Source organism: Aedes aegypti, chromosome 1, assembly GCF_002204515.2.
Source record: "Aedes aegypti strain LVP_AGWG chromosome 1, AaegL5.0 Primary Assembly, whole genome shotgun sequence".
NCBI lineage: Eukaryota > Metazoa > Arthropoda > Insecta > Diptera > Culicidae > Aedes > Aedes aegypti.
This window is the reverse complement of record NC_035107.1, coordinates 116,086,481-116,158,569: the sequence shown is the minus strand read 5'-3', so window position 1 is coordinate 116,158,569 and position 72,089 is coordinate 116,086,481. Positions and strand designations below refer to the sequence as shown.

Sequence of the window (72,089 nt, the reverse complement as noted above, 5' to 3'; positions counted from 1 at the left end):
TCCAAAAACATTCTTTGAACTTTGTATACTAAATTTTTACTTGAAGTTGTGACATTTTTCAAAAAACACACTGAAAACTCATATTTTATTTCCTCAGCATTGGATCAAGCAAAATTTTAAATCAAAGTGTCATTAGAATCGTAATCTTATATTCTTTGAAGAGACCCCACGAAATTTTTGCGGAAAAATCTGGAAAGTATTCAGAATCAATAAAACAGTCAGCCAAGTCATCGTGCAAAAGTTTGAGTTCACCCCTCAGTATGATGCAAATCGTGCAAAAGTTTGGGTTCACCAGAGCCGCACGCACATCATTTTTGTCAATATATCTGCCATTTTCAACCGATTTTAATAGTTCAAAGCTTTTTTGAGCGCATACATGATTGGTTTGAGATTTCACAGAGTTAAGTAAGTTCAGGTAAACCCAAACTTTTGCACGATACACCATGCTGAGGGGTGAACCTAAACTTTTGCACGATGACTTGACTGACTGTTTCATTGATTTTGAATACTTTTCACATTTTTCCGCAAAAATTTTGTGAGTGCTCTTCAAAGAATATAAGCTTACGATTCTAATGACACTTTGATTTAAAATTTTGGCCGATCCAATGCTGAGGAAATTACCTATGTTTTTTTCAGTGTGTTTTTTTTGAAAAATGTCACAACTTCAAGTAAAAATTTAGTATACAAAGTACAAAGAATGTTTCTGAAAAAATACGTACGAAGTAAGAATAACTCTTTGCCTTTCGAATGCGGCTTAGAGAGTTTCAATTGGACGTGTAATCACAGAGATATGTACTGAACACTTTCGCATGTTTTTTAGGGGATGAACCCAAACTTATGCACGGGAGTGTATAAAATGCACCAAAGCCGTTTTCCCATACAAAATGATAAACTACAGAGAACTGTATCTCCGCCGTTTCTCAACCGATTCTTTTCAAAACTATTGATTCTATTGAACTATTGAAAACTATTGATTCAAAAACTACAGATAGGTTGAGTTTTGACATGAAAAATGTACCAAAACACAAAGTGATGTAGTATACAAACTATGCGTCGAACCATCTTGCTGTCTTAAGCGCTTTTGTTTATGGAATGATAAGGACCAAATGCGCTGAAGACACCGAAAGTATACGACGCATAGTTTGTCTGATACATCACTTTTCGCACTTTTAACCCCTCTACCAGCCGCTTCATTTCACCGCTAAAAATATTCAAATCGCGGTAACTTTTTTGTTCCTCAATATTTTTGCACTATTCTTTCACAAGTTCTTCTAGTTTCAGAATGTGTGTCGATATTGATAATTGGTCATATGGATCCGGAGATATTCCAAAATTCCTTGGGGGACCGATGCGTAGCCAAAACTCACGTAAATATCTCAGGCTACATAATTTTTATCGTATTCGGATATTTACTCCTTGGAATGATATATTAATGCGAGTATGTTGTGAAAAAAAAATGAAGCAATTTGGTGCACCCGTCTTTGCGTTAAGAGCATTTATGTTTTTATGTTTCTGGTACCACGGTGGTCAAACAAAGATCTTGAAAACTCTAAAAAATTTCATAATTTTCAGATTTCTCCATGAATACCGAACCGATATGTATGATTTTTTCAGGGTAGCTCCTTATTACCTGGTATTGTATAGTCAGGGCTGGTAGCAAAAATTGGTACCGAAAAAAGTTATTTTAGTGACCAGATTTGAGAAAAAAGTGACTAAAAAGTGACTTTCGATTTTCGAAAAAGTGACTAAAAGTGACTTGAAAATCCAACCGAAATCAGTTTTATTTCAATTATAATATACTGTTTTACGATCAATATCCAATAGATTGGGAATATTCAATATGATCTTCTGCAGGTAGTAAGTCTAGTTGAGTACCATATTTGGAAATTTTTGTTGTACTTCCAAAACTTTAAGATATTCCCAACAATTTTTCAAACAGAAAAGTTTACTTTTACATAAATATTCCTTTTTTAGCAAATTTTCAATCTTTTCAAAATGTTGTGTCTAAGTATCACCAAAGTATTTTATTTTGTAAATTTCAATACGATTTGGAACATTTGAAAAAAATAAAATTTTTGTCGTTTCACATTTCCATCCAAACTCTCCTACCTAATAAGGTTAATATTTTATGTAACCAGATCAAGATTACGGAAAATGTTATACTTGGGCATTAATCAATATTTCAAATAAAAAATGATGATAGAAGATCGAATATGATTGAAATACTTCTTAAAAGCGCGTCCTTCAAACGCCGGCTTAAAAAGAACAAATGGTTGATATAAGTAACATTGGAATTTTCCATCAGTAAGTTTAATGGGAGGTACGTTTGGTTGAATGGACATTTAGCATAAAGACGATAGGTTTAACAGGCTGTTCTTTTGAGTTATTCTTTAAAGGTAGTTAATAGCACTGATCTTCTAATATTTCAATCAAAATTACTTGGACACTTTTATGATTCACTTGACATTGGAGGTTGGTCGAATTGGAATAAAAAATACTTCAATACCGCGCATATTATTGTCAAATATAAACTCTATGGCTTTCAAAAACCTCCTGCCGAAGTGAATCAAAAAATCCAAGAAGAGGACGCTCCACATTTCTTTGAAGAATGCATGCAAGATTTCATGAACGATTCAATGAAAACGATAAATTGACCATAAATTAATAGTCGAAAAACACGAGTCTTTTTTACGTCGTTTTTAAAAACAACTCGGTTTTACGCCGTTTTTTGAAACAACGCGTTTTTTTTACGCGGGACGTCGACCGACGTAAAAAAACCTTAGGGTATACTCTAGCTTAGATCTATCCGGCCATTTTTAAAGGTTTGTTTTGCAAATAAAGTCTGTCCTAGGAAGCATGATAAGTTTTTACTCTCAAATAGAACATTAAATATTTATTCTTTGATATTAATATCTGCGATAAAATAACTTAAATACAACTGTAGGTTTAACTTTAAACCTCCATGAGTCGATGTTCCATTACTCGATATCGACTCATGGAACCATACTAAAATCAAATTTCATGGTTACTATGATGGTCCCCTCAAACAGCTTTCTTTAGCATTGCAGTTCCATGACTCGATATTTCCATGAGTCGATGGTCCCTTCAATATCGACTCATGGAGGGTTGACTGTATAATTATTTATTTTAATTTCTATGATGCAATGGCGCAGCCAGAAATTATTTGTAGGAATATTAGGAGTTTTGAGAAGAAAAAAGAAAAATACACTAAAAATAACCTTCTTAAAACCCTTTTTTTACCTACGTTCAAAACAGCTGAACTATTCATATTGTTTATTGTAATACTAAATTATCTCAAATGCATATGCATAAAAACTGAACACCAAGAATGTAAAAAACATACTCCGGATAATCTTAGACTCGATTATTTCCGGATAATCGAGTCACCAAATAATCGAGTCTCCGGATATTCGAGTCCGACCTGCATTACAAGTTACGTGGAACTCAATGAAAGATTAACTTATTAAAGTTTTTTTTCACATGGAAACCATGAACCACTATTTTGATACCGACAAGAAGCTGTTCTGGTGATGACCTAACTTAAAACTTAGCCTAAATTAAAAAAGGTCGGTGCATTATTTTCTCCCGAAAATTTAGCTCAAAATAGTTGAAAAAAGTGACTTTTTGACGTAAAAAGTGACTTTAGTTGAAATGGCTTCAAAAAAGAGACTTTAAAGTGACTGGCCTCAAAAAAGTGACCAAGTCACTAAAAAGTGACTCGCTACCAGCCTTGTGTATAGTACACATTTTATTTTTTTGATAAATTGACCAAAAACAAAATGGCCGCCAAATGCATTTTATATGGAGAATGTCGGTCCCCCAGGGAACATCGGAATATCTTCAAAACTAGATAACCAATTGTTAATATCGACACGGATTCTCAAACTAGAAGAGTTTTTTGAGATCTTGTGAAAAAATGGTGCAAAAATAACTAGAAACAAAAAAGATATTGTGATTTGAATATTTTTTTCGGCGGGTGATGTCAAAATTCAACCTATTTAAACCAAAAGTTTTCACACATTTTTTTAAATAGTTATAAAAAAATGAGGCAATTTGTAGTTCGTCACAGCAAAAATGAGAAGAATCTGCTGAGATACAGCTCTCTGAAGTTGACCATTTTGTATGGGAAAACAGCTTTGGTGCATTTTATAGGTCCGATACTGTACATAGGTTAATGCTTTTCACATAACAAGTACATTATTTTCATGTTAGAATAAAAATAAATATCGTCTAACAAAATACACTTTTTGGTATACAATATGTACAATGTAAAAACGTTCGAAAATCGCTTTGATCACCCATACAACAGAGATGCATGATCGACAATGTTTTGTAATTAGTAACAAGCTTCATATATAACATCTGAGAACGAGACCCCAGAAGATAGAGCCATGATATAACCCATTTTTCTCGTTCTCTTACCGTTAGAGATAGGTGTTTTATTTCACTTTCATGACTAATAATCCCTGAACATCTGATAGCAATAGTGTACCCTAGGTTTAAAACTTGTTTATCTTCTTCTTCTTCTTCTGGTATTACGTGCTCTCTGGCACAGCTTAGTGTTCAATGAGCACTTCCACAGTTATTAACTGCGAGCTTTCTTTACCAAAGTTGCCATTTTCGCATTCGTACATCGTGTGGCAGATACCAAGAAAGCCAAGGATATTTATATTACGAAAAGATCCTGGACCGACCTAGAATCGAACCCAGAGATCTTCAGCATGGCTTTGCTTTATAGCCACGGACTCTTACCACTCGGCTAAGGAAGCCCCCCAATTCAATCATAGCTGTAGCAGATGATAAACATGTTCTCATGATGTGCTATGGATCATGATTGTTAGAAGTTCAGAGAGCGATAAGTGAGAGATATTCTCAATTTTATTCAAATTCTATTTCTGCGTAAGCACCTTGGGCAATTTCAGCGTTCTCACTACATTATTCAACCTTTGATTACCAATTGCTTTAGCAGTATAACAATATAACTTTTTCGAGACGTTTTCAATAAGTGAAAAAAAAACAAGAGCGATGCTTTAGCAGAGAAAAAAATCACTAATATCCTGACATCTCCAAGTTCAGGAACACCATGGCAAAATAGGTACAAATTAGCAAACATTTAAAAATTGTTTTTTCATTATTTTCTGAGCAAATTTTGAGGTTTTAAAGAATGTTTCCGTATCATTTTATCGAACTCTAACCTGGAATACTTTTTTGCATAAATGTGGCAAAAGTTCGAATCAGCGGAGAAAAATTTGAGACATATCTCGTGGAAAAATTTGCAAATTACCTAAAACCTACAATAATATTAGCGAGATATACGTGAAATATACGTGATAGGTGACTTAGCGAATACCGAAAAACTGCTGTTTTTGGAAATATTATAATTTACTCTTTTTTGGGCAAATTTTTAATAAAAAAATAATCTGTGTTTTCCTGCAAACATAAATTTATGGCCGGTAGAAGGTCTGCCTCTCATGAATAAAGTCGGTATTTTGTATTTCAGTAAGCGAACTTCTGCCCCAAACTAGTTTCGAACTCTTGCCACACTGGTGTGGCAAAAGTTTGTTTAAGTCAGTTATTTTTAAAAGTGTTATAACTGAAAAAAGATAAATATTTTGCCACAAGTTTGTTCAGCAAAATGTTTAGCCAATTTTTTGAAGGTACACTTTACGGTATTTGTTGCTTTTCAACTGTTATAGTTTTTCAGGAAATATTGATTAATCCACAAAGGTCGAACTGTTGCCCCACTTTACTCTACTCTGCCTCTAATAACAATGATTACTAATATTCTTTCTCTTCCCCGCTTAGCGGCGTTATAATTGATTTCTAAACTTTGAGATTTCAATTTGTGCACACTGTGGATGGTTAGCTAATCCCAAGCCCCATTCATTTGGAGCTAAGATCGCAATTGTACGCTCATCAGAGCGGTTTAAAATTCAAAAGAAGTTTGAAAATTCAATCTCTCATATTTTCTTTAGTATCCTTCCGATAAAAATTGTGTTCTGTGAATATTTCAGCTTTCTCGGTGGTGATTTAATTTTTGTTTTTTTTTTCAAGTTCCAAGCACATAATTGCTGTAATGTAAGTTCAAGTATTTACCGTTTTGTCTCAAATTCCGAACAGACTCATATTCCGAACACTCGCTTTTTGTTTGGAGATTTGGTTGAAATGTTTCGCTGAAATATGTCACAAAATAACAAGGAAATGGCAGTCAGTTGCAATTCAATTTTATCGTCTCGAATGTAATTTATATCGCGGGAGTAGTGATGGTTCTCTAGTTTGAGACCAGCAGAATCAGCTCAGATAAATTTATTTGCGAAATTATTCATTTGAATACGATTTATTCGTGCTGTTCGGAATTTGAATCAAGGTGTTCGGAATATGAGACAGAATCAACACAGTGTACGGCATTCAAAATGTTGTTCCATACTTTCACGTAAAAACAATACAAAAACTTATTAAATCAACATTATTATCAGTACACCCATCAGCTAACAGTTAGGCTTTGTGAAGAAGTTAAAATTTACACAAATATCAACTAATTTATGCCAATCAAATGCATTTGAAGTCACTGCTGGCCTTAAGTGTTCGGAATATGAGTCAAAACGGTAATCTCTCAGTGAAAAATCATTCCTCAAACCAAATGTAGCTAAAAACCAAACCCTTTTGAGTTTTTTTATTTAGATTTTTCAGTAAGGGCCATAATCCCATATGGAGTAAAATAATTGCAAACAAATTCATGAATATCTTTTCTCCCATCTGTCGGATTGAATTGCAACTTTCTTTATTGTGGTTTGAAGAAGGAGTTTTCGCCAAGAGATGATAAATTTGTTCTTACATTTCAGTAGGTACCAAATTGTTTGGAATATATTTAAAAATTTCTCCATAGTAATTTCCGTATAAACGTAAATTATTTTCAGCCACCTATTAATCACTACTGAACATGCGGAAAATTTCAAAGAACACTATTTTAGCGTGAGGGTGGAAAAGAAGATATGGGCGATAGGATTTGCAAAATTTTAACTGCCCTAATGCTCATACACATGCTATAATTTGTAACACAATTTGTTTTGAAATCTTCTTAATATGTGTGGTGGATATAATTTTAATATTCCTTTCTGATCGGGTATGCAGCCAAGGCTAGCCCACTTTTGCCGTCTGAGGCTATGAAATTGGACACTCGAGCCGCGTTGGACCGAACGACGCACCGTAAACCGGGAGTAACATCGATAACTATAACAATCTTAAATTAATTTTCTACTTGGGTGGTATGAGATGTCAATTAGCCTTCCACCTGAATGAGCTGGTGTCGATTCTATACGTTTTTTTTTTGTTCGAGCAGAGCCCGGAGCTGAATAAAGGGGTGCAACTTTAGAAGGAGTTGGAAAGACATTCCCGTCGGAGAACAACATAAAAACATACAGAATTTACTGTTCAATAAGGGAATGACACTGTCAAACCATTTTGGTTGCAAAATTTCAATTCAATTTAAACTGAAATATCAAGGGGCAACTGGGAAAAGCGCAAAGCTGTCAACTTATTCCACTGAACTGTGAAACTGAGTGACACCTCTGCTCACAGAGCAAAATAGGTTTTGTTTCTCTCAACAGATTTAAAGTTGCATATCATTCCGATTTAAAATCATTAGCAGCATGCTATCGACGGAAGTGGATTTTCTTTTTACCCCTCCATGCTAAGAATTTCAGGGCAATGCCTAAGGCTATCCAAACTTACTAGCAGAAAAAAGGGTGTAAACGGCTCAACAATGGACTTTGTTTACTCTCCGAATTAATGCTATTTAGATTAATCTAGGAAACATATTTTATTACTTCAAATATCCCGAAGGCATGTAGTCAGTTAGGGGCTCTACAATGGAATTATTTCATATAAGAAATATCCATCTCGTGCGTTTGATCACCCCTTGGACTAATACTTTAAATCCGATTCAAATGAATACCTAAAATAGGGCAGAGTAAACACGGCGCCACAGTAAGGAATGTTGTTTTACGTGTGTACTATCGCTCCCTTTTTCAATTATTTCCATATACAGAAAGAAAGGGTTCGCATTGCTCTGATCATCGAATAGCGCCAGAAAACGTGTCGAGTCGGTTGTCGCTCATTTATCGAATCGGATTTATCGGAATCCGACCTAGATCGGTTTAACCTTTTTGTGAACTGCCAGTGGATTTAGATCCTAGCGGATACTGATTGAATCGGAAAAAGAGAACAAAATCAATTACACGTAATCACAACTCTACGTTAACGGAAGTACAATCATCGAAAATGGACGGAATCTGAAAGTTCTTTGATCATGTCAAACGTGTCAGCAGGTATAAAATTTGGACACAAAAGATCACAGAATCACAAATGGACACAAAAGTTAAAATCAATCTGTCGGATTTGAGTCCCCATAGTTTCGGGCAGTTTTTGTAGTGATTGAAATCGATTCCCAGCTCTCGTCAATGGATCATATTGATTTGGACAGTTTTTTGTTCCATTTTCCTTTACCTTCACATCCCATCATCTGTTCAGACCTACCTTCTACATACATTCGGGCCCATTCTTGATCCCTGAACCGGAGAATAAGTAGAAAACGACTGCACTACCGGAAATTAACAAATCATAATATGTGCCAATTTGCGTCTGTTTTGAACGTTTTGAAATGGGCTGTAAAGATGGATATTGATTGCAGCGTTGCTAGCTGCACGATAATTTGAATTATGAAAAAAGATATCGCAGAATATTTTTGGCAGTGTAGTTGCATATCAGAACCGGAAGCACAGCTTCCGATCATTAGTGCGATTATTGGTACCAAGTACCAAAACCGCTTAAAATTACTATTTTTACACAAATCATTTTACTGACGAAAGTTTGAATGCTATCCGAAGCAATAGAAAATGACTTCTCAGGAGTACTTTTAGATTTAGATTGTTAAGATTTTTAACTGGATCCGTATGCGGAAGTAAAATTTCGTTAGTGGTGAACAACGTCTTGAGAGAAAATCTGTTTAGGCTGACCATAACATAATATGAAGAACGGGATATTTTTATAAATGTCCAATATAAATTTTGAACTTAAAAGTTTAATTTGAATTAGGAAAAGACGTGACGATTGTCCTTCGAAATTAGATTTTTCAACGAATTACTGTGAAATATCTACATCTGAACAGTTCGGTAATGCAAGTTAACGTAAGTAAAGCAAAACATTTTAAGTAAAATTACAGAATTTTAGATAGTTTTTTTACTATGCTGTTTTTTTAGGATGTTGATAACAGTTCACCGGAATCCATAAAATAAACTTAGTGTTAGTGTGTTCTGTCACTGACTTTCTAAAAAAAAAGTCATTTGCTAGAAAAGTTATTTGCTTAACACTACAGTATGGCCCAAAAAAATGCGAAAGGCGTCATATCATGCTCTAAGGTAGTTTTTGTTTGGTACTAAAAACTTATGAGCTTGTATTGATCCAAGTTGTCTCTAACCAACAAAGGAACAAGCCTTTTCATCAAAAAATTCGTATAGACCTTTATACATCCAACCAATGAGACGCAAATGCTCCCTATACCATGACCCTGGCAAAATATATGAATGTCTATAGAAAACACGTTTTCTAAGACCTCCTTCAATCTCTAATACTAAACAAACTTATATTTTCAACAAATAAGTGTGATTTTCGAAGGTGGAAAGTTTATTACCAGAGACCAGAGTATGCGATAAGCAAACGCTTTTCATAACTGTTCAAAACAAAACATTCAAACTTTTTTGTCAGAATATACTACAGTAATCAGAAATAACATTCACTCACGAAAACAATCGCTTGTGTATGCTAAATTCACATTCAACCAATTCTAGCATTTTTTTTTATGGGCCTCAAAAGCAATTTCCAGATTTTTATTTTTTCTAATCGATACATTTTTAAAAAGTTTTAAATTAGACCCAAAGATATTTTACTGCTGGAAAGTAAAGCAGACTTTTGCAATCTATTAGAGTTTGAAAATCGTTATTCGTTTCAAAAATGTATTATTCCATAGAGTTTTGAAGGAGAAGAATGCAGCGCGGGCTGCAGCATGGTTCGCGGCAAAACATGGAACGTTACAAACTGAAGCGGAAACAGCAAATCCGCCTTATCCGGGACAAAAAGCGCCGCCTGGAGAGGTGGAATTCCAAGAGATGGAGTTGCTGTACCGTTCTCAAGAATCGCGGAAGTTCTATCAGAAGCTCAACGCATCTCGCAAAGGCTTCATATCGTGAGCTGAAATGTGCAGGGATGAGGATGGATGCATCTTGTCGGACGGACGCGAGGTGATCGAAAGGTGGAAGCAGCACTACGATGAACACCTGAATGGCGTAGAGGACACAGGCATAGAAGGTCAGGACATCGAAGGTGATGGCTAAGTCAGCACAGCGGACAGTGAAAATAAACCAGCTCCCACTATGTGGGAATTTAAGGATGCCATCCAACAGCTCAATAACAACAAGGCCGCTGGCAAGGATGGTATCGGAGCCGAACTCATCTAGATGGGTCCGGAGAGGTTGGCCGCTTGTCTGCATCAGCTGGTAGTCAGAATCTGGGAGACGGAACAGCTACCGGAGGAATGGAAGCAAGGCGTTCTATGCCCCATCTACAAAAAGGTCGAGAAACCGGAGTGGTAAAACTATGGTGCAATCACTTTCCTAAACGCCGCCTACAAAGTGCTATCCCAGTTTATCATCCGTCGTATATCACCTATAGCAAACGAGTTCTTGGGAAGTTCTCAATCAAGTTTCATCGACGGCCGTTCCACAACGGACCAGATCTTTTCCGTGCTGCAAATCCTCCAGAAATGCCGTGAATACCAGGCCCTACGCACTACCTGTTCATCGATTTCGAATCGATCCAGTTCGCTCGAATCCCGCCGGGGACTAAGACAAGGTGATGAACTTTCGTGCCTGCTGTTCAACATCGCGCTTGAAGGTGTTATGCGGAGAGGCGGACTTAACAGCCGAGGCAAAATTTTCACGAGGTCCGGACAACTTGTCTGCTTCGCGGACGACATCAAATTTGTTCACCCGCCTTAAACGCGAAGCAGCAATAGTCGGACTGATGGTGAATGCGTCGAAAACAAAGTATATGCTGGTAGGCGGAACTGAGCGCAACAGGGCCCGCCTAAGAAGCAGAGTCACGATAGACGGGGATTCTTTCGAGATGGTTGACGAGTTCGTCTACCTCGGATCCTTGTTGACGGCTGACAACAACATTAGTCGGGAAATACGAAGGCGCATAATCTGTGGAAGTCGTGCCTACTATGGGCTCCAGAAAAAACTGCGGTCAAGAAAGATTCACAGTCGCACCAAATGCACGATGTACAAAATGCTCATTAGATCGGTAGTCTTTTACGGGCATGAAACGTGTCAGGGTGTCTACTCGTTTACCGAAATTAAATTCCCTGATATGTATTTCCAGGTTTCACAAAAGTAAAGCAGGTTCAAGAAATACTTGAATTTTGTAAGGCTAAAACAAATTAATGACAAATTGTGAAGTTGTTTTTGATTTAATAGCATTTTATACACTTCTAGACAAATTTTTACGCATGCTGAAACTATTCAAATATCCAATATTCCAAACAATCCCAAAGTTTAAGCTTTTTCAAATGAGTGTTATTTGCCAATGATGGAGTCTTTTATTTTGTTTGTAAAAGCTCTGCTCATAATCGTGAACTGAACGGAACTTTCAAGTGCATCATTATGCTTCTTCTTGAAAGTTGTTTATGATTATGACTTCTGATATTTTTTTAAGGAAGCCCTTTGTCCTACAGGATTTTATCCGGTGGTTCTTCCATAACATCCAAAAACATCCTCAAAGAATCCCATTTAGAACATGTTGGAATATTCAACCAGAAACTACTCCAGATGTCTCCAAGGATTTGTCAGGATTTTCTACAAAATTATTCTTCGGATTTTTTTGAGATTTCAACTGGATATTTCTCAAAGGATACCTTCATGAATTACTCCAGATATTGCTCCTAAGATTTGTTTGGGGAGTCAATCAATTGAAATTTTTCAAGAAAGTTTTAAAAAATCAAGCTATCTTTCTTTGAATAATATTTTACAGGATTTTGTGAAGGAACTCCTGGAAAAAACATAGGACGAAATCCCAAAAAAAAATTGTAGGAATGATTTCTTCGAAAAAAAAAATGATATAGTATTAATTGGTGTGGAACCTTTAATGAACTTTTGTATATTCCATGGGGATTTATAGAGTAATTAATTGAAAAGTGTTTGGAAGAACTCCAGAACTCCTTGGATGAAATGCTGGAGAAATTCCTACAAAAAAAAAAAAACAAGGAAAACTCAATAACGAAACCCAGGTCGAATTTGAAAGAATTATTTGAAATGTTCTTAATAGATTCACTCGAATTTGAATTTGTTTTTTTTTTATCAAAAACTCTTAAATAACCCTTTTTGAGTTCCTTGAAAAAAAATCTGTGGAAATCTTTGGAAGATCTCTAAGAGTAACGACTGGAGAAATCGGTTGAAAAGTTAATAAAACAAATAATCTACAGAAGGTCTTGATAGTCTTTGAAAAATAAAATCAAATTGATCCCTTATAAAATTACTATAGGTAGTTAGATGAAATTTAATTTTCAAGGATTTCCTGAAGCAAAAAAAATATACTAAAATAATGGGTAGAGGAATTTCTGGAAATAATCGTGTATTAGTTCCTAATAGTATTTTAGATGAAATCCCTGAAGAAACCACTAGTATAATTCCTGAAGCTGTTCTTGAAGAAATATGAGAAGAAATTTATAATCATAATTTCTGTAAGCACGATAAGGCAAAAAGAAACTTTAACCCTCTAATACCCAAATTTTTATTTTCGATCTAAATATCATTTTTAGTTATCTAAAATCGTTCTGAACACGTTTCGGGCCATGATTTATTTTTATTCGCAAATCTATGAATTTTGGTTTTTGATTTTTATATTTTTTATTTTTGAACATTCCTATCCTTTTTCATTTTTTCTTTAAGCCTCTTCTAGTTATTGATTTTTGGCAAAAATAAAAATTCAAATTTTTACAGTACTTTTAAAAATATTAAATTTTAATTTTTTTTCTGGTTATTTTTTTATTTTCCGTGTAATTAACGGAAAAACAGGTTTGAAATTATTTTAATACCACCAAGCTCTTCTTCTGTGATAGGTTTTTCCTAGAAAAATGTAAAATGCACGATTTTGTATATTAGACGTTATATGAACGCCAGGCATTTGTAGGTTATATAAGAATACAATTTTTCAAACAACTTTATAAAATACAAAAAAGTTTGAAAAATTAAAAAAAATTTCCTTATGTGCCTGTTATGAGTCAAGGTTTAAGCCAAAAATAAAATCATTTTGATTTCCGAGCTACGAAAAAATACACAAAATTCTAAAGTGTACCCCGTCTAAAGGCAGGGTTGGGTATTAGAGGGTTAAAGACTGTTTTGGTTAAAATAGACACTTGAGAGACCTTTCTTCATAAATATAGATTTACATAAAAAAGATCAATTTTCGAAAAAGAATCCTGCTACCGGCTCTAGATATGTCAATCTTTTATTTTTAAATATAGAGATATTGTTTTGGTAAGTCGATAAAATTTCTTACTCGAAAGAATCTTCACTGAATAGCTCAAAAAGCGTTTTGATAGCGGCGCAGACGATTTTTTTTTTTCAATTGAAGATAATTTTCTTGCAAAAAATGATTGCTCTTGGTTTTCACGCAAAAATCTTTTGTCGTGAACATGTTCTACCATGAATTACTGCTTCAAAATAGTTTCCCTGACTGTGATCGGAATTCCCTGAGAATACCAGTTTTTTTCCAGGTTGAATAAAATTCTTTGAAAATTCCAGGTTTTCCAGGTTTTTCCATGTAGTAGACACCAGTGGTGGAAAGAATCATGCCGTTTACGCAAAATGAACCAATATTAAGCAGGATCCACGCTCACACGCTCACGAACAAACAGCGACCGATTTGCTCACAGATTCTTGCGTCGGAGAAGCAGAACAAAAGAAATGTAAAAAGAGCGTGATTGCTGGATGAGCAGAGTCTGCTCACAGCCATTCTTTTTTCCGTTCATAGCTATTTTTGTAAATTATTGGGTGGATCATGATAATAATAGATCGATAACAAACTAATGTACGACGTCTATGTCTACTTGACACCCTGCGTGTACTATGCTCGAAGGGGTTTTTCGAACGCCGGGTGCTTAGGACGATCTTCGGCGGCGTGCATTAGAACGGTGTGTGGCGGCGAAGGATGAACCACGAGCTCGCCCAGCTCTACGGCGAACCCAGTATCCAGAAGGTGGCAAAAGCTGGAAGGATACGCTGGACAGGGCAACATCCCTGTAAAGATGGTGTTCGCTCCGAATCCGGTTGGAAAAACAAGGCTTGGGGCGCAGCGAGCTAGGTGGATTGACCAGGTGCACCAGGACCCGGAGAGTGTGAGAGTGTGTCGAGGATGGAGAGAGGCGGCCATGAACCGAGTGAATTGGCGATACAGCAATATACAAATTTTATCAAATTGATTGATTTTGAACCAAATAAATAAATAAAAACAATAGTAATTAATTGTCTGAGTTCGATTCCCGGTCGGTCCAAAATCTTTTTGTAATGGAAAATTTCCTTGATTTCCCAAGGCATAGGGTATCATCATCATCGTAATTTCCATACGATATACTGTGGAAGTGTTCAATGAACACTAAGCTGAGAAGCAGGCTCTGTCCCTGTGAGGACGTAAAGAAGAAGAAGAAAAAAAAGAAGAAGAATAAGAAGAAGAAAAATCAGAAGAAGAAGAAGAAGAAGAATAAGAATAAGAAGAAGACGAAGAAAGTCAACGATCTCATTATATTTGTTATATTTGAAGAAGATAAACGAACAAAACTAAAGGTAAATCTTTGAATTCAGAACAGTTCTCCAAGAAGGATTTAACATTGAAAAAGAGTGTTTTTTCACAATTCACATTTCCTTTCAAAATAGAAACGGGTAGTGGGTTGAAAATTGTTGACAATGTTTAAATTTATGACAATTTTCCTGAGCAGTATATAGATGCAGCCTCTAACCCAAGCTCTTCGATTGAAGTAAGTAAACAAAGGAAACCGTGAATCTTGGTGAGTATTTCTAAATTGTTTATGTCCATTAGAGAATCAAAGATTACTTTAAACATAGCATTACTTTTCTCGAACATCTTGAAAAAATAGGCTCATTTTTTACTTAAGGTGAATAAAATTTCATCCTGAAAGCGATCAAAAGTGAAATAAATTAGTTACTTGGAATTTTACCATTCCAAGTAACGACGGATGCCTTCGACGAAATGTCTTTCGCATTTTTTATGTTTGCCCCAATCAGAGATATTCACAATCAAATTAGGCATGTTTTTGTGAGAAAAACAACAATAACTCCTAAACGGAAGGAGATAGCGAGTTTCTTCACTCACCAAATTACGCATTTTTTAAAGCTCTAAAAGTGTTTCATAGACTACTTTGATGAGAAATTTGAATTGAAAACTCTACAGCCAGAAAACCAGTTTTCTTCGGACCACCTTATGTCACTGCAGGAAAAAAGCTCTAAATCAGTCAATTTAAGAGATACAATAAAACTTTTTCTGGCAAAGTTGCTTGAAATTGAATGGTCTATAACTTTGCTGAAGCATGTATAATATAATTTCTACAAATAAGAAAGTTAGTTACACAATTTCTATGAAAATGTGGTCCACCCTAATTTTCAATAAAACCAAACGAAGGGCTTAACTAATACAAACAACTTTGTAGAAGACCGTTTTTGTCTAATGTTTCATTCTAAAGCTCAAAATGCATCTTTCCGCGTAAAACTGATTACTGGACCACTGTGCACTGCACAGTGTGCAGTTATAGCGATTAAATCGTTGTTTTTACTAACCTTTGAGATGGCATAGCCCATTGATACGTTAGGCGTAGAAAACATAACATTTTAATCTATGACTCGGCTGAAAGCACTCAAATCTCCAATGTTTACAATCAGTAAGGGACCCTATTTTTTTTTTCTTCCAGATCCAAGTTATAGTATATAATGTGATTCTCGGCATCTTCCATATAAGTTTTCTAGGGAAATGCATAAACCGTGAATGTCCCACAGTTTGAGAAGAAATTCCTAATCGATGTTGGACCTGTTTCCACCAACATGTCCGTAAGACTAGATATAGGACTTGGACTAACATCAACATTTTTCGGGAATTCAAAATGACGCCCAAATTTTTACTCACGTAATATTGGTCAAAGCTCAAGGGTGTTAATTTTTATTGAAAATAGTTAAAAAGTCATAAAAAGAAGCAAAAAAAACGGTTGCACTTTGAAGCAGCTTTCACTTCTTCCAATTTGTGTAGCGGGACCTAAGTTAAAATTCAAATTTCTTTGCAAAATTGAATGTTCTCGTTATTGTGTTTTGTCTCTCAACGCCGGAGTCGGCCTTCAAAATTTTTTGAAAGTTTTAGATAATTTCCTAAGAGGCATATAGCCACAATCTTATTATGAGGTTTTTCATTTTCATTTATTTTTATTTCTCAATTCAGAAACACTTTTTTTATTATCATTTCACAGACTCTGTCATATCAGTGTTACAGTAGGATCGCAAGAACGTTGAAATTGTCCTCTCCTCACGTTTCAAAGACAAATCAAGAGTTTAAGATCGCCTTCGAGCTTCACTTAACATTTTAGTATTTGCCATGCCTTTTGCTTTAAAAATTTAAAATTGTCAAAGTTCAAAGAGCATTGTTAATCACAATACATATCATAAGATACTGAGCAGCAACACTATACGAAATAATATAAACTTTTTCGTCAAAATCTGATGAAATCAATGTCAGTAAAATTTATATATTTGGAAACACTGCACACAAATCCCATATCCTCCGGACCCTTCGATCGAGCAGGCAAGGATATAATTTATCCCAATTACGATCCCATCCAGTAGAGCAAACGTTTGTGTGTGGGAGTACGGACTAATAGCAGCACAAGAGCGAGCAATATCATATAATAATAGCCTCCGAATGATCTCTGTATTGACAGACATTGATTGCACTAAAGTCACTCCGAATTGTTGACGGGTTTCGAGCTGATCAGTATCCGTATCAAAATATACGAAGGGGAGAAATTCAATTTCGGACGTGCTAGGAGTACAAGGATCCGTATGGGCACTTTTGTTTATTTGTTAATCATTTGTACCGACATTAACGTGAAATTGGACGGTTTTAACAAAAGGATAAAGCAAACATAATGCAAGTGTAGGGGTTTGTTAATACGAAGAGCCGTCGAGAGGAGAGGGAGACATGCACAAGAAAGATGCAAAAAGTTCAAACTAGTTTGACCGTTAATACAGGGTAGTATCAATTCGCTCAAGTCAGGTGTCACTTTTTTGGCATACGTTCTCCGTCCTCATAAGGCATCCAAAGATACATGCAAAACAGCAAGTGCATGTTCCCATGCGTGTGATACAATAGCTTGGAAAAGTATCAAATATCGTTTCCCATAAAATTTTCGACACAAGTAACCGATATTGCATAAAAATGTTACTGTTTTTAACAGTGTCTGGCACCCTTTGGTCTTTGGATAGGGTAAAGAACTTCTTGGACATTTCCAAGATTCCCTTTGGTATGTTTTTTTTTCTCAGCCATGTTATCTGGAACAATGCAATAAAAAGCACAGTATGACGGATATTTAAAAAAAGACACGGACATCGTTTTCAGCCATTTAGCTGCACAGACTGTAACTTAACATTAGACAACGGACAAGCATGCTCCAGTGGCACAGCTGAGAAACGAAACGAAAAGTTTCAATGGCTGAAGTGGGAATCGAACCCACACCTAGGGACGTACCGATACTTCCGATATATCGGAATATCGATATTTTGCTTTCGATATTCGATATTTTGGTATCGATATTTTCTATTCAATATATCGGTGATATCGATATTTCCTTCCGATATATCGTAAATTTATATTTAGAAGACAATTGTAGGGTTTAAGCATTAGCATTAGCACTAGCATAAGTATTAAGCATTTGTAGGTGGTACCCCAGTAAACACACCATCGTTTATGATGAGATATAAGAGTACAAATGTGGAGGCGATGTACGTACATCTTGCATTCAGCCTTATGGCGCATGTACGTATATCGCCTCCACATTTGTACTCTTTTGCGCTATTGTATACGAGTTTGTGTTTACTGGGACAGCCCTAGACTGCTGTATGAGGGTTGCTTCCTTCTCGTCAATTATCATAGACAAATATTCGAGACAAATCTGCCTCTTAGAAAAAATTGATGCACCCTTCAGCAAGTTAGAATTGTCTTGGCCATATCCTTGCAAAAGCTGAGGCATAGGAAATGATAAATGAAAATTGTTTAACGATATGACATTCTCTGGAAACGTGGACGAGAGTTGCAAAGACCTCTACATTAGGCCGTCCTTTATTTTTCGAAAATGTGAAATGTTATAAGTTCGTCATTGTAAAGTGCTAGTATTGGTAGAAAAATCAAGTAAAAATACAGACTACGTGGACGCAAAGTGGTCCCCCGACGGCCCGGAAAATTTCAGGTGTAGATGACACCGCTAAATCGAGCTCACTGCTCTAGTGCACGCAATATGAGTACGAAAAGCCACTAGTAACCAATTCTCCTGCGCGCGTTGGTAGTCAGCACAGAAGTTTATTTTCTTCACTAGAGCAGCGAGCTCGATTTTGCGCACGGGATCATCTACACTTGATACCTTCACTGCCGTTGGAGGACCACTTAGCGTCCACGTACGGACTTTGATTTTTACCTGATTTATTCTTACCAAAACGAGCACTTTACAATAACGAACTTATAGCATTTCACATTCTCAAAATATAAGGGACGGCCTTCTCTACATGCTACAAGTGAAAAAATGTAGGGTTTTCTCCAAATATAATTTATTTCTTGTAAAAATACAAGAAATAAACTAGATTTGGAGAAAACTAAAAACAGTTTCTGTTTGAATTGAATTAGAATGTATGTTAACAGAATATATCTAATGTCGATCAAAATAACAATAAGCTTGAGTATTGAAAGACTTTTTTGTCGAATTTAAGGAATCTAAACGGTACGTCACTAAGTGATACATGAATTTTGTTCCATTGAAATATATCATTTGATATTCCGATATATCGATATTTTGAATCAATATATCGGTGGTATCGATACTTTGTTTCGATAATCGTATCGAATTAAATATCGATACTTCGCAGTATCGGAACGTCCCTACCCACACCACATGACACGATGCACAAATAATATTATCGCTAAATAAAGATCAGCAGCTTTAAAAAAAACTGCCAAATTGAATCGGAAGTACCAATAATAGGATCCTGCTCCCTGCTAACTAACGAAAGGATCTTTTGTGTTTGTCCTTCATGCAGATAATTTGAAAAAAGAAAGAATGAAGATTTATTTTTTCTTTGTAAGTTTAATTATATTACACTCATAACATACACGGCGAAACAAAACTAACCCTTTGAGGCAGGCCAAAGATCAAATTGTGTGTCTTTAAAAAAAATGGTATTGCTGCATTTGTTTCCGCTCTCAGAATTTTTTCAGCACATCACAATTTTGTGCTACGTGTTGCCAAAGTTGTATGAAATACTGGTTTTATTGACGTTTAAATACAATTTAAACTATAATTTAGTACACTGTGGTAATTCAATCCACCGAGCCTGCAAAATAGGACTTTCGCGTGAGACATAGTTTGATTCAAACGAATCAATATTTATTTAATCGAATTTTTCAACATAATTGCATCCTCCACACAATTCAACGTTTCTTCTTTATTGCCAGTTGCCAGATACAATACTTTTCCAAATAATCAAAAAGCAACTTTAAAATAATGAAGGTATAATTATTAAAAATATATGTCTCACACATAAATCGGTATACAGGCTGGTAAACTTGCATGCAAGTTTACTGAAATTGATAAATAGTGCATGTTTGATAGTCGTTATATCAAAAACCATACGTGTTGTAACATTTTCGAAAACGGCAATGGATTCAGCGACCTAGAAAGCGGCAAATAGTGGTATTTTGGTGCTTGAAACAAAAACATGTTCCGCTCTGATATGTTTTGGCGTTCTGTGTTATGCAACGCTATCAAACCAAATTAAACCAAAAATCATGCATGCCAAACACTGTCAATGTTTTTCCTATGTCTAGAAGAGCAAAACCATTTAAATACCCTTTAAAATTAAATTTGTAAATCTCAATTTTTGATTGGTAAGAATTGAATTTTTAAAACAACTTTTCCAAACAGTTTAGTTTTTTATGTTTTTCTAGATTGTGTCACTCCCCTTGGCTTAAACTCAAATTTTGGGTATATTTTGTTTTCCGTGTCCCTTCCAAAATGTCAGATAGGAACAACCGCAGTGTTAAAACTAAAAACCCCTGTGGTGTTTTTGTCGACTAAGCGAACGTCAAACATGATCAAAAGTGTCAAGATTCATTTATGGACCCAATTTTTAAAGTAGTTGCAGTAACATGCTCTTTTGTGTTATTAAATAAAAACAAATTTTCATTAAACATTTTAGGACCCTATTAATAAGCCTACAGTTCTTCTTCAGTATTTCTTAATTCTTGTTCAGAAACACATTAGCTTACTGAAAACTATCGAGAGGACTTCCAGTTAATTGACATGGAATAACACAGAAAAAAATCCGTTCTCGTATCCGTGAACAGCAGACGTGAACTCGTCAACAACAAAAATACACCGTGAACTAGATCATGTTTATGTGACCATTTGTGGTAGTTCATGGTGTATTTTTGACAGTTCACGTTTTTCAGAATTCTTTTTTGAGCGTGTAGAAATATTAGCTGGCGAAGTAGCGCTGGAAAGCAATGATTCATTACAGCTTTCATTAGGTTTTCTAAGGAAGTTTGGACATTATCTCAGAAGTTATCTTAGAGATTCCATCATGGATTCTTTCAAAGATTCTTTCAGACATTTTTCAAGAAAATCATAAGTGCGCAAGGAATGTATCCAATGATTTTACCATCATTTTCTTGAAACTTCCATTAAGATTCTCATTTACCTACAATATCTTCGAGATTTCAACTTTTATTTTCTCCAGGGATTTTGTAGTACTTCCTTCAAAATTTTCCTTCAGATTTCAACCAGAGAGTTCTCCAGTAATTGTTAGTAAAATTCCATCAGGAATTATGCAAAAAAATATAGAATCAGGATTATCTCCAAAAAACGATCAAGGATTTTTTTTTCGGAAATTAGAGATGAAATTAAAAAAAAAATCCGGGAGATATTTCAGAAGGAAATCTCAAAATAAAATCTGATGCAACTCGATTAAGTTTGAAAGTAACCCTTGATGAACTCCCACAAAGTTCTCTGAAAGATTTTTTTAACTCTTGAGGAAGCCTCAAAGAATTTCGTAAGTGAATTGCTAAGATGATCAAAGTTACTAGAATATTTACCGTAGTATAAGCTGTAGTGTGGAACCTCAGATGAACTTTTGAAGAATCCATGGAGATTTTGCTTGAAAAAATATGCGAGAAATTGTTTGGAAGAACTGCAGACGCAATTTCACATGAAATGTGGGAGAAATCTTAAGAGAAATTTCTGAAGAAACTTCATGATAAATCCCAGGTCAAATTTGAAGGGAAATTACTAGAAGAATATTATTTATATATCCCCAGATAACCACACGAGGAATTTTAGCAGCAACTCATAATGAAAATGTTGATGAACGCTTGAAGGAATCAATGAAATTCCTGAAAGGATGACTGGAGGAACTGGCATAGGAATTCGCGTAGATCATCCTGGAAAAATCCCCAAATGAATTTCTTTAAGGACTGTAGAATGTTTTTCTTTTCTTCTTAGGATAACTACTGTAGGAAACTTTTGAAGATCTTCCATAGCTACAACTGGAGAAATCAAAATAGTCAAGAAAAGTGTTTTAGTGCTCATGGATTTCCTGGAGCAAATTACGAAAAATATCCTCTAACCATCTCCTGAAACAACACTGGAAGATTTCTTTTTTTTAATTTGGCGGTGGAATCAATAGAGACATTTATGAAGGAGATCCCAGAAGTACACCTGAAAAGATATTTGTATTAATCACTAGAAGTATTCCTTAAGTTTTACCTCGAAAAATCTGAAACGAAATTCCTGAAGAACCTGTGAAAATATCACATAATAGTCTCTAAAAGGTATCTCTGGCACCTCTTGCAGCAAAATTCACTGTAAGCAGAATAAAGAAAAGAGTGACTTCAAAAACAATTTTTCCTGAAATAGATACTTTCAAATTGGTAGGCTACCGTTGAAAATGAAGTTTTGCATTAAAATAAAGACTAAGCTTCTAAAATGAGATCTACTACCAGTCTTGAATGTGTACAAACCAGTGAATCAATTGTCACCCAACACGCAGCAACAAAGACATTGTCATCTCCTATTCTTATTGCAATTTTATTCCGCAACATCAGCGATTTTTTGGGCTTCGCATTGCAATTTTCGAAAACTTGTGTGGTGGTAAGCTTTGGCACATTATCGAACAGCATTCATAAAATAAATTTGATTATGTGCTGCTTAAAATATTTGATTTATCGCGTGTTGAAAAGGTTGCAACAATGTTGTGCCCTGTGATTGGCATGACCATTTTGCTTTTAATTGTGTTCCAACCTGCAACAGTTGCTATAAGGTACCGTGGGGTAAGTGGATACAGAAAAATCAATAGTTAACTTCATTGTTATGTATAGCTAACGTGAATAGTTTAACTCAAACTTTTTTCTGTGGATAACAAATAAGGAACTATTATACTTCAAATCGTCATTTATTTCGATTTTTCTGATTGTTATGTATTGAGAATGAGAGACTTGAAAATTTGCGCCAAATGATCCACTTGCCGCACCATGGTGGGGTAAGGGGCGGTCCATTAATTACGTAAGACAATTTTCGGGATTTTTTAACCCCCCCTCCCCCCATGATAAGATTTTTTGTATGAAATCCCAAAATAAAATGTATGGCACGTAAGAAATCAATTTGGGGGCCCCTATGAATTCGAGGCCCGGTGCGGACCGCACCCACCGCACCCCCCTAGCTACGCTACTACGTAAAGTTTCTTGATAAGCTTTCATATTTTGGATTGTTTTATGTTAATCATAAGTTCACACTTCTTCCAAATCAGTCCCTCAAGAATTGTTGAAAACGTTCTTTTGATTGTGAATATTTCCGACATTGTGAGCAACTTTGTTTACAATTGGATTACTGAAAAGTTCTGTGCGCTTTCAAACTACTTAGCAACGTTATTGGAATCCAGCCTTTGAGGCTTTTTCACAATTTATATAATTTATAGGTATATAATGTGTTTTATTTTCATTTTTTTTATTTCTCAATTTCAAAAATACGTTTTTGATTTCTTTTGGCAAGTTTACGTATGTTCTCGCGTTTTTGCGGCGGATCAGCAGTTTACGATCTTCGTCTATAAAACAGAATCGATTTATTTTATTTTGCTTCACATTTTGATATTGGAATGGCAATGATTTCAAAACTTTTACAAATTCCATTGTTGAACCAAGAATCAAGAATAAAAGTTTTGAGATCATTGTCAATTGTTTACAAACAATGTTTACGTCAAGTTTGCTATCGATGTATGTTTGATATGTGTTTCAATAAATTTTAAATATTTATATATGGATTTAAGTTTAAGATTTAAGTTAGCAGTTACAAAGCTGACAAGAGTCGGTTAAAACCAAATCCATCTGGAAAGATTTAAACAAGAGGAGAAGTAGGTAGAGCTGGACATTGAATCGAGTAATATTCCGAAGAGCACACGAAAAATAAATCCAAATATAAAATAGTACTGAAAAAATATGTTTGTATGGCATTAAGAAGTGTTGTTTTATTACTACTAACTAATACGATGCGCAATGTATCGTTTTTTATCACGTAATTTGCACTGTGATTCTTACCGAAAGTAAAAAAAAAATCGTAGCCAATTATGGTCCGTATCACATAAAACTGAAATCAGTTTCGTAAATTTTCGAAACGATTTTTTATGACCCAGTCAAACTACACCATGAAATCGAATTGTCTTGAGACAGTTTCAACTGCTAAACTGACGCTTCAACGCCAGGAGTAAGTAAGCAAAAAGCAATAAAAATTTATTTCGGTATTAGTGATTAGTTCCGCCGTGTTACGGTACCATCCATAGCCGTTGCCTAAGTTATCCTCGTTTGCAAAAGGGGTGAAAGTCTTTGCAACGCTTGTAACCCTTCTCCGTAAAAAAAAGATTTTCAAAATCATAGCTGCATCTCGGAAAATTGAAATCAATTGGCCAGGCTCCATAAATTGTGTTTGATTTAGCTTCCACATGTCAATTGCAACATTGAAGCATGAAATTGGGATCGGTTCGCATAGTAACGGGTAAACGATGATTACCTACAACATATTAATGACAAATTGGGCTACCACACATACAGATTTATTAGTATTTTACATTCTCAAATATTCTGTGACCGATACAGATTTTCGAGCATAAACGGTAATATGTATATAATTTTGGAGTCTTTTAAATTCAAACTGAGATATGACAATTTGCATTGTTGTAACAAATGATTGGCATTTGCCTGATTTTTTTATTTAATTCTCATTTCTCTCTAATTTGTTAGGGACATTTAAAATACAGTTATTTTGCTCCATGATAAAGAAAAAATACATAATTTAATGTGATAACCCTGATGGCGGATGAGGATGTCCAATCAAGGCGGGACGCGTTTATTTCTTTCCTCTTTTGAATGAAAATGTATCATATTTCAAGCACCCTTCAACAAACAAACCGAAATAGTTTCGTTCGCACGAATTAAGTGTGCTTATGTAGTAATGTATCCATTTTGTTTGTGCTTATATAGAACCCGCCACTCAGGAAAATCCGATTACTATCTCCCCCTGTATATTCATTAAATGCAAAGCTTGACTACACCGTTTTGTAATTATAACATAGCGTCTGTCAGTGTGATGTCTTGATAATGTACACTCCCGTGCATAAGTTTGGGTTCACCCCCTTGTCGCGAATTTTCGGGGCTATGCCCCTAAAAAACATGCAAAAGTGTTCAGTCCATATCTCTATGATTACACGTCCAATCGAAACTCTTTAAGCCGCATTCGAAAGGCATAGAGTTATTCTTACTTCGTATGTATTTTTCCAAAAACATTCTTTGAACTTTGTATACTAAATTTTTAAATAAAGTTGTGACATTTTTCAAAAAACACACAGAAAAAAACATAGTTAATTTCCTCAGCTTTGGATCGACCAAAATTTTAAAACAAGGTGTCATTAGAATCGTAATCTTATATTCTTTGAAGAGCACTCATGAAATGTTTGCGGAAAAATCTTAAAAGTATTCAAAATCAATGAAACAGTCAGTCAAGTTATCGTGCAAAAGTTTGGGTTCACCCCTCAGTACGGTGTATCGTGCAAAAGTTTGGGTTCACCTGAACTTACTTAAATCTGTGAAATCTCAAACCAATCATGTACGCGCCATTATTTGCGCTCAAAAAAGCTTTAAACTTTTAAAATCGGTTGAAAAATGGCAAAGATATTGACAAAAATTATGTGCGTGCGGCTCAGGTGAACCCAAACTTTTGCACGATTTGCATCATACTGAGGGGTGAACCTAAACTTTTGCACGATGACTTGACTGACAGTTTCATTGATTTTGAATACTTTCCAGATTTTGCCGTCAAAATTTTGTGGGGTCTCTTCAAAGAATATAAGATTACGATTCTAAAGACACTTTGATTTAAAATTTTGGTCGACCCAAGGCTGAGGAAATTAGATATGATTTTTCTGTGTGATTTTTGAAAAATGTCACTACTTCAATTAAAAATTTAGTATACAAAGTTCAAAGAATGTTTTTGGAAAAATACATACGAAATAAGAATAACTCTTTGCCTTTCGAATGCGGCTTAAATAGTTTTAATTGGACGTGTAATCACAGAGGTATGGACAGAACACTTTTGTATGTTTTTGAGGGGGTGAACCCAAACTTTTGCACGGGAGTGTATATGAAGAGTATACATTTCAGGCATGTAAATCAAATATGTTGCTTGAATGTGTGAGCTTTAATTTGAGAGGGCTGTTGTGAAATATGGCGCTATCGCTATCTATCTAGTTCGATGATCGTAAAAAAAGTATGCTAGATGGCTGCAAATACGCCCGTTGCATGTGGATTGCTTCAAGAATTCATCCACTTTTTCCTCCCAATAATCCAAAATTTTATGAGGGGTTTTTTTAGGAATTTTTCCAGCATTTCATTCATTTTTGTTTACTCTTGCAGTTTAAACAAATAATCTTCTAAAAATTTCTGAAGAGTCCATGAGTCTAAGTTTTTTAAATAACAAGAAGAATTTCTGTAGAAATCCTAGAAGCAATCTTTAAAGCAGTTGCTGAAGGTATCTTTAGAGAAATTCCTAGTTGAAAACTTATATAAATCCTGAAAGACAATTTTAAAGAAAATTTCTGGAGAAGTTAATGATTGAATTTTCAAAGACGTCTTGACCGGGAATCTGGGAGGATGTCCCAAGGAAATCGATGGATGTATACAATCTTGTAGAAATGTCTCAAAGAATTTTTGGAGGAATTCAGATGATTCCTGAATCGATCGTTGGAGTTATTCCAATTCTGTGGTATTCCTTGGGCAAACCCAGGTTGAATTCTTGAGATACCCTGAACAAAATTCTTGGAGAAATTCCCTAAAAAAAATCGTGGAGATAGTCCTTGGAAAATAATCATAAAATGAACTTCTTTGGAAATATCCGAAGTAATTATCTGAACATTTGGGCAAATACCTGAATAATTATACGATTCATAGAGAAAATCATGAACAAACACATACAGTAAAACTTTTTGTAATGTCACGAGAAATTCAAAAAACAAATCTTAGTTCTTAGAAAAATGTATGCTCTGAAGAATCAAACTCTAATCTCCTGGCTCCTATTAGGTTTCGTTTCGTTTTCTTGGTTTCTATTTGGTCTCTTTTCGACCATTTTTTTTTTGTTAATTAAAGACACCGACACGTTAATGCTTCCAGTGGACGATTTTCCCTTTGAAGGAAGCACCACACTAGACAACGGACTAGCATGCAACGCCTGGTGGCACAGTTGAAAAACCTTCCTGACGAAAAGTTTTCCGGACTGAAGCGGGAATCGAACCCACACCCCTTGACTCGATGTGGCTAAATGTTTGGTAACACTAACCGCACGGCCACGAAGCCCACAAATTATGTTCGTCTGAGGTCTCTTTTATTTAGCAAGAGGTCTTAAATTTCCTATTATAAAAGCACTTAGTCGCCATCAGCCCGGTAAAAACAAAAGCTTAATCTTGGGGTAACGACTGGCATCAAAATGAGACGGTTAGAACCGAAGGGGAGTTAGTGACAAAAAACTACTTTGAAGTCTTTTCAACAATTGTTAATTCTATGGGAGTCAAAACAAGATGTCAGTCTTCTAAGAATTATGTTATTTTTTTTTTTTGTTTAGCGTCAAAATCACCTGAAAATATCGTTAGATCGCTTGGAAATAGTAAAATTTACTTAACTCAAAATCGACCAAAATGTCAATTACGTTTACGTTTGAACTCATTAAATATGGTAACTTTCAATTTCCAGTCTAGAGTTAATTTTTTTTTACTATACACAAAATATTTACTAACGCTTGTCCTACCCATGGTTTCGAACGTGGACGCGCCTCTGATGTACAAGATTACATCGTGAACTCGGCCAAGATTCGTTACAATTTTTTTTATTGAATCTCTGAAAATTCTAAGCAGAATTTTATACACAACCGTTATGAAACTTTTGTCCTTTTTTTCTGTTCGGAACATAAACCACTGCGACCAATATTTGATCTATTGTAGTATATCCTTTGTCCTTAGTACTACTTATGTGATATAGGCTGTTTTGTGAGAATTATGTCTCAGGTTTGGCGGTAATCTTGGTAAGGATTCTGTGGACTCTAGCAACTGCTAAACCAAACTTTGACAACCGTATTCCGGATTCTGCGAGAATGCCGTCCAAGGTATTATGTGTGAAAAATCGGTCTTTTTTGTGAGGAACATATACAGAATTCTACGCAAATTTTACTAATTTTTGTTTTTTTTTTTTTTTTTGCCCAAGGTTATGCGAGTTATCCAGCTTATAAATAAGTGTGATTGCATTTGAGCAATAAAAATTCCCTTTTTTCAACGACTTTTGTGCAAGCTTGACTTGATAGATATACAGCATTTAATGTCAAGCATTGAATAAAATCAGAGGTTTAAAATTCTCACGCAGGCTTTTGAGAAGGATTTGTCTAGAATTGTTAACATTTTCTACAATCAATAAGTGGGCCACATTTACCTATTCTGTTGCGTGTTTGTATGAAACGCCAGCCAAGGACATTACCTTTCAATTTATAGTGAAAAGTATCCCTAAAGGCTTCAGTAATTCACTTTTATAATCGAAAGAGAGCGAGATGAGAGAATCTGTCATTGTTACTTGGAACTTTTGAAAAGTTTCGCGATAATTTTTATTTTAATACTAACAAAAAAGTTTAAGATTGCTTGTTTTTGTTGTTTTAAAACAGTTCAGATTGTTAAAAGTTGAGTACTTAGGGACTAACTTCTAAACTTTCACGTTTTTTCAATATTTCAAATTGATTCATTTTGAGTCATTCATTATCGCGTAATTTAAAAAAAAACTGAAAACCATAATATCTGTACTTAAATATTAGTTTGAAATGGAGTTAAACTTTGAAGTAACGAATAATATGCTTTTATCGCACGTAGGAACTCTTCGAGGGCCGCAAAAATATGAAGCCTCACATTGGGAGGTCAAAAAATGGACAACTGGAAATTAAATCTTTTAGTTCCTACCTGTGGAATTTCTCATACAATCGAATATATTGCATTAAGGCGAAGTAGGCCGTCATTGAAATTTGTACGCGTCGTTGATGATTGTTGTCAATTCATCTAACGGTTTTGAAGTAAAGAAAATCAGTTGGTTTTGCACTGACATAGCTGAAAAAATATCAGTATACTTTTCACATGTGAGTGCGTATAGTGATATTTACTTTTTCGAACTAATATTTATCATGCGGACTGAGTTTTATTAATTTGAAATTTCGGGCTACTTAGCCTTAACATAGTATATTTTATAGTAGTATGGTCCCAGCAAACGTCGTCTTGGCATCAAGTAGGCTGCTGAAAAATGGCATGCAATCTCCCATACAAAAAGTCCGTTTTCAATGTTTTTTTCATTTTTAGGCTATTTCGGAAACTTTCCCAATTTTTCCTACGTACGAACACGTCGCAGCCCTCATCGAAAGTAACAGTGAAAGAATTTTATGAATTTCTATGACCCGTCTCACGCATTTAACCCGTATAAGCCTGAGTGAAAACGAAAATTCTAAAACCATCACCGCTCAGCGAATTCTTAATGGATTCAAATGATTTTTGTCAGTATACTGGCACACATATCTAGTTTCTAGAAGTGGACAGAGGAACGCGGAAATATTGCTGCGGTCGGATTTATTCCGGTGAATCACTGGGTCAGGTCGGGTGAGAAGGGTATTGTGCGTTTGTGCTCCTGGAGGTAGGCAAATTTCAAGTCACAGGTGATTATCGGAATTGGTTATAATGTGGCCACTACATGACGGAATTTTAAGAAAATTGCATGAGTGTAAACCTTTTGAGAAACGATTAAATTGGATAACTATGAGTTTTGCATATGATTAATCCTACAAACGGGTCCCACGACGCCTCAAACTTACGATAAAGTGGCAAATTTGTATCTGAACATCTGTGCCAAGCTTATGGAAACGAATTTGAATGCACAATTATGTTTGATTTCTGCTTTTAGAGAATTGAAATGGTTTAGTATCCAACAAATCTATAGCCGGTTCTTCCGGGCATTACGTTCCGCATCGAGATAGGCGATTCCTTCTCATGTCAGTAGCAAACCAACCTTTAGGCGGGATCTTACCATGATTTCCGTAGGTGAACCTGTGGAAGGATCATTACTGTATGAATCCCCCCCAAGAGAGAGATTACAGATACGAGCAAGAAAAAAACATGAAAAAAATCTTCATCTAACTACATATCTCAATTGAGCAATTGAACTCCGAACAAATCCCGTGATAATTAACAAAACACAGTGGGGTCATTGAAATGTATCGCAGGTGCTTTTACTTGAAGTTGCATACGCTAGGACAACATGATTGATATATTGGTATTTCTTGAACAAACTTCAAGCCTTCAGTATGCTACAAGCGTAAATTCCAAATAATCACCCATACTCCCTCACTAAACCGATTGACCCCTTCCGTTGTTGACTTTACATGGTGTCATTTTTGTCATTCAGGTTTATTTTGCGAATTGGATGACTCACGAGCTGATTTTGCCACCTAAGTTGACTAGTCTCACCTCACGCGATACACAAAACAAACACAATGTTCTTGTTTGATTATTCCCGATTGAATTAATTATCAATTTATTATTATTCAAAGTCATTGATTTCGTTATCAAATCCATAGTTTTGCCCAAGGAATGTAATTTAGCTGGATTTCACAATCACAACAATAATTCACTACGTGTAGAAAATCGTATCCTACAAGCAAAACTTTTGACACGCTTCGTCAAAATCGTTCCCAAAAAGTCATCATGGCCTTAAAAATTGGCCCCTTCATTCCACGTATAAAAATGTATTATATGCAGACAACTTAAGGCGCCCAAATTGTTCTATGCCCAACATTATTAAGGCTTGTCTGGATATAGATCAGCAGTTAAATATAAAGAACGATGACATTTTGAAAGAATAATAAATCGAACAATATTTAACATTCCAATAACTGAGAGACGAAAATATTTAGGAGGATTTTTTCTAAAGAATGATGATATTTTGAAAGAATAATTAATTCAACAGACCAATATGGTTCCAACGTTGAGCAATAAAAAGACACATTTATCTTTGAACAAATATTGTGTATTTCTTTCACTACTGGACTGCGAAGTGCGGCTTCATAAGTGTGAAAATGCGAATAAAAATGCGGGATTGCATCGAATCATGTTTGTGTCTTCAGAGCACTTATTCTTTGGACTTTTTATGAAATCGCGCACTTTTATTAGCGTTCCCGCACTTAAAAAAACTTCTGCGATAGTCCAGTGATGAAAGAAATGCGCAATACAAAATTGAGTCTTGTCTTCCAATCCAAAAATACCTGAATAATAAGAACATTTACAAGAATATGCACTAACCACGTTGTTAAGTGTAGATTATAATCTTAATGTAGATAAATTCGTTATTGGTTTCTGATAAAAAGTATGGTTGTCCAAAAAAGTTAAAATCATTGTGCAAAAAAATCTAGTTCGGTTTCATATTTGTTGATCCAAACGATTTCTCGATCAACCACTAAATAATCTTTCGACGAAATTTTCTAAAGTCATTCGACCAAACGTCCATTCGACCAAATGTAGTTTCGACCAAATGTCATTCGACCAAACGTCATTCGACCAAATGTCTTTCGATGAAATGTCCTAAAGTCTGACATTTCACGTCGATTTGTTTTCATGAACAGTCTTGACTGGTATATAAGCGAAATTATATATTGATTATTTTTTAAGATAGATCCATTTTGGAGCGGTTTTATTATTATCTCTCTATGAGAACAAGTATAGCATAACAAAATTAAGCTATTCATCCGAAACATCAGATGGTTCCAAATCAATCAAATGGAAGACAATGGAATCGACACCGGGGCAGCAGAGTTCAGCGTCGAAGAATACAATCTGTCCGACAAGATGGTACTGCGGTTAACGCTGTACAAAGGAAAAATTCACCACAAAATTTTTATCTAATAACCGCGGTTTCCTGTGACTGCTGGTACAATGAATATATGTTCAGAAGAAGTAAAAACCGTTCCACTTGTATAGTGACGAAAAAAAACGAGAGAAGAGTCAACCATCAGTTCCTTCAGAGTAAGGTTTCTCTTATCGCTAATTTCGCTTCATCTCGACTCAAAGTCTAGTCCTCCGGTCATTGATGGCAGAGTGAGAAGTATACGCTTCTTTGTTGTGATATTATATTTTCATTAACAGTACATCATATTTCTCGTTGCGGTTTCCTTCCACATTTTGAAGCCAGCATAATTTTTTATCGCCTTTTCTTAACTTGGCAGTCATCCGACTTAGCATATAGGTACAAAAAAAGGTTGTCGTGTGCATTTTGTGTGCATTAGGGTATAGCATTGCCATTTTTGCTCAAAAAGGCTTTATCGATTTCCATTCATCGGAATCCTCCTGAACTTTAAACCCAAATTATTACATTCTTCTTCTCTCTGGTGTCACGACCCAACTGAGACGAAGCATGCTTCTCAGTTCATTGTTCTGATTTGCACTTCCACAATTATGACCTGAGTGCTTTTTTGACAATTGATTACACTGCGGAACACGTTTTCGTCTCAAGCACCAAAATACCACTTTTTACTTAAATAAGGGTTACTGAAGCCACTGCCGTTTTCAAAAATATCGTAGCACGTCTAGTTTTTGAGATATTCGCTCTAACGAAGGTACGGTACTGCCATCTGGAAAAATTTTACCCGGCGAGGTATAGGAAGTGAAATTTTGAATGCTTATATAAAATTAACCACAATAGCTATTTAAAACCTTTTCAGTACATGTTGATAAACTTTTGATGGGCTACATCATAGACACATTATTTTGATGTTTATATTTTTTCCTCAATATTCTGCGCATTCTATAGCTTATCATAAATCTAACCCCGTACACTTAACAGAATTTAATTAAATTATATTTTGAATTTTTTAGAAGCATCTGAAAATTGACTTCCTATGCTTTGCCATGTAAAGCAATAGGAGCTTCACGCATAGGGTCAACTGTGGTAATTGCCGTCGTCATCGCGAATTGAATTTTAACTATTAGCCAACTTGCATGCAAGTTTGCCAGCTTGAATGGCAATTAATTTGCTTAATTTGCATCAGGATTCGAACTTCATGTGTATAGCAATACCTATCAACAAAGTTCATACAACTTCGATGGTCAACATTTATTTTTGATGATTTACACACTTAATCGTAGAATTTCATTTCGGTAAACTTAAATGCCGAATTCAGCCGGTAAAACATATTTTTACCGAAATCTCGTTCAATTTTGACAGATGAGCGATATTGACAGATGCAAATTGACGTAAATCGGTAGTTTTCATAAAAAACTGAGACTCGGTAATCTATTTTACCAAAATAATCAGCAAACAAATATTTTTACTGAATTTCGGCAAAGTGCATCTGTCAACACCGAAAAATCAGGCAGAAACCGACATGTGCTCGAAATGTTTTGGAACGTTCGTGGAAAAAGGGAGAGTGCCTATATGTAAGTATTCACATAACTTATTGTATTATAGCGTACATTTGTGCCTATAAATGATTCATTCAGACGAGTCAGCTCAATTAATGCTATTTTTTTACACTTTTAGGAATATTCCCCGGGAACTACTTGGAACAATGGAAGTGCAGCGAAAGTGGTTGTGCTGCTATCAATTGCTTCAAATAGAAAAACACTAAATTTCATCAATTTTGTGAAAATTTAGATGTTTTCTGAGGTGGTATTTTATAACACAATTATATAGGTATATAATTTTAATAAATTTGTTATGATCATTGAAGTTTATGTGCGGTTTTTTCTTCTTCTTATTCTTCTTCCAATCGAAAAAAAAAATGACCATTTACCGAATTTCGGTAGTTGTGTGCCGAGATTTTCAGCAAATGATTGCCGATATTTTCGTCAAATTTTGACAGCTGGGTTGATTTAACATTTTGCAGTTCAATCGGTACTTTGAACTTTTACCGAGATTTTTGCCGAGATCTCAGCTGTTGAGTTCTCGGCGATTATTTTTGCCGGCCTCGGCGAAATAAATTTAGTGTGTAGATATGTATTGTGTTTTGCCATATAAGAGAAACGAAGAATTTTGTATGAAAACTGCAAGCATGTTGAAAAAATCAATTTTATCTAAATTGTATCCTGCAATTTCACCTTAATTATGTCTGAATTGAAAGTTTGAATCCTATTTGGCATGTTTGGTAGATTAGACCACAAAAAAGTTTGATAAATCATATCCTAAATTTCATGTAAACATCAATGAAACCAGTGTTTTATGTAACTTTGGCGACCTGTAGCTAAAAATTGAGACGTGCTGGAACATTTCTGAGAACGGCATCTGATTCAGCAACCTAAAATTTACTAAGACACATAATTTGATCCTTGAGACACGCAAAAATGTCATTTTTGTTACGCTGTGTTATTTGTGCATGCATATATCGTGTGGCAAACACGAGATACCCTATGCCCTGGGAATTCGGGGAAATTTCCATTGCGAAAAGATCCTCGACCGACGGAATTTGAACCCACGATCCTCAGCATGATACTGGTAATTAACGTATGATAACTGCTTACATTATCAACACATTGTAGTATCAATTGTATGGCAGTACTATCTTGGGAATGAAAGAATCCAAAATTCATACTAGATTCGATTTTGAAACATGACAATACCCGAATAAAAAATAAAATTAATTTAATAGTTAAACCAATTTAAACACCATGCAAACTACAGGTCCGCATATAATTCATACAAACTTTGAAGGCATGTCTCTATGTAACCAAAATAAACAAATTGAGCATTCCTACATAGTTCAATATCTTGACCTATTATATTCATAAGAAATAAGTTTGACACATTTCTGATGTCAACTTTTTTTGTGATATAAACCCAAATGTGTTATGCGGTCATAGCGAGCGCCATTTTCAAGCTTTATGATAGTAGAGAAATGTCCTTTGAATTCACATGATTTTAACCGAATAATTTCCTACTTCTAGACTATCTTGATGCCAAGATCATGTAGATAATCTCGAACAATAGTTGGACTTTTGGATTCATCTCTTTTATAATTTAGGGAGAAAATATCTCTAAAATGGGTGGCGGCCCTCAGAAATAATTTCATAATAAATTATTGATTTGAAATTGTTTTGATAACAATTAAAATTTGATTATCTCACTACGAAGCAATCGTATGGCAATTATTAAAACTCATATTTATTGTTAATGTTAATGTTTGGTCAATGTGAAGATTCTTATTATCAGCATAAAACTATAACATTGTATTTTTTCATCCAAATGTTACTGAGTCTTCCTAAGTACATATATTTTTTCTTTGGAATTCGAGTTGTCAACTAAATCTTTTTCTCGAAAAATATGCATCGTAGAGCATATCATTTATTATTTGAATGCTTTGTAACCTTCTGGTTGCAAAATAGAGATTAAAAAACTATTGAGGACCAATTCTTCCTCTATAGTTCATTACCTCTATTGGTTGTAATTATTACCTCTTACGTGTAGTGTCATACTTGTAATATTTATGTACGGATCCATTTAGCTTATCTGATAATTGAAAATTTGATATTGTTTTGTATTGTATTGTTTCATACGTATTGATACATACATCTGCAATATCAAAATTACTCGTTTTACGGTACCTTTTTTAAATGTCAAGATTTGTACAATCACTTTACAGTACCTTATTCAAATTTCATGATTTGTTAAATTACTTTATCGCTTTAGTTCAATTTTTGTAGTTTCGAAATTCCCATACACCGTGCCTTACCACTAATTTGAACTCAACCTCATGCAAATCATCGGGGTTCATTATTAAGATCGTCGTCTATAAATTCACCTCAATAAAAAAAGCTCAAAGCAAGGTGCACCCTATAGGGAGCGCTACAGAAATCATTTTTAATGTTTGAAAATTATACCGCTTCTCGCTTAGCAAACCAGCGTGCCTCATCAATGCAGCGTGGAGTTCGGCCGTTGTATCTTTCTTTATTCAAAGTTGTTAAACTAATTTGTAACACTGTATTCAAAATGTACCCATACTTCACACTCTAACTCCGACCCGAGGCGTTATCTGAATGGATCCTTTTGTATGATCGGACGATTGGAGTAACTAGAAACGATTGCCGAGATGATTTATACAAACCGATGGCGAACAATACGCTTCGTATCCTAATTGGACCCTCCAAACGTTTTGAATGGGAAGATTACAATTTTCAGCTCGCAACACGCAAAGCTCTGCTCCAGCAGTAATGAGTACCTTCGATCAAAGTCGGCACGGTAGAATATATGAATGAAAGCCAGCTCTTCTACAAATCCAAGCAGGCTTACTCGCAACCTCCGCGCAGCTGTTTTAAATTTCTATATCATCACCGCATCGTGAAAACCCCATACGAATATGCTACAATAATAAATTACGTAAATATCATTATGCCTACTTCGAACAAGTCGAGGCGAACCCCGAAAGGGTTTATCTAAAATTGCAATTTCCCGCATCGGCTTCGAGAAATAAAAAAAGAACACCGTGACAGCTAACTGATGTCATATAGGGTTTTTAGCTGCACGGTAAATAATTAGTCATGGCATACTACATGCAAATATTGGAATAGGTGTTAAATTGTATCTTTGTTCTTGCCGGTCGAGGTGTAGGCAATTTTTTACGCTTTCTTTCACCCCTGTTAAATTGATTTTATTCTCTTCAATGATGCCTAACGAGGATCATTTATTGAGATGTAAACGAGATTTCCGTAACCCTTTTACTGTATTTTTTGCCAACTGAAAACTATGATTGTGCTCGGTGATAAAAACTAACAAATCCAAGCTTGTCAAACGGCACATCAACGAATGTATGCATAATGAATTTCTCCTGATAATACTTTGAGCAAACATACCCGAGCGAGCTCAAAGCGCCCTTGTACAATATTTCGTTTAAAATGACATCAACGATAACGATTTACGTATTCGGGCAGCACTAAAAGATCATGCCTAGCTTTTGAAGAGCGGAGTATGTGGTACTCGATAATAAATTTAGACCAGAGACGAATAGTAGTCGGATTCAGATTGGGTACCACCTCTAGTACTGCATTTGGTCCCTTGGTACTGCAAAAGGTGCCCTACCCAAGTTTGACAGATTGCAGTACACTTTTCACGGCATTCTAGATTTGGTGAATGTTTATTATTTAGGATGGTGTAATAAAAAAACGATTATTTATGCAAAAAACATTTAAATATGCAAAATCAAGAGATGTGTTATGCTTCGAAATCCGGACACTCTTATTAAATTGATTCGAAATACGGACACTTTTGCTTCGAATTATGGACACTTCTTTTTTACGAAATATTTGCATATTTTCTATAAAATTCAACTCAAAATCTCTACATTTCAGGATTTTGAACAGTTTATTATACGTAATCACAAAAGTATCGAGTCGTGACCAACTCTGAAGCTACCAGAAATGTAAAGGAAATTTGGGCAAAATCGATTCTCTCACTTCATGGCAACCGTGAGATGCAGTCCAACACGTAATGAAATGTGTAGAGTGTCGGTACGCATTTTGTTCATTTATTTTTGTTAATAATATTTTGATGCCTACTGTGATACTTTAACATCTGTAACGTACAACTAAAGTAGAAGAATAGTTTTGTGCATAAGTATTATAGTAAAATTAAAGTTTACTATATGAAAAATGTAAAAAATAATCATAGTATCCGGCTTTCGAAGCGTCCGGCAATTCGAAGCAAAACAATTTCAACAACGGGGATTATTTTATTTCTAAAACTATTGCAATAATTTTCAGAAATTGTAAATAATAAATATTTGACGTTTCTGGGAACGATTTTTTTTTATTCAATCCACTAAACAAATATATGAAAATCCAGAATTTTTTTCAACTTTAATATTTCAATTCAATATATAAAAAGGGTATTTTTTCCAATACCAAGAAACATTTGTCTCTAAAATGATTTGTACCATAAGAAATGATAATAATGAGTACAACCGAAACTTCAAAATGGGTACCGTAGATTTTTTTTCTGAAAAAAGCTGAAGGCCAATAAAAGAAACATTAGCTTCGTAACCTCAAAGTTTCCACAGAAAAAAAATTCTTATTTAAAGTATTAAGCATTTGCAAAAAGTTCTAAAAATTCTCAGATACATGTTTTGTACATCCAACATATGTTGTGTTTTAAATGTTATCTGTGACTTATCATCCGACCATGTGAAAATCACAAATACATACCAACAATTCTTAAAACTCACATGATATTAAAAAACCTGAATGCATAACATACACTACCCGTCATAAATACGGACTCACTGAAATAAGTATTGCAACACTCAGCTGAATAATGAATCACCCCCGAAAAGTTTAGCATCCCCCCAAACAGGTAATTTCACATTGCTATATCTCGAGATCCTTACGACTTGCAAAGAAGCGATCTTCAGCAAAGTTGTTCAGGGGATCAAGAACATCCGGAAAGCGAACAGTTTAGTTCGCGATTTTGCCGCTAGGTGGCGCTAGTGAGCATGTAAAATTGAGCATTGCAAACTAGTTCTAGCTTGTGATCCATAAGAGATAGAAAGTTCGGGTCTTCGGCAAAGTTGCTCAGGGGTTCAAGGACATCCGGAAAATGATCAGTTTAGTTCACGATTTTGCCGTTAGGTGGCGCTAGTGAGCATGTAAAATTGAGCATTTCAAACTAGTTCTAGCTTGTGATCCATAAGAGATAAAATGTTCGGGTCTTCGGCAAAGTTGCTCAGGGGTTCAAGGACATCCGGAAAATGATCAGTTTAGTTCACGATTTTGCCGTTAGGTGGCGCTAGTGAGCATGTAAAATTGAGCATTTCAAACTAGTTCTAGCTTGTGATCCATAAGAGATAGAATGTTCGGGTCTTCGGCAAAGTTGCTCAGGGGTTCAAGGACATCCGGAAAATGATCAGTTTAGTTCACGATTTTGCCGTTAGGTGGCGCTAGTGAGCATGTAAAATTGAGCATTTCAAACTAGTTCTAGCTTGTGATCCATAAGAGATAGAATGTTCGGGTCTTCAGCAAAGTTGCTCAGAAAGTCAAGGACATCCGGAAAGCGATCAGTTTAGTTCGCGATTTTGCCGCTAGGTGGCGCTAGTGAGCATTGCAAACTAGTTCTAGCTTGTGATCCATAAGAGATAGAAAGTTCGGGTCTTCGGCAAAGTTGCTCAGAAAGTCAAGGACATCCGGAAAGCGATCAGTTTAGTTCGCGATTTTGCCGCTAGGTGGCGCTAGTGAGCATGTAAAATTGAGCATTGCAAATTAGTTCTAGCTTGTGATCCATAAGAGATAGAATGTTCGGGTCTTCGGCAAAGTTACTCAGGGGTTCAAAGACATCCGGAAAGCGATCAGTTTAGTTCGCGATTTTTCCGCAAGGTGGCGCTAGTGAGCATGTAAAATTGAGCATTTCAAACTAGTTCTAGCTTGTGATCCATAAGAGATACAGTGAAACCTCCATGATTCGATATTGAAGGGACCATCGACTCATGGAAATATCGAGCAATGGAACAGCAATCCTTTGGAAAGCTGCTTCTAGGGACCATCATAGTAACCATGAAATTTTGTTTTTAGTATGGTTCCATGAGTCGATATCGAGTCATGGAACATCGACTCATGGAGGTATCACTGTAGAAAGTTCGGGTCTTCGGCAAAGTTGCTCAGGGGTTCAAGGACATCCGGAAAGGGATCAGTTTAGTTCGCGATTTTGCCGCTAGGTGGCGCTAGTGAGCATGTAAAATTGAGCATTTTGAACTAGTTCTAGCTTGTGATCCATAAGAGATAGAATGTTCGGGTCTTCGGCAAAGTTGCTCAGGGGTTCAAGGACATCCGGAATGCGATCAGTTTAGTTCGCGATTTTTCCGCAAGGTGGCGCTAGTGAGCATGTAAAATTGAGCATTTAGTTTTGTGCATAAGTATTATAGTAAAATTAAAGTTTACTATATGAAAAATGTAAAAAATAATCATAGTGTCCGGCTTTCGAAGCGTCCGGCAATTCGAAGCAAAACAATTTCAACAACGGGGATTATTTTATTTCTAAAACTATTGCAATAATTTTCAGAAATTGTAAATAATAAATATTTGACGTTTCTGGGAACGATTTTTTTTTATTCAATCCACTAAACAAATATATGAAAATTCAGAATTTTTTTCAACTTTAATATTTTAATTCAATATATAAAAAGGGTATTTTTTCCAATACCAAGAAACATTTGTCTCTAAAATGATTTGTACCATAAGAAATGATAATAATGAGTACAACCGAAACTTCAAAATGGGTACCGTAGATTTTTTTTCTGAAAAAAGCTGAAGGCCAATAAAAGAAACATTAGCTTCGTAACCTCAAAGTTTCCACAGAAAAAAAATTCTTATTTAAAGTATTGGGCATTTGCAAAAAGTTCTAAAAATTCTCAGATACATGTTTTGTACATCCAACATATGTTGTGTTTTAAATGTTATCTGTGACTTATCATCCGACCATGTGAAAATCACAAATACATACCAACAATTCTTAAAACTCACATGATATTAAAAAACCTGAATGCATAACATACACTACCCGTCATAAATACGGACTCACTGAAATAAGTATTGCAACACTCAGCTGAATAATGAATCACCCCCGAAAAGTTTAGCATCACCCCAAACAGGTAATTTCACATTGCTATATCTCGAGATCCTTACGACTTGCAAAGAAGCGATCTTCAGCAAAGTTGTTCAGGGGATCAAGAACATCCGGAAAGCGAACAGTTTAGTTCGCGATTTTGCCGCTAGGTGGCGCTAGTGAGCATGTAAAATTGAGCATTGCAAACTAGTTCTAGCTTGTGATCCATAAGAGATAGAAAGTTCGGGTCTTCGGCAAAGTTGCTCAAGGGATCAAGGACATCCGGAAAGCGATCAGTTTAGTTCGCGATTTTGCCGCTAGGTGGCGCTAGTGAGCATGTAAAATTGAGCATTTCAAACTAGTTCTAGCTTGTGATCCATAAGAGATAGAAAGTTCGTGTCTTCGGCAAAGTTGCTCAGGGGTTCAAGGACATCCGGAAAGCGAGCAGTTTAGTTCGCGATTTTGCCGCTAGGTGGCACTAGCATGTAAAATTGAGCATTGCAAACTAGTTCTAGCTTGTGATCCATAAGAGATAGAAAGTTCGGGTCTTCGGCAAAGTTGCTCAGGGGTTCAAGGACATCCGGAAAATGATCAGTTTAGTTCACGATTTTGCCGTTAGGTGGCGCTAGTGAGCATGTAAAATTGAGCATTTCAAACTAGTTCTAGCTTGTGATCCATAAGAGATAGAATGTTCGGGTCTTCGGCAAAGTTGCTCAGGGGTTCAAGGACATCCGGAAAATGATCAGTTTAGTTCACGATTTTGCCGTTAGGTGGCGCTAGTGAGCATGTAAAATTGAGCATTTCAAACTAGTTCTAGCTTGTGATCCATAAGAGATAGAATGTTCGGGTCTTCGGCAAAGTTGCTCAGGGGTTCAAGGACATCCGGAAAATGATCAGTTTAGTTCACGATTTTGCCGTTAGGTGGCGCTAGTGAGCATGTAAAATTGAGCATTTCAAACTAGTTCTAGCTTGTGATCCATAAGAGATAGAATGTTCGAGTCTTCAGCAAAGTTGCTCAGAAAGTCAAGGACATCCGGAAAGCGATCAGTTTAGTTCGCGATTTTGCCGCTAGGTGGCGCTAGTGAGCATTGCAAACTAGTTCTAGCTTGTGATCCATAAGAGATAGAAAGTTCGGGTCTTCGGCAAAGTTGCTCAGAAAGTCAAGGACATCCGGAAAGCGATCAGTTTAGTTCGCGATTTTGCCGCTAGGTGGCGCTAGTGAGCATGTAAAATTGAGCATTGCAAACTAGTTCTAGCTTGTGATCCATAAGAGATAGAAAGTTCGGGTCTTCGGCAAAGTTGCTCAGGGGTTCAAGGACATCCGGAAAATGATCAGTTTAGTTCACGATTTTGCCGTTAGGTGGCGCTAGTGAGCATGTAAAATTGAGCATTTCAAACTAGTTCTAGCTTGTGATCCATAAGAGATAGAATGTTCGGGTCTTCGGCAAAGTTACTCAGGGGTTCAAAGACATCCGGAAAGCGATTAGTTTAGTTCGCGATTTTTCCGCAAGGTGGCGCTAGTGAGCATGTAAAATTGAGCATTTCAAACTAGTTCTAGCTTGTGATCCATAAGAGATACAGTGAAACCTCCATGAGTCGATATTGAAGGGACCATCGACTCATGGAAATATCGAGCAATGGAACAGCAATCCTTTGGAAAGCTGCTTCTAGGGACCATCATAGTAACCATGAAATTTTGTTTTTAGTATGGTTCCATGAGTCGATATCGAGTCATGGAACATCGACTCATGGAGGTATCACTGTAGAAAGTTCGGGTCTTCGGCAAAGTTGCTCAGGGGTTCAAGGACATCCGGAAAGGGATCAGTTTAGTTCGCGATTTTGCCGCTAGGTGGCGCTAGTGAGCATGTAAAATTGAGCATTTTGAACTAGTTCTAGCTTGTGATCCATAAGAGATAGAATGTTCGGGTCTTCGGCAAAGTTGCTCAGGGGTTCAAGGACATCCGGAAAGCGATCAGTTTAGTTCGCGATTTTTCCGCAAGGTGGCGCTAGTGAGCATGTAAAATTGAGCATTTCAAACTAGTTCTAGCTTGTGATCCATAAGAGATACAGTGAAACCTCCATGAGTCGATATTGAAGGGACCATCGACTCATGGAAATATCGAGCAATGGAACAGCAATCCTTTGGAAAGCTGCTTCTAGGGACCATCATAGTAACCATGAAATTTTGTTTTTAGTATGGTTCCATGAGTCGATATCGAGTCATGGAACATCGACTCATGGAGGTATCACTGTAGAAAGTTCGGGTCTTCGGCAAAGTTGCTCAGGGGTTCAAGGACATCCGGAAAGGGAACAGTTTAGTTCGCGATTTTGCCGCTAGGTGGCACTAGTGACCATGGATTGTGCGATATTTGCCAGAAAACCATTCGCCAGAAAACTATTCGCCAGAATGACATTCGCCAGAAAGTACCATATGCCAGAAAACCATTTGCCAGAAAGTACCATTCGCCAGACAACCATTCGCCAGAATGTACCATTCCCCAGAATTTACTATCCCCTAGAATTTTTTTTATTTTATTTTCAGGTAAATCAAGTTTGCAATTGTAGAGCCTTAAAAAATGTGTGAGATTATTTTGGTTAGTATACTCAAACAAGTACAGGATCTCTTGGACACAATCTACCATTGACTTAGTGAGCCAGCTTCGAATATCCATATTCTAATTGTTGGGCTAGGTACATATTATGAAAATATCGATTTCTAGAGCGTTCAACGATCAACATCAATATTTATAATAATCAATATCAATTATGTTTAAAATTTATATGTTTATTTGAAGTTTTATAAATATGAATTGAAAAAGCAACACTTAATACTGGGGGACCGTGGAACTAGAAAGAATATACAATAGAATTACAGTTGCATTCATTAGAAGCTGCTTCACTATGAATGAAAGATACTGCTTATTGATGTAAAGTTCAATACTTAGCATGACTGATAGCATAGTAAGTTTTTTTTTTTAATATACGTTGTCCTTGTAAAATGGCATTATGGTTTGGAAGGCTTCACAAGACGTTCACCCTTCTTTTCAGCATAAGCTGTTCTTCAAAGTTTTGCTGCTTCTTATGGACTAATTCATTTAATATTTACGAGATTTCAATATACAGTCATCTCTCCCTTACTCGATATTCTGTATCTCGATATTTCCCCTAACTCGATGGAATGCGCGGTCCCTTCAATCTAGCATGCTTTGATACCTCTGTAAGTCGATGCCCCTCTAACTCGATGTTCCCTAACTCGATACTATCTGTTTCAGTTTCCCAAGTAAGTTTACCTCTCTAACTCGATATTTTCATGAAAAGTTCCAAATATCCTCCAAACGTTAATAAATTTCATGAATTTGATTATTATGATTAAATTGATAGTAAAATTAAGATTTACTGCCAGAAGGGTGCTAAAATTTTTAATTTTTGCTGATCGCTAATAAAGTGTCACATAGATAAATGTGGTAAAATTGTATTGTTTTTCACGGGATAATAACTATTTTGAATGCATTTTGTCAAAATAATATAAAGTTTAAAATTTGAAAAAAATATGTGTTCTGTATCTCGATACCTCCCTTACTCGATGGTCCCTTCAACATTGAGTAAGGGAGAGTTAACTGTACGTTGCAACTATCGTTCTACAGATGTTATAGCATGAGATTATGCTATTTTAAAATTATTAAATTCCATCTTTCTGTTTTTTCAGTTTCAATTATTTTTTTTAAATATTATTAAGTTTTGCAGGGAATTATGGGTTGGAATATTTCACAAGTATTGCTCCCTTCTTTTCATCATAAGCTGTTCTTAAAAGTTTTGTTGCTTCTTAAGGGCTAGTTCATTGGATATTTACAAGATTTCAATATACGTTGCAACTATTTATGCTGTAAGTTCGATGAAGTAATGAATGCCTCCTCTCGCAAACCAAATTTACATTTACTATAACATTTTTCAGGAGGAGGACAAATAAGACAGTTGTAAAATTAATAAGAACATCCTATGTATGGAGAATGGAGAATTCTTATTTGCCAAAAACCATGTCAAGTAGCGGTAACCAAATACTCTTTTTTGAATACTTTTTCATGTACTGAAATTTAGGTGATCATTATTACTAAAAACCTTTTGGTCTATTTTTACCCGAATGTTGTTCCCTCGAATATCATTTCCCCGAACGCCAGACACCCGAATGACACTTTTTCCTGCAATCCATTATCCCGAATGACCCAAAATTTGTATGGATCGTGGTATTATGATAGAACCACCCACTTCGACTCCCTCTTGAACGAACACGTGATTCATGGACGGCCCCAAAATAGATGCAATTCAAAATGGATAAGAAACAATCTTCAGAGACAGAGTGGTGAACTAGAAAGAACGATAAAGAAAACAAGAAAAAATGCTGAGTTCGGAGCAACTTTAAAGAACCGCTGATCAAAAAAGAAGGGTGTATTTCATATGAACCGTTCATCACCCTGAAATAATCAATAAGTACTGATAATTATGAGTGCCAAAACATTTTCGAGGAAATAGGCCACTTGAGAAAACGGGGTATTCAGGGAAACGACATTCGGGGTATCGATATTCGGGAGAAAGTAGCACAACCCCAATAAATTGTCATTGACAAGGAAAAAATATCTGGTAGTTGCACGAGAAATTCTGTATAATACAATATTCTGAAGAAGAACAGCTCGCGGTGACAGGAAATGAAATTTCTTAAAACTAGGTTAAACAGCTTAGAATATTGTATCAAAACCTCATAGCCAAAAATCTCGTGAGAGATGTAGAATAACAGTGTTATATTGTCTTCGCTTTGTGCACTAGCAGAAAGCTTAAAATGAGAAGAACGAGATAGTTACCGTACTATTTGTTCAATTTAGTGCTTTTGAACATGTGAAAAGTGGCACAAGTCAAATATTGTGACGGCCATCCTTGGATTCCGAGATGTTTCATGATCAAAATCGACAAGAAAAATAATTCTGGGGAATGGTACTTTCTGGTGAATGGTACATTCTGGCAAATGGTTTTCTGGTAAATGGTACATTCTGGCGAATGGTTTTCTGGCAGATGTCATTCTGGCGAATAGTTTTCTGGCGAATGGTTTTCTGGCAAATATCGCACAATCGTGACCATGTAAACTTAGCAACTTTGCCGAAGACCCGAAATTCTATCTCTTATGGATCACAAGCTAGAACTAGTTTGAAATGCTCAATTTTACATGCTCACTAGCACCACCTAGCGGCAAAATCGCGAACTAAACTGATCCCTTTCCGGATGTCCTTGAACCCCTGAGCAAGTTTGCCGAAGACCCGAACTTTCTATCTCTTATGGATCACAAGCTAGAACAAGTTCAAAATGCTAACTAGCGCCACATAGCGGCAAAATCGCGAACTAAACTGTTCCCTTTCCGGATGTCCTTGAACCCCTGAGCAACTTTGCCGAAGACCCGAACATTCTACCTCTTATGGAACACAAGCTAGAACTAGTTTGAAATGCTCAATTTTGCATGCTCACTAGCGCCACCCATCGGCAAAATCGCGAACTAAACTGCTCGCTTTCCGGATGTCCTTGAACCCCTGAGCAACTTTGCCGAAGACCCGAACTTTCTACCTCTCATGGATAACAAGCTAGAACTAGTTTGAAATGCTCAATTTTGCATGCTCACTAGCGCCACCTAGCGGCAAAATCGCGAACTAAACTGCTCGCTTTCCGGATGTCCTTGAACCCCTGAGCAACTTTGCCGAAGACCCGAACTTTCTATCTCTTTCGGATCACAAGCTAAAACTAGTTTGAAATGCTCAATTTTAAATGCTCACTAGCGCCACCTAGCGGCAAAATCGCGAACTAAACTGATCCCTTTCCGGATGTCCTTGATCCCCTGAACAACTTTGCTGAAGATCGCTTCTTTGTAAGTCGTAAGGATCTCGAGATATAGCAATGTGAAATTACCTGTTTTGAGGTGATGCTAAACTTTTCAGGGTGATTCAATATTCAGCTGTGTGTTGCAATACTTATTTGAGTGAGTCCGTATTTATGACGGGTAGTGTATGTTTGACAATTATCAATTAGGGCAAGTGGTGCACCTAAGGAAAAACTACTAAACTGCCCATAAACGTATGTCAGTCCCATGTTTGCTGGATTTCCTATTCACATGGGATACTTATGCGTTTATGGGCAGTAAAACATGGTGATAAAACCATGAAATATATGATTTTAATGTATCATTCGATAGATCCCAAATCCATCTATCAACCAAATGTATAAAAATCACGATGCATTTTAAATATCCCTGCAAAAAGCCTTGCACCAAGAAGTTTTAAGAATGGTTCCTTTAGTGGCGCAAACCATTGATTTCTTATGGGACCCTCTACTATGGATACTGATGCACCACTATAGGTGCAAAGGAGCAAACAAATTAAGCAAAATAATTGTTTTAAATAGTTTTACGGTTAAAATTCATGAATATTATTCGATTACTTGTATCATTTTCGCATCGTGCATCATAGAAAAATATCACATAATCATTTATTAGTACGAAACATGCCAAAACACACTACCTCCACTATTGGAGCTACCTCCACTAAGGGAGCGTTTGCCCTATAATGTTTTAAGAAGGACCCTGATTAGAGGTATATCGATCCAAAGTAAACTATTCCTGGAATTAGTTAAGTTTGGAATCGATTAGCTTTCAGATGTGTGTCTTTATTCCGTCGCTCACCCCTCAGGAACACGTAACGGAATCAAAAGACCACACAGTACTCCGCACTGCCTACAAAACGCGAAAACAAAAACACTTCAACATCGACGACGTAAAAAAACGAACCACTTGCATGGAATCTACCAAGCGCACTCCGTATAAAGTTCATGCTACTAGGTATGTTGAAGTCTTAAGGTGACACGGGATACCGTGTTCTTTTCCCTATTTTTTGTCTCACTCTAACAATTGTCATCAAAACTTTGCAAAAGCAAATCTCTAGTTTTAGTGAACCGATTAAACTGAAAATTTAATGGACTGTGCACTACATATAAATAATTAAAGTGATACATTTTTCGCATCGATATATTGAGTGGTACTTGAGATTTGCTTCTTCAAATGGAGAGGGTGATTAAAACACCGTCCCGTGCGGCCTTAAATTGAAATTTATAGTTATAATTAGTTACTGATACTCATAGACAGCGGCAACAAGCACTTCCATCCACAAATTTCTGAAGAGAAACGAATTGGTACAAGCCATTCTAAATATACATGATGTAACATGACTTTTTCAACAGCACGTCTAATGAAATTATATTTTATGTTTTGATCTGTACACATAAACTGCTCGGAATAATGAAAAAATAGATAAATTTTAATGAAGTATGAAAATGAAATTTTCATCTCTAGGGGTAAAAAAAACTATTGTACTCTGAAAGTGTGGATCATTTATCGCTTAATAGTGAGTGACTCATTTTACCGAATCACTTCAAATAAACCGGACGAAGTCCTAAAAATTAACCAAAGTTTTGAAGAAAGGTTTTAAAACCCATTTTTCGCAAGTAACAAATTAACATGTTAAAAATTAAGTACAGTCAACTCTCCCATACTCGATATTCTGTATCTCGATATCGAGTAAGAGAACCATAAAAACATGCCGTGAATCGCAAGTCAGTCCCATCTGTAGAAAGTATGCATCCAGAAAATGGGGTGTAAAGTTTCCAAACTCGTTTTCCATACGAATATTCAAAAACTTCCAGAGGATTGTAACATGTTCAAATCTTAATGAAACTTTCACAATTTGCTTTTCACTACAATATCTTTCTGAGAAAAATATAAAGATGATCAATACACGGATGATTTTTGTGTTACACGGTTTGAAATTCTGTAATAATACTGATATGTGGTTACTTTTCATTTTAGGACAATTTGACTTGCTGTTTTTTCTAACTTTTTCCGAACAAATCTTATGATCTCATTTGGGCAGCTGAAAGAGCATTTGAAGATATGTTGAAAACTAAACTCAACTCAATTTTGACGAAAATGCAAATGGGACTGACTTGCGATTCACGGCAGCATAGTGAAAGTTGCTTTTCATGGCTACCTCGATGGTTGCTTGGATCACATTCGCACTGATTTTGTGTGCTCTAACTCGATACCCTCATTCAATTCGATGGTCCCTTCAATATCAAGTTATGTAGAGTTGACTGTAACCACAGACAAACAGACGTAACACTTAGAACAAATTTCTTCAAAATCCATCACCCAGTTTACACCATCATCATCTGGTGAGCATGTCGCACGAAAAGGTGTTTCGTGCAACAAGACCGGCAGATGGCGGTAGTGTGAAACGTCAAACGCGAAGAAAAACGTTGCGCGCGCCTCTGGTTGTGAGATTTGTAACATAGCGAATTTGAAATCATCGTTAAATGAGTGGGCGATGGAAATTTCGTCAGTGTTACGTCTGTTTGTCTGTGCTGTAACTATAATCAAATCGAAGTCAAAGTATTACTTTTTTAAGGGGGCAGGATCCGTCATTGATTTCGGAATTTTCAGACGCATTTTTTTTCGTTCAAAGTCAAAAAAATAAACACGAAAATGTATTCACTGTATTCTATTCCTTAACCGATTTGTGTGAAATACAGTGAACACATTTTCATCGAACAGTTTTGAACAGAAAAACTGCTTTCGAAGTTTCGATGATTACGATGACGCATCCTTGAATCCTTGGATCCTTGCCGGAAGTGCGGAGTAGTAGTAGAAGCTTTAGAATGTTAACCAAAATCAAGTTTGCCACGCTCTGACTGCTATACCGGGTCTATAAGTGTCAAATCAATTTTTTAAATCAAAATAAAACATCCTCTGCATCATGGATCTAAACTAACCATCAAGGGGACGGACCTGGTGTAGTGGTTAGAACACACGCCTCTCACGCCAAGGACCTGGGATCGAATGCCATCCCCGAGATAGTCACTTAAAAATTTCAGTGACGACTTCCTTCGGAAGGGAAGTAAAGCCGTTGGTCCCGAGATTTTCACATTCTCCAACTTTGAAGTTTTGTAACTCTTAGAATTATGGATAGATATTGATAGTTCTTGCATATATTTTAGTTGTATATGTACGTAACAAATCTGCAAAATATGAGACAAATAACAAATGTGCAAAATATGAGACAAATCCATCAAGAAATAACAAAAATGCTAGAATAGCGAAAAAAGTGTGTCCTTCAAGACAAAAAAGGGGCTATTTTGGACATTTTCACAATTTGATAATGAAATGATTCTTCCTTATATATTTTAAACTGATTCTATAGATAATCGTCCATTGTGATGTTGTTGAACGTTTTTTCATTAATGTACATAGTTTAGAAAATTGCGAAGCTCGAAATAATTACACAAATATAACAAATTTCAGCGAAACGTGATATTCACTAATTTCAGTTTGCAGAACTTTCAACTTCCTCGTGAATGGAAATATCAGTTACGAATGCTTGATTTTTAAGTTGAAATAAACGAACGATGTAACTATTAGGTACTGCTTTGATTAATGAGTTATGTACAAAAACTGTCTTTTCTATTCTTATTGTTATATGAACGATATGTGGAAGGATCACATTAATATCTGTCACTTAAAAGTAATTTTCATTAAAAACGCAATCTATTAAGTAAAGTTTTGCAATATGATAAAGAAGTAAAAGTTTTCTTTTGTAATATGCTTTTAGCTTTTTAGTAGTTTAAAGCTGGCTTAAGATTAGTTTATTTTAGCAATTGAAGGATGCAATTGTTTTGAACTGAAAATGAATGTAAAACATGACGGAAAATATAGTTTTTAAAGATTATGTTATGAACTTGTCATTGGCACGGATTGAGATATGTGTGTTTTATGTCTATTCACTTTTCCAAATATTTGTTTTAAAATTTTTATGTTGTAAAATATACAAACCAAAACATTACAATAAAATAAAAGTCGCAAACATAAGACCATTGATCAACTATTTTAATAACACAACTATTTGAAGCTAAAAAGAGCTCAATGTTTTTATGAAACACGACGATTCGATAGTTTTGTGATGCTCCCAATAACTTTCCACGACATGGGAAAAATTAAAACAATGTTTGCATAGTCAATGTTTTATACCTTGTGAATATTTACCAAGACTTTTTTGAAATGTTTTCTTGTTTATCCTGTTATTGTTGATGTTGTTCCAAAAAAAAATCATGCCTAGTGGTAGAGCATACATTGGTCAATAAAAGTGCTGAAGACACAAAATTGCTCAGATTAATATCAATGCTTTAAACAAATACAAAAGGTGAGTGTCCAAAGTAGCCCCCGGGATCAAAAGTAGCCCCGTCCGACGGTAATTAAAAATACTAATAAAATAATTCATTATTGCGACAACAGCGCCTTTAGCGTTCTACTACTTATATTTCTATAGAAGTAATGTGTGAATGAAGCCTATTGAGCTCCAATCGGTTATGATTTAATTGAGATACAGATGTTAGTTTAGTAGTGAACCAAATTTGATGTAACTAAGGGGTTATCCTTTAATTACGTAAGGGGTGAAGGGGGGAGGGGGGTTTGAGATTTCTTAAGTGCCATACAATTTATTTTGGACTTGCATTCAAAAAATCTTATCATGGGGGGAGGGAGGTTGAAGAATCCCGAAAATTGTCTTATGTAATTAATGGACCGTCCGTAAAGCAGTCCAATTTTGTTGAATTTTCAACACTCGCGATCCTGTCAAAAATTGAAAACAAAGTCTATACAAATATTAATAAGTGGTTTGGAGAACATAAATATTTGAGATATTGCCTGAACATACGCCACTGTGGAACTTTCCACCCCAACATTTTAGTTGTCCTAAATCAACTTGCATGCAACAACCAAGTTTGACTAAAAGCGTAAAAAGCTTTAAAATATAGAAAGCAAATAAAGCTTCGTAGCACACAAAAAAATCTACCTACATTCTGAGTATGAAATTTTGGTTCTTTGTTGTTGCTTCTTTCCCAACTTAAATGTAAAAATCAAAACAGCATCAAATTAATGTGCAACGTGAGCTTTCGGGTATAGCTTGTTTAAATAATACGCCATCTTGCGTTGAGCATACGTAAAGGCCCTACAACTTTACAGGCTAGGAATAAAAATGTGCTTATCATTAGCCAATTAACCCTTCTTCTTCTTCTTTCTGGCGTTACGTCCCCACTGGGACAGAGCCTGCTTCTCAGCTTAGTGTTCTTATGAGCTCTTCCACAGTTATTAACTGAGAGCTTACTATGCCCATGACCATTTTTGCATGTGTATATCTTGTGGCAGGTACGAAGATACTCTTATGCCCTGGGAAGTCGAGAAAATTTCCAACCCGAAAAGATCCTCGACCGGTGGGATTCGAACCCACGACTCTCAGCTTGGTCTTGCTGAATAGCTGCGCGTTTACCGCTACGGCTATATGGGCCCCCCTAATACCCAATTTTTTATTTTCGATCTAAATATCATTTTTAGTTACAGTCGCCTCTCCACATCTCGATATCGAAGGGACCATCGAGATAGGGAGAGATCGAGACAAAGAAGATTAATTTAATGAACACTAGATTGAAAATCATTCCGTTACTAGGAAAAGAATAAACAAACAAACTTCATTTCGAGTTTTTAAATTGTTCTGAACCTCTTAAATCTGGTCTAGTAACCTTTGATTATGTTCATATCGACATATGGAGAGAAAATTGGGAACATGAAATCAACAGGAACACATCGAGATATGGAGATATCGAGATAAAGAGGAGCCAAAAATAATATCATTTTAATTTCCGAGCTACGAAAAAATACACAAAATTCCAAAGTGTACCCCGTCTTAAGGCGGGGTTGGGTATTAGAGGGTTAAGGGGATCCAAAAATCAACTAATCCATTTCACAATTTTCGATCGGTAGTAAACAGCGTTTAACATTACTCTCAAATGGTGTAGTACACAAATGGTACACAAATTATGTTCAATAATTTGTTAAATTTTAATTTTTTCGACACCTACAACCCCACCCTCCTCCCCTTGTCACCCTTTTTCTATGACACCTACATTAATTTTGTAAGGCTTGTCACGCTTGACTTCACCCCCTCCCCCCTCCCCCTTGGACCGTGACGTAATTTGTGCATGACCTCGTAGTGAGGGCTACACTGAAAACATTCTACGAACTAGATCAATGGTGAAACACATTTCACTAATGAATTTTCACTAATTGTAAAACACATCAATCGATGGTGTAAGACCAGTCGCTATCGGCAATCCGAATTCAAAAGTAAAACACTTTAATTATCAAATTTCAGGAAATTTTCTGTATAATTTATTAGCGATTTCTTAATATTCTGATACCAGGCACCCATAACGGGCGAACGGTTTCTTAAAAAATAACATGTTAATAAACATGTCACGCCCGGATGGCAAATGTTAGTCCTTGTCATGTTAGGCAAACTAGTTCTACTAGTGATTGATATCGCAGTAGTAAAACACGTTGAAATTGTAAAAGTCTTTGCTATCGAACCAAAGTCAAACCTTAACAGAATTACAAGTTTTACACATTATTTCACTTTGCAATTTAACACGACAGATCCACGTTGAAAAAAATATGGATCGAACGTGTGGATTATTTTCAGTGACTCCCCCCTCCCCCCTAACATGCTACGTCATTAATGGACGGACCCTACGGACACGGAATTCTCATCTTCTCAAGATCATAACTAAGGGTCTGCAACTAAGACTCAGGGAAAACATGTAGATTGCGATTAATTATGTTAGGTACACAAAAAGTCCAATCAGAAATTACTTCCCAGTCAACATTTCGGTTGGTATATTTTTTGCTTTACATCATAATATATGAATCAAATCACTCGTATAAAATGCATGAAAACGCTATATACACACCAAAGTGGAGGCCATATACGCACTTCGCACGACTTTTTCAGACTTTCCATAGTCAGCAATACGATGCCACAAAATTCCGATAAAAATAAAAAAAAAATTAAGTCAGACTCGAACACCGGACCTTTGGATCCCTAAACCGGTACCATACCAATACACCACAGACCGCTACATGAATATGGTATGATTATTTGCCAACATGAAAGGGAGTTTGCTATACAGCACACACGCTTTGTTGTTCTTTGAAGCCCACCGCCAGAAGATACTGACCTCGGGTGGCAAATTTTGCTAAGTTATTGTGATTTCATTTGATGCTAATCTGCATTGATATATGATCTGTCAGTTTATACAACTTGATGCGATTCTATATTATACTATTTACGGCATGGTTTGTTGTCAACAAAGTTTGTCGACAATGAATCGTAGTGGAGAATTATATATAATTTGTGTTAACATTTATTCGTTTTAATTTGACATATTGTGCGATTCTGAATTTTGACGTATGAATATGAGATTTTTGGCGCACATCCTTATACGATACGTAGTTCACTGGGTTATGCTCAGGGATGGGAAATGTACTGTAGCAAACATTTACCACCACGAAATTCACATGTTTATACACGATCATCAAAATCCAAAGCAAACCATGACAGTTTAAAACAAAAAAATGTCATGGCTCTACAAAACTGTAATCTTCTTCTTCCCAACGTTTTTTCAAACCCGAATGCGAAACAACCCCCCCGCAAAGTGACAGATAACCCGTTTTTCACGTACCTACTTGCAACCAAAACAATGTGGCCATCCACAGCTGCCGGCACGATTTTTCACTATGGCTAATCGGGATTTTGTTTCGTTGTTGACGGATGCAACACAACAAATGGAATGAATGAATGAATGAATGAATGGGCGAGTCTGATATTTTCTTCTTCCAATGAAAATATATTCAATAAAATGACAAAGTTTTAGCTAAAAATGAAATAAACGGTGAAACGATTAAATGACTTATTAGTGCTATGTTTTGCGGGTAATAGAAAAAATACTGTTCCATAAAGCGGTAATTGACTGTTTAACGAGAAACTTGCAATGATCGAAGCGCTACCATACTTCATATAACGGAGGGTATTAGAACTAAGTTGGAGGTGATGATTTCGCGATTTGAAAGTAAATATCACCTTTAAACACTTCATTTGTTTTTGACGGGCATGTTTCATGGCTGGACGGAGTAAAGTTATCGATTCTGATGCCCTCAGATGAAGGTGTGAGCCGTAATACATGTACATATTTATTTAAACGGGTTTCAATGGGATCGTATTTTTCTACATTTTCTACAATAAATACATGACAGTTATATGAGTTATTCAGAACTCAGAATGTCCATACTAGTAAGAAGTTCAAATCAGCATATACCAATGGAATATTTTCGATGAATGGATGTGCTTCTTTTTCTTATATTCATAAGCTAAACAAAATAAAGTATACATTCACGAGTGATGAGTGTCAGTACTTGTAAATATGTAAAACTTGCAACATTTAATATTTAATATTAAATATTTAATATTAAATATTAATATTTAATATTAAAAAAAACTGGTCAATGTTTCCCCAGATTGCGGAACCTCCTTTAATTTTAAGGACCATAAAACACAGGGAAGCTAAAACTTTTACGTAGCTAAGATATCTGGGGATTTAAGTTAATTTTGAAACCTTTTTGCCTGCTAAAATTTTGGTTCCAGATTCGAGAAAACATCAATATACGCTTGTTTGGAAACGATCGTCTGTAGTGAAGCGTTAGATAGGATAACGAAAAACGTCATTAAAATAGTTTGTTTATATGCACATTTGTATTCTTTTTCTCAAAATTAATACTTTTTCGTATTGTGTGTTGATATTTTCTTCTAATGTCATTCTTGCTAATCTTTCCGATAGATATAAATTAAACAACTAACAAAAAATCCGCAAGATTGCCGATCCGGATGCACAACAAGAGTCCCTCAAAAATTGTTAGCGAAACTTTGTGCATCTTTCAGATTATGGATCGTCTGTTTCTATACTAGGTACAAGTCGTAAATTAAAAAACGTGCAAGTTTCCCATGTGGCACCATGTAGTTTTGTGCTCGCAGCACTTAATTTTTGCGAATACTTTTTTCTCATACTCACCACCAGATGTCTAAATTTATATCAAATAACTCTATTCGATGAACTATCCAGCGGTTTACTAGCGGTAATGGTCGCCAAAAGTTAATTCACTTTCTAGTAGAGATCCAACAGTTTGATGTTTGGCTTGGGTTCGTTCACTATAGGCCTTTTTCACGTGACAGGTCCGTCTATGCATTTGTTTACATTGGTGGGAGACCGGTGCTAACACGGGACTGTCATCTCCATAGAAAAACTGTCAAAGAGCTTCCCGATCAGCTGATTTGAAACGTCTAGTAAATAGGCCTATTAAACGACCCAAGTCAAACGTCAGAACGATAGATCCCTTCAAGACAATGAGCTAATTTTCGGTTGTATAAGCGCTTGTAAAAAGCTGAATATGATCTCAGACTCATTCTGCGAAATGACTCGAGCACAGTGGCAACACGATTTTTCCGGTTTTCGGGTTTTCGACATTTTGCTCGGTAAAGTCGGCGTAAAATTGAACTTCTCGCATAACTTGCGAACTCGCCCTAAAAGCCATTGGTAACCGAGTGTGTAGCTCCTTGTTTTCAAGCAAATGAATGGCCCAGTATGAAAACTATTACCTCTGGGAGATAGAGGAGATTTACTGCTTATGCTTCACTGGTATGGCGGCCCAAGACAAAAAGTGTAACCGCTCAGAAGAAGCTGGCTATGTAGCAAAGGATTGTTTGTACAGGGTGTCCATAAATTATCCGAACCATGAAAAATGGGAAAGATGATCTCCCATTGAAAACAATATAAATTCAACGACCATGTACCTTTTTTAATACATCTTTAGGGTGCCGGTACCAACGGTTGTAATGTACCAGTAGATTGGACTATGGAATAAAACAAACATTTTTCGATAAAAATGACATGTGCTATGTTTGGTGGGTAGATCGTCTCTAGTTTAGTCGATTTGCCAAATTCCAGCTTTTCATTTTATCAAAAAGTCATAGAAAAATGAGTTTATGCAAAAAATTTGCTCCCTTGCACCAGTAGTTGCCGTCGTGTTCCAGTAGTGGATCAACGGATGGAAGCAGTTTTTAAAATAGATGTATAAAAATGAAAAAAAGCCCTAGAGATGGTATTTATGCTTCATTCGAAACATATTAATTGCTGTTCCGAGGGAAAAATGTTAAACCTGTGTAAAAATTTACCATTTTGTTTAAAATTCCTTGTATCATTCCCGAACGTCTACTACTGGAGCACTAGCGCAACTACTGGAACACGTGTACCAATAGTGGCTCAAGCGATTTTATGTTAAAAAATTAGTTTTATCACTTTTTTATATTTTTCCCATATAGTAGAGGTTGAAATCTTTCTGTTGACGCCAAAAGATGTCTGTTGAGGCTTTTCATTATTTTGTTATGATTTTTTAAAGTTTAGGTAGTCCATCAATGGCACCGGCACCCTTAATATAAAGAATTAGAGTTTTAAATAATTTCGAAATTATTGCTTCTTACTGAGATAATTAAATTTAAATTTTTCGGACGTCTCCGTGAGCCACTAGTTACACCTGACGCGTTTTCTCCCTAAAAACTAAAATAGATTAAACTAAATGTCCTATTATTATTTGAAGTAACCTACACGTCATTGGCTCCATGTTGTGCTGGAAATACAAAATATACAATTCAAATCCAGTGATGGACAATATAAATTTTATATTCTGTCATAAAGATCGAAAAACGGCTCTCTCTAAGACCACTCAACTCATTTGGCATGGTTTTACAAATATTTAAAATCGCAAATAAGTAAAAGTTATTGCTTAGGAATACAATAGGTCAATGTATTAAAACATGCAGGAATACTGATTTTTTTTCGCTTGATTGCATAGAGCCATGCCTTCTAAGTTTGTACGGATAATTTGCGGACACTCTGTACATCATTGGTAGGGGGAATGAAAAGATAAGATAAGATGATGGATACCATGCAGAGAGCCAAATTAGACAGCAGAGGTAGTCCAGTCAATTTATTCGCTTCGCTGATGAAATTGATGTTTTTGGAAGAAAATTTGAATCGGTGGCAGATATGTACACTCACCTGAAGCCCAACATGTTAAATGGACAGACTAATTGACCAGGGTTTTAACGAGGCATATGGCAAAGCTAAAGATGGAGATATGCGGTCACGAGCCGAGCATTTTGGCGTAAAATGGTTCATAGGTGTAATGTTACTGACAATTTTTCGATACATTTTAAAAACAGAGGCAAGTAAGTTACAGCTGTAACTTTGATTGGTTTTGAAATGAATCAAATATTCAGTATTCTTCTTTATGATCTACCGCCCGTCGGAATGATTGTTGAGACTTCGGCATAAATAATCACTGAATCAGAATAGAGATATCTTGTGCTATCGGTTTGGCTAAATATAATATAATAATAAAAGATTTACTTACGCAGTAAACATTGTATATGAATAGAGCTGTGTAAACTATTACTACATTCTACTGGTTATGTCTCGGCTGTATATTTATTTTTTTTTATTTTTGCCAATAATCCAACTATACTATGGTAAGTAGCTATATATATGACAATAGATGATTTCAAGCTATTTAGTTTGCATTCACTATCTAATTCTAACATGAATTAGACACGATTCAAAAGTCTCATTTTTAAAGCTTATAATAATATTTCCTTTCAGCATGTATACAAATGTATATAAAAATATATAATAACATTTTTCGTCCTACATTCTAGTATAAAAAGTTACTGGAATAAGCGATTTGATTCAGTTTTGTAAGGCAAACTTGATCGTTTGTTGGTAACTGCACTATAGTAGACTTCATCACTGGATGACTAACTCAGTCCGATATAGATCGGCATCGATTATAACATTGATCGCAAAGATCTCGAAAAATCCCAATCCATAGGTGTGGAGATCAACGAATGGTACGTTGTATCGATCGGCCAGTCGAGGTAGGGTGAAATATTTCATTCCATATGAAACAGCTAAACCGATGCCCCAGTAGTTTTCGTTGAAAGCTGAGATCCACAAGAGTACGGTCAAATTCACAACGGTGACTACGGTTGTTACATATTGACTCTTATGCCGTTGACTCAGTTCCGAATACAGACACCCAATCAGGAATGGTAGGAATGTACTCATTGATAGATAACTATAAAGAGGCAGATGAGATCCATTTCCCAGTTGATATTTGAGGTAAAGTTGAGTGTTCAGCAGCGGTAACGGGAGAATCATGGCCAGCATGACCGACAGTTCATACATTTTCCGAAGATTTTTATGGGGATCCGGATGACTGTGACGGAATATTCCTAGCAAACTGTGACCTAGTAGGAAGACTAACAAAACCAACATAAGCGGAACCAAATCATCACCACTAGTTGTGGAATGACTGCTCTCGTGACCGATAGGCAGATGTTTTAAGGACCACCCCGTGACTCCTGCCAGGATGAGGTGAGCCAAACAGGTCGGAATCGACGGTTGCGTAAAGGTCATGGTGGTGGGAAGTCAGTGTGATATTTTACGGAAGATTTCCGGATTCGGCGTTAGCCAGTCAAAAGATCGTTTGAGGCGTTGATGCGCTAAAATTTGAAAAATAAATAGAACAATAAGTGTATCACGAATACATTAATCTACGTTGTATTTAGTTCACAGAAATAAAAAAAAATACGGACTCTGTAGTCCATGTATTTATCTTTTGCTATCTATCTATGTATGTACACTCAGGCAAATGGACTATCGATAAACATAGGAACCCCTTATGAAAATTCGCCACAAGGAATCGGGTTGAAATTCATAAATTTGCCTTATGAAACCGAAATTTGAAAACAAAAATAGTTTTTGCAGCAACCTGGAATCGAACCAAGGACCTTGCGATCGATAGGCTCGTGCATACACCCCGCGCCTATCGACGCCTTGATGTGGAGTGATGCTAAAACGATACATAAAGCGTTCGTATTGCGATAATCGTTCCATCTTTCATAAGGAAAAATGTATGAATTTCGATAGTCCAGTTCGCTGCGTGTAAATAAAAAGAGAATAGTGTTTGTATGTCAAGAGTTGGCTTGCGAACAAGTCAACAGATTTGCATTATTATTGTTCCACTATTCTATCTAGGACTTTTGTACCCGTAACGCGGGTAGATCACCTTTTCGAGGTGCGTTACGGGGCAAGATCTACCAAATTGTACTCTTGCTGTATCTGTTCTTGTGAATACTTATAAGTTACGGTCGGAAGAGTATAAGAGAGTAACAAGCCACTAAGACCCACCTATTTGTCCTAGATGATGAGGAGGTCGAAGTGGAAAAATGGCTCAATCAGCATCTGAGGTTGGTTTCAACGCAAGAGACAATTTCTTTCCAAGTTCAAGAGTTTATCTTTCGATATCTAGGAGGGAAACGATTCCGAATCAGTGGAGTAGCAGACCTCTTAACTTCTAAAATAAGCTTTTTGTTTCAAGGAATCTAAATGTTTCATGCGATGAAACCTTTCACAGTTTCAAAAAACGACTTTGAACCTTATAAGTAGAAGCAATAATTTGATACGCTAGAGTACTGATGCATGGTCAAAATCAGTATCATTCAACCAGCTTAGTGGCCGAACCTGATTAAGGGGCGCGCTTTTGAGAGTTTAATGGTGACAAACTGTTTTCTCCAAAAGGTATAAATACCTAGCGGTATCTTTTTTTCTAAAGAGGCTCTATGCAAAATGGTAGAGAATGATATTTGTATAAAAAACGACTACTTCATTATTTCTCAATAGTAATGGAGTAGAACGACATGCACTAAACAAAGGACACGGGTATACCACAAAAGATCAAAGAAAACTGGTCGTAGTGGTTCATCCCGAACAGAAACAAAAAAAAATCTAGGATTTCGACGTGTTCGTGTGTAGAAAACGTTCAGAAACTCTTCAGAATGGCCGGAAAAACTGATGAAATCTAAAGTATCACTTTGTGTTGTAGTTTTTCAAATAATTTTACAATAGCCTACTTTTAGGCAAGAGAAAGTTTGCCGGGACCACTAGTTTAAACATAAGCATCCAACACCAGTGAATCAAATTGTCATTGAAACAGACGCGAACTTTTTGCGCTAAACGCAAGATAAAACATTTGTTTTTATAGGAAATGGTATAAAATATAAAAAAGGTAAAATGGTACCAAATAACATGTATGTCAATGATACAGGTTTAAGGTGCCATTCTCCGCTCATTCTGAATATAAGGCCCCATGTACAGCACTGATTGGAATAAATTTACTACCATTAGCTGGTTGTTATCTTTGTACTATATTACGACAACATATTAAACCGTGGCAGCTAAGAAGCATTTCTTCAATCTGCCATAGTAAAATCATTGTTAAACTCATGTTTACCGCCTCAAACAGCCTAAAATTATTTTTTATAAACAATTTAAAATACACAATCATGCTGATAACTTTCATTGCGAATTTTTTTTCCAGATTTATCAAAATAATGCAATAAGCGGTGATTGCTTAACTAACATTTTTAGCGCAATAAGCTAAGATTGTTTGCTTTGTGCTGTATAACAGTTGAATTGAAGCAGCGAACGCAGCAAAAAATGAAAGCTGTCAAAAATAGAACGATTAGCGTAAATACAACTGTAACGCAAACGTTTTGCATCTACAAATCCTAGCTGAATAATTTTCGTCAGTTATCGCTTTTGCTACTTTCACTAAGCTGTAATTTAACACGTAATCCAACACCGTAGGAAGTAGCAGCCTAATGATGTAGAATAAAAGTCCCCATCATTAATCCGTCTGCTTCTATACAATATGTTTTGTTATGCTACTCAATATATAATTAAGAAGCGCTTTTTCGTTACTTATACAGCAAACATACAGCAGTAAGCTGTAAAACAACAACCTGTGACGCATCTACACAGCCTGTTGGATGTAAACATTGCGTTTGACATTTCACGCCTTTTTACAGCCTCATGAAGTGGTGTAAGCGTGGCTATAGCATCTTATAACATCATTATAAAATATTATATGAACCGTTTTTGATGTATATACACGTCGTCTGAAAGTCTCATATCTACGCCTTTTAGAAAAAAAAAAATATATGAAAACTACGAAAAATCCATATACTATCAGTTCACTAATACTCGCCCATGCTCTTATTACCGCTCCCTAGTGTAGAAACTGATTTTTGTGTGACAATGCCACATTTTTTACACGAATGTCTGCTAACAATATCAATAACTTTCAAATAAAACTAAATAATTTTATTTTTATCTCTTTGTTTTAATTTTAATTTTTAAAACACAAGACCTTGTGAACAATAGAACCGGTAGGTATTTTTTTTGTGGTTCAATTTTCGCCCATGCTAAAAAATTAACAAAATTTAAAAACATTGTCGATTTTAGTATACAGCTTTTTTTTTTATTGCTGTTGTAGCTATGGTTTGACCATAAAAAATGTCAGGATAAATATCTGAATTCGAAATAATGCATTTTTTAGCATGTTCGTTATAGAATCCGTTTACCGTGAGCGGAAATAGGAACATTTAGATGCAGTAACAAATGCAATTAAATATATGCATGAAAGTTTTTCAAATTCATTTTAATTTGCCATTGATTGCCTATACTACAGTTTAATTTTGAGATAAGAATAATATGAATCGACTCAATAGTTTGTTTTGCAATTACGTTGCTTATGAGCCTACTTTTCATCAATGGAATGAACGACAAACAGGCTTCTTTTCCTAACGATTCTGAATAGTGCTTTTTTTCAGCACTGTTTTTAGTGCCGAAAAGTAGTACTTTTCAGCACAATTTCGTTTCGAAAATCGTCAACTAAATATCTGAATATTTTTAGCAGACGTAGATGAGAACATAGAGTCAGCTTGTATACTCTCGACATGTCCGGTGTGCAAACAATTTGAATTAATAATGATAGTAAAATCTGATCTAAAATCACATGTGGCATCCGGACTCTATGTTTTTCATTCCGGACAGCTTATGCAACGCAATATTTGAAAAATCAAATGTGAAATTAAACTCATCAACCCGTTAGAGTGGGACCAGTAGTGACCGCAGCGGTAAAGGCGCAGCTATTCCCAACTAACAATTCAGAGCCACAAACAAGCATGCATGTTTAATTATTGTTCAATAATGGTAATGGCAGCTGAATAAAAAAAATTGCTCTATAAAGAGCTGAGAAGGTGCTTTTTTAACACAAACTTAGATCAATGTTCAACGTTATGCATTAGAAGTTGAAAGTTGAATCGCCACTTATTAAACGTTTCCAAAGATTCTCATTCGACTAGTCAAGATTGTTCTACAAATGAGCTGAACAAGACATGTTTCACCCAATTAAAAAGCCAATATTGCACTAAACAAATGTATATGTATAAAAGGATATTCAGAAGACGAACTAACGTTTTACTTGCGTCGCACTTCAGCTATTCCACATGTTTAACATAAGCATGAATAAGAGCTGAATAAGTATCTTATAAAATCCTAATTCAGCTTCAGTATATTATAAGAACAGTTGATCCAATAGAGGCCAAAATGACGATTAACAAACACATTGTTCAGCAATAAATAAGCCTTGTAAAAGCGATCACACTATAGCTAAATTTCATAAAATGGACAAAATATCCGAAATTCGTGTTGAGTTCCGAATGCATTTCAAACCTCATAAATTATGCTTTCTTAAAACTTTTGAAATAGCTGTTCAGAAAATAAACATGGTCAGTCTCCAGAAATGCAGAATTATTGTGAAAAACAAAAATAAACATTTAAGCTAAGTATTCCGAGTAGGAGCAAAGTACTGACAAACAAAGCGTGATATTGACTTGATTGACATAAGAGATAAAATATCTGAAGACAATATCAAAATGTTGTTCCTGGAATTTGATGTATGCAGATCTAATGAATAGCTCGCAGCTCTTGGTAAAATTTTGCAGAATCTAAATATGACATGCCAATTTTGTTCTAGTAGTTTATTTTAGATATCATTTCCAGATATTTAATATCATATATCTATCAAGTTAATATCACTTTTAGCTATCCATATTATATTTTCTATTGCTAAGTTTTTTTCGCCTGCTCGGGATGTTTTTCCGTACAAGAAAAATGGAAATTTCTTTGACAGAATTGATTAATTAAATTTCTATAGCCAGCTACATTTGAAATGACATTTCTTCACAACTGAATAAATACTGCGCTCTAAGAAAAATGATTTACTTGGCCATTTCCGAAAATAAAAATCGCATCAAGATATTCGAATATTTTTCTATTCAGGTTCTGAGGACTAACCCTTCAAATGATTCAAATATATTTATTCAGAGAACTTTTACTTCAATGCATATGTAATAGATTTATGAAAAATACAAATAAAAAAATAATCAAACTATAATTTATAACATTATTTTAGGTTATTAATCAATTTTGAACAAACTAAAACTTATTATGAAATTAGATTAATCATTTCAGACTGTTTTTACTGTGTGTAAATTAACATTATTTTGACCAACATCGACATAAATTTTCTCACTGTGCGCTAAAAATAGCCGACTGAACTCAGCTTGGATCAGCACTAAACAGCAGCTGAATAATAGCTGTGTTCAACGAGCTGCTCGAACTTGGTTGCAACCACTTGCGAGTCAGCTTTTGGTGTTCATTGAGCCACTCCAACCTACTTCGAGTCGCTCGGGTTTGTGTTCATTGAGCCGAGTCCAACCAACTCCGAGTCGCTCGAAACAGGTTGGAAGCTAGAGTCCGAGCTAGTTCAACCAGCTCGCAGTAGCTCGTGTTTTTGACATTTAAAAACGTAAACATTGAGAAAAAAAAGCAAAATTCCGAAGCGATACGGATTGTTAAGTGCGCGAATTTTTTTTTCACGTGGAATTCCGGTAAATTAGTAAAAAGAGTAAAAAGAGCGTTCATTGAGAAAGCAGCTTGGAGTTGCTCGAAGTAGCTTTGACAGTTATTTGTTGACAAAAAATACGAGCTAGTACAACCAACCCCGAGCAAGTTCGATCAAAGTCATTGAACACAGCTAATATGCTTGTTCAGTTGTAGATTAGCGTACCATGTGTTGATTAGACGTTGTCAAATAGAAGCTTGAACATGGTCAATATTCAGCTATGAGAAATTTATATTTTGCACTGGACGGTAAAATCAATAATACTAGGATGGCGCAGATGACAAGGCATACCGCTGTCGATTGGAAGGTCTCGAGTTCGAATCCAGTATACAGGCGATTTTTAAATAAGATCGTTATACTATCATAATAATAGTGCACACTACATTTAAAAAGTGCCTAGAAAAATATTTTTTTTGTTTTTATTAGTCTTTAATTATTTTTAAACCAGCCGTATAAAAGCTGAACTGAATGCTTGTAAAACGTTTTTAAAGCTGAAAAATAAAGTTGGTATTCAACGACATGTTTTAAATTTTCTCCAAATTTGTGTGAACAATGCTTTAACAAAGGTTAGCCATGGAAATTATTAAAATGTTATAAAACATGATGCTGGATAAAACTGCCATAATGGTGTTTGTTAAAAGAGTGAATGTTAGTTGTGATTCTCCAAGACCAAACTGAGGGTGACGAGTGTCTAAATTTTCCAGGCAGGGTATCTTTGTGCTAGTTACACGATATACATTTGCAAAAATGGCATACAAAGTTTTTTTTTTTTTTTTTTTTTTTTTTTTTTTTTTTTTTTTTTTTTTTTTTTTTTTTTTATAAAAATCGTTTATTTGTCATTGGTATAATTACATTCATATTGAAAACTATAATCTACAGGTTTTCTAGGTGAAATTTGATTGCACTAGCATCTACAGTATTATTAACATTATTAATAAACTTGACATAGTTTATGAACAATTTCATCGTTTTTGTCTTTTTTTCTTGAAGTATTTATGTTTGAGAATAACAATTCAGAGAAACTATAAGCTCTACCTACTACGGCCTCAATCATCTGTGTTAGTATTCTCCACGAATCTCTTACTCTCTGACATTTGGAAAAAAGATGTTCTAAGTCTTCATCTGCAGAACTACAATGTAGGCATGTAGCTGTATCTGCCAGTTGCATTGATACCAGAAGAGTACGATGCATGACTTTTTGGTTAATTAGAATGTAATACAGGCTCCTCTCATCAGAGCTGAGTGTTTTAGATGCTATACTACACCAAACATGTTTCCAACAAACTTCTGGATGTTTCTGCATGATTTTCGGAATAGTTACTTTTTTCAAAAATGCGTACATAACCTTTTTTGGTGAGGGATGACTTTCTAATTGCTCTGGCAAATAAGCTGCTTCCTGCACTATTGACTGTAGACAAGGACAGTTAGAAGGAATAATTCTTACGTTAGGAGGGTTACCTACGTTTTCTAGGTATGTAGAATAGAAAGGCATCGACTCTATCTCTTTCAAGTGTCTACTTATTAGCAATGCTTTGCATTTAAATCCTGGAAGCTGTAACTTCAAACCTCCTTCCTCAATATCCAGAGCTAATTGATTGATGGGAATTCGATTCCTGCAGCCTGACCATAAGAATGTATTCATTAATGTGGTCAGTTTTGCTATATGCGATTTGTTAATGTTCACAATGGATGCGACATACCAAATTTTGGAACTAACATAGCTGTTTAGTAACACAATTTTCTGATGCAGCGATAGTAGACGCATTTTGTGCATCCAAAGTTGCTGAGCGAACTTGGAGATCAGTGGATCCCAGTTGAAATTGGTCATCAGACGTACCGAATTCGTGAACACAATACCAAGGATCTTGACTCTGTCCGTTGTCGATAACCAAGATATTATCAACCGATTGTTATCGCTTATTAAACCGATATCCAGCGAAATCGTTTTGGAGATGTTAAGGCAAGCTCCAGATGAATTACCAAATTGCTCGAACAGCAGTCTGGCTCTCTCGATTTTGTTTATATCAGTGGTTATTATGGTTACATCATCTGCGTATACAACCAACAGATCCTCTGGGTCGTTGAGACAATGTTCTAGCTTTGTTATTAGTGGTTGTAGGTAAATGGCAAATAAATGCATAGCAATCGGGTCGCCCTGACGAACTGACCTCTGCACAGGGAACTCACGAGAGAGATGACCGTTTACTAATATACGGGAGTTTGAAAGAGCACCTATCTTAGAAAGCAATTCTATAAGATTCGCATTAAAACCAAGAGAGCTCATGGTATCGAATAAAAACGTTCGGTTGACGCGATCGAATGCACTCTCTAAGTCGAATGAAACTAGCTCACCGCAACGTTTATTCTCTCGGAGGTGTGTTAACTAAAGAAGTACTAGAAAGAACACTAAACTAAGTAGCTAAATCTGTCCCTGTACAAACGTAAAGAAGCACAACCCGTTAAGGTGTTTATAAAATGAAGCCAAACTTTGAATTTTAAAGAGCACAAGACTGGAGAATCTGTCAAAAATTCGCGTTGAAAATCAATCAAATTGCTTGCTTTCCGGGTGTGACCAATGGGATAAATTTTCAACGCAGAGCGCTGTTTGATTCTCAAGTCTTGTGCTCTTGAAATTTTGAGATGTGGCTTCGTTTTATAATCACCTTAACGGGTTGTGCTTCTTTACGTTTGTACAGGGACAGATTTAGCTACTTAGTTTAGTGTTCTTTCTAGTTGAGCATTGTAAATTACAGTAGAATAGATTAATATGTAGTATATGTGTTGTACTCTTATAACAAGCCTCGAGTATTTAAATGATAAAATTCAATTCAAGTTTAAATTTTGTTAATGCGAAGTAGTGCTGGTGTAACGACCGTAATATGTAAGAATAGTAATACTTAATTTGAAAGTGAAAGTAGGGGTACACTTTATCAGGAAAGGGCCCATTCACAAATGTCATAACGCTGGAGGGGGTGGGTGGGTGTCCAAATGTTGTTGCTGTTCGTACAAACACAAATAAGTATCAATACGAACAGCGTTAGACGCGGTGGGTTGGTGTCCAAAATTGCCAATGTTAGCGTTATGAAATATATAAACAAGCCCAAAGGTATTTTTTCCAAAATAAATAAGGCTGATACAAATATTAAATTTCTTTTATGTCACCCCCCCCCCCCCTTCAAAAATCCGAAAATTTTGAAGGGGAGAAAAAAAAAGATTCATCGTTTTTTTGACATCAGTTAGATTTTTTTTATTTTTAGAGTAAAAACCAGGTAAAATAATAATCCAGATAACGATAGGAAAAAGTTTAACAACTATCATTAAAAATAAAAATTCGAAAAAAAAAACTTTTTTTTTATTTTTATTTTTTTTGTTCCTTATTTATTTTTATCCCCCCCCCTCGTACCTTCCAAGTGGTCTCGGACATAAAAGATAATTAATATTTGTATCAGCCTAATTAGACTCTAGTGTAACCTAACAAACTATACCTCTTTTTAAATGTATTCGAATCCTCTAAGCAAAATCTAGTTTCTCTAACAAACTATAGTTTAAAGTAAAATGCATTATTAAATTTTAATAAACGAATTGCAAAATTATGTGCGTTGCAAACATTATCTATTTTGCCACGAAATTTCAAATTCTCTCCCATAGTGACTAGTGGGTAAAAGTTGGTGGGGGTATCAAAACCACCTGTTGTTTTCAAACAAGAGGAAATTAATTCAATAAAATTATATATCTTCTAGAGCTAGCGGAATATTGATACTCACCAAAACCTATTTCCGGGACTTATTCCAAACAGTAAGGGGCAACTTTTACGGCAAATTAAGGTATAATGGAATGTTCCAATTACCTCGCATATCACAAATTAAGACCTGCTACATTGCACAACCTACGACTCACTTTCTCGCGATAATCCATACTAGAATAGGAAAAAGATTACAATACTCGATAACACCAAATTTTTATTAACATTACCTCAGATATTACAGTACGATTACCATCGAATTATGCTGCATTCTGCGCGATTCTTTTATTCTTCAATTTACACGCAACTGTTGCGCATTTCTCGTCCATCAACAAAACAAAAACAAAAGTGCGATTGAGCCGAGAGCGGCAGAAAAAGCTTTTTTTGACAAATGATGCACCCACCACACCGCACAGTGAGAAAATCGGGCTCCAAAACGCGACTAAATGCAATATCTCAGCTGGGTAATGGTTTCAGGAAATGATTTTGACCATTCTAGATCGGAAAAAAGCTGCTGAATCGATTGGTGGCGGTCCCATTGACCGGAGACTTCGCCCTGGCCACCTAGAGCCCTGGAACCATCCTGAGTTCCTTACGGCAAGTAGAATTATTGGAACTGATGTAAACTGTCATGATTTCGTTTTGCTGCGGAACAGCACACGACAATATTCCTGCATGGCGGATTTAGTGATATGAATTATTGACCATTATGGCCATTTCATGGTTCCGGAACTAACCCGGAACATCCGTAAAATTGGCAATATTGAAAAAAAAAAAATGTTCTGATGGTTCCTTTGTCTCTTGTTGATTAGAAAGAAGTACTCTTACAATTCGTATTTAGTAATCTGAATGTTTGACCATTACGGCCATTTTATGGTTCCGGAACTAACCCGGAACATCTTTAAAATTGGAAATATTGAAAAGAAAACAAATGTTCTGGTAGTTCCTTTATGTCTTGTTGATAAGAGAGAAGTATTCTTACAAATCGGATTTAGTAGTCTGAATGTTTGACCATTATGGCCATTTTACGGTTCCGGAACAAACCCGGAACATCCGTAAAATTTTAAGTATTAAAAAAATATGTTCTGATAGTTCCTTTGTCTCTTGTTGATTAGAAAGAAGTATTCTTACAATTCGTATATAATAATCTGAATGTTTGATAATTACGGTTATTTTATGGTTCCGGAACTAACCCGGAACATCCGTAAAATTGGAAATACTAAAAAAAAAATGTTTTGATAGTTCCTTTGTCTCTTGTTTGATAGAAAGAAATATTCTCACAATTCGTATTTAGTAATCTGAATGTTTGACCATTATGACCATTTTATGGTTCCGGAACAAACCCGGAACATCCGTAAAATTGTAAAAATAAAAAAAAAATGTTCTGATAGTTCCTTTGTCTCTTTTTTGTTAGCAAGAAGTACTCTTACAATTCGTATTTAGTAATGAAATCGTAAATGGTTTTCTGTACATCGTCCAACTAGTATTCGACGATGTTGTGGATAGTCGAGGTCTTTGGTATTAGATCTAATTAGTTTTCTCTTAAACGTCAAAGTTAAACAAACTTAAAGATTTTATTTCGCAAAACAAGCATCTTCAATTCTATAGTAAATCATATGTTGTTCTTCTTCTCCGTCCTGTAAAAGGTAGCTATTTAAAACTTTCAATGGTATTCCTTCAATCTCTTATATGATGCCCCTCTTGAGACATATTTATGATAAAAAAATCTAAATTACCAATTCATAAACTGGTTGTTCCAAAAATTCCGATTGGTACTCAAAGAATAACATATTATGTATATGCTACATAGCAAAAAATATATGAAATGTGAGAATGGAAACAAAATATTTATCTTTTATCTCTTATTGTTATTTTTAAGAATTCTAGTCACATTTCTTATGCCTATAACATTAATCAAGTATGAACAATTAAACAATAAACGTTAATAAACAAAAATACAAAAAAAAAACTATAAAAATCAAATACTAACGAAGAAAAATCAACAATTTTTAACAAACATTGACAAAAAAAAACAAAAATGACGCTCGTCATTCGTTATCAGACATTGAACTCTCTTCGCCAGACAATTCTTCAGAGCTTTCTATGTCACAGCTTTCTATGTCAGAGCTTTCCTCATCCGTTTGTGCTGATTCCTTGTTTTCGATCTCCATTTGATGACCTTCATAATATTGCGCCAAATCAATATCATGGTCTTCATTAGCGTTGCAATTTCGTCGTTTTTTAAACGTAGTGTACGATATTTTGATGTCAGACCACGCCAAAGCTGCAACCATTATATCGTACATGTTATCTTCCGGAGTTGTTTTTCGGGCTAGGTTAGGCCTCGAAAATTTATGCCATTTGTGCATGCGTTCACCTGCCTGCTCATGAACAAAATTCATAGTGTAAGGCTAGAATACAAAACCAGATAATATTTTATACACTTTAAGCTAACAGTACACTTACCAATTTGGTGTTGTACTCCGATAAGTGTTTGTACTTATGCAAGCAAGGTGGCAACTTTTTTATAAAAGGGAATTCTGTCAGTATGTTTTTTTCTAACTCCTCGCATAATATTTTAACTTTCTCGGGTTCGAGCCTTTGCGATGAGAGTGCCAAACTGCTTATTATTCTTAAATTTTCCACCAATTTTCTATTTATTCCCAAAATATCAGAAAACGCTGTAGGATCGGAGAGTAGAAGGCGAGCAAGATTTCCGTTATTCGAGCTTCCACATCCACCTGGCTTTGGTCGGTTAACATGCGCTTTGAAACGATCTTCAAGTTTGTTTGAAATTCTTCTATGCTCTGACTGCACTTCCGGTTGTTTCAATGCTGGATTATTGGGAATCCTCTTTTTGGCAGCGTTACGAATCAACCATTCCGTGGAGTTCAACCAGGAGTGAAAATATGATGGACCTATAACTCCATCTGGTCCTGAAATACACACTGGGCAGGCGTGGGTATTTTTATTGCCAACGATAGCATTAGCAGCTTTGCCGTCTATCAAAGAATATACCGCTTCTGCAGTTATTTGAAGACGAATATTATCCACAGTGATAATCACGGGGTTAGTTTTTATTCCATTCACCTCTTCATAAAATTTGGTGAACATTTCCAACGTGATCGCATCGGTCTCTTTAGTCCAGCTTAGTGATCTTGGACGGCAGAAGAAATCTGATTGCGGGTTAGGATTATTGTAAATTTCTTCCCCAGAACTAGTTATTAGTTGTAAACACATAAAATTTTCTGATAGGAGGGAATCGTCGCTACCTGGTTGTACTGAGAAAATCCAGTTGCTGAATCCAGACCCCCAGCAATCCTCATTAAGCAGTCAATTACGACTGGGGGTTTTAAGGAATTTGCAATGTTATTTAGCCTTGATCTGATAGTTGGAAGTTCCATTATTCTTCTCGCATCATTTTCAATTAGGTTAAGAATGGGTATACTACACGACAGGTATCCTTTTTCCCAGTGTGGACTTGAAAATGACGGTAGTATTGATTTGCGGTGTTCTATCATTGCATTCCATGGCACGAGGGGCTTCAGACCAAATTCTTGTTTGATGAGTTGCCGAATACCTTTGAAAAAGTTAAAATTATGTGATCTGACTCAGAATTTAAAAATAGCTGTAAAAGAGATGTATTTGCCGATAAATTTGTATTTTTCTTAATGTTTCATGGGGAAATGAAATGAATATTATAGGGGGGCCATCGGAACCCTATTCTTAGTTTCCATAATTTTTCCTGGTATTGTAATTATTTTTTCCATGTTTTAAATTGTGCGTCAATTAAAAGACTTTTTAAATTTCTAATGTTATGATTTTTTTTTCTTCTTTTGAAATGAATGATTTCTTGGAGCAATACAATTTCAACTTGCATATAATTGCATG

The 72,089-nt window shown here is 35.7% G+C and overlaps 1 long non-coding RNA gene across 1 annotated transcript; it reads right to left on the bottom strand.

Annotated features, from left to right (window-relative positions):
* Positions 1–57,945: 57,945 nt before the first annotated feature.
* On the bottom strand, positions 57,946–68,570 carry LOC5567110. Its single transcript, XR_002500696.1, has 3 exons — positions 68,429–68,570; positions 68,221–68,372; positions 57,946–59,147 (listed from the first exon to the last, which is right to left on the bottom strand). It is a non-coding gene; the product is annotated as an uncharacterized LOC5567110 (long non-coding RNA).
* Between the last annotated feature and the right edge of the window lie 3,519 nt (positions 68,571–72,089).